Source organism: Pleuronectes platessa, chromosome 6 (assembly GCF_947347685.1).
Source record: "Pleuronectes platessa chromosome 6, fPlePla1.1, whole genome shotgun sequence".
Taxonomy (NCBI): domain Eukaryota; kingdom Metazoa; phylum Chordata; class Actinopteri; order Pleuronectiformes; family Pleuronectidae; genus Pleuronectes; species Pleuronectes platessa.
This window is the reverse complement of record NC_070631.1, coordinates 27,337,833-27,409,921: the sequence shown is the minus strand read 5'-3', so window position 1 is coordinate 27,409,921 and position 72,089 is coordinate 27,337,833. Positions and strand designations below refer to the sequence as shown.

General features: G+C 42.0%; 1 protein-coding gene across 4 annotated transcripts; it reads left to right on the top strand.

Moving 5' to 3' along the window:
• The first annotated feature begins 36,813 nt into the window (after positions 1-36,813).
• Positions 36,814-71,752, top strand: stk35 (serine/threonine kinase 35). 4 transcript variants are annotated; one of them, XM_053424419.1, is made up of 6 exons: positions 36,814-37,674; positions 40,091-40,923; positions 51,671-51,798; positions 63,444-63,503; positions 67,461-67,494; positions 67,617-71,752. In XM_053424419.1, the coding sequence occupies exons 1-2, from the start codon at positions 37,128-37,130 to the stop codon at positions 40,837-40,839; spliced, it is 1,296 nt and encodes a 431-aa protein (XP_053280394.1). In that variant the 5' UTR covers positions 36,814-37,127; the 3' UTR covers positions 40,840-40,923; positions 51,671-51,798; positions 63,444-63,503; positions 67,461-67,494; positions 67,617-71,752. The 4 variants fall into 4 exon arrangements, with proteins under 4 accessions (XP_053280394.1, XP_053280395.1, XP_053280393.1 ...); XM_053424420.1 differs by having other exon boundaries at positions 71,369-71,751; XM_053424418.1 differs by having other exon boundaries at positions 67,461-71,752.
• Positions 71,753-72,089: the final 337 nt, after the last annotated feature.

Here is a 72,089-nt window from a genome sequence, read left to right as displayed (position 1 = left end):
TCCTTGTATTGTTTGTCTTGAATTCAGGGAGCATGAAATAATAAATGTCCCTATTGTTTGTCCATTTCCTTGCTCATTCAGAAACATGCTCCTTGCTCATCGTGCTTAACAGGTAAACTGAAACCTCTTCTCAGGCATCATCCATGCATTTTCCATGCATCATCATCATCAAGATCATCATCATCATAATTGTCATCACACTCAGTAACACAGCTCCTCTCCATACCTTCACCCGCTGACTTCTTGATGACGCGTCACACCTCCACCAATGAAAAAGATCTGTTATGAGACAAAAGTGAGCTGAGTGTACAAGCAACAACAACACCGCCAACCTGAGCTATACAGCATATCTGGTGTGAAGGTTACCATAGCAGCCGTTAAGAAACGCTGCCATAACTACCATAAATAAACCTTCTTGATCACTTTATACATTTTCACCTCTTTCAACAGAGAGACAACATGAATCACAAGGTGCTAGAAATGCTGTTCGCCTTGGGGAATCTCTCAATGTTTTAATAAAAGAGTGTGTAGCTTTCTCCTTGACGTCATTCTCCATTTATATGGAGATAATCACATTATGAAAGCCAAGTTTTTAGAATCGTCAGGCTTGATACTTTAAAGTCAGGGAGTATTGCATGTGGCAGGATATAAGTGGTGCAGAAGTAAATAACAGACCTCCAAATGTTTAAATCAAATGTCATGCAAAGAAATTGAACCTCAGGCCGCCTTGACTTAAGTGGAAATGTTTGCTAACAAACAAGACAAGAATTCACACAGTTATCTTATCGACATGTAGCTCATTTCACATCCAACCATCCAACTCAGGCCACAAAATTACCTTTGTACCAACTTTTGAACCAAAATACTGTTTGGAAAATGTAATCAATTCAAACAAACCGACCTAAAAAACACCAGTAAACGGAAACATTATGGATCCCTAGCATCGGTCAATACTGAGGCCACTTTTTCATAACTCTTCGTACAGTCTGCATTCCCTCCATCTCTACTATTTTCAATATTTTCAACAACATTTCAATATGTCGGATACTTTGGTTAATGATCAATACACGTTCACCAATGACAGTCCCATCAGCCTATATTTTTACTTTATATTTAGTGGCTATAAGATAAAGTTCCAGCGTGCAGAATTGAGTGATTTTATTTTTTATAGCAGAAATGGAATATAAAATTCATACAAATGTTTCCATTAGTGTAGTTACACTATTCAAAGAATTGTTTGAATTTCTTATTAAACTCAAATAAAACAGTGGTTATAATACTTGGCCCTAAATTCCTTAGATAACCATTATGTAATGATATAGCTGCGCTAGATGACATTGTCATCAATAATTTTGGAGTCATCTTTGATTCTGATTTGTCCTTTAATTCTCACATAAAACAAATTTCTAGGACCGCCTTCTTTCCCTTGCTTTACATCTAAAAAATCTGATAAGTCCTTTCTCAAAAAGATGCAGAAAAACTAGTCAACGCTTTTGTTACATCCAGACTTGATTATTGTTATTCCTTATTATCAGGCACCAGCAGTAAGTTGTTTAAGACTCTGCAACTTGTCCAAAATGCTGCAGCACGTGTCCTGACAAGAACCAGGAAAAGAGACCATTTCTCCTGTATTAGCTTCACTACACTGGCTTCTGGTTAAATCTTGAATAGAATTCTCCTCACCTTCAAGCCCTTTAATCATATGGCACCATTATACCTTAAAGAGCTGATAGTACCATATCAACCCACTAGAGCACTGCGCTCCCAGAATTCAGGCTTGGATCGCGAATAAGAAATCTCGATAGTAATGGCAGATCCTGTATCGTATAGGCATCTGATTGTGGATAGTGATGGTGGATCATGGTCAAGGTGGAAGCTGATGGTGGACTCTTTGAGGTTTCTATGTTCGTTGTTTAAAGGTCCCCTGTTGAAAGTTTTTTTTTTAGTATTTTCCCTCACGCTTGTTGAGGGATAAGAACAGAAGATGGCACACTTTCTTAAAGTCCTATGAGACAAATTGGGATCTGTGAATATGGGCTATACAAATAAAATTGGATTGATTGATTGATTGATCTGTTGAAAAATAATTGATATTTTTATATTAGCTTAGAGTTGGGACAAAACAAAGCATTTAACTATTTTGTGTTCCCTGAAGGCCACTGTAGCTTCTTCTACATGGTTGGGAGGGGAGGGTGCTCAGCTGAGTCGTTTTCAGTCATGAACTGTGGGTAAATCCAAGAGAATAGGCTAAGGAGTTTACTCAGGGTCTTTCTTTCACATATGCACAACACAGCTGGATTTTTTTTTTAGCACAGATGCATTCACAACCACATTATTAAGAGTTGGAGAAGCCTGGTACAGCAGATAGAAGCAGGAAGTGATGTATTTACTCTCCTGTGGAGATCACAAGATCATGTTTATAGCAAGCGGACACCGTCGTCAGCTCTCATAACCACAACCTCCCTTGACATCTTCATCAGTTTCTTCTACATTTTAACTGGGAGATGTTAATTTTCTTTATCTTTTATCTTTGCTACTGTCGCTTGTTAGAAGCGTCATCAACCCCCCCGATTGCTCGCAGTGAACACCACACATTTCAACGGATTTTAAAATAGGAGGCCAGGCAAAGAAAGTCAACAGAGTCTCTGGAGCCATTCACTCAACCATTTGCGTTCATACATGTACTTCCTCTGGACAAAAACATGATGGATCTGCAGAGTTCATTGCATGTCTGAAAGCAGCTTTAGCTGCTAAATGCCACAACATCCTACACACTGAATCTTTAATGTTAGAACACCAAACCATTAAACAAAAACAAAAAAAGAATACAGATGCTACAAATCACCAGGCTTATTTATCCATCTTGAAAAACTATTTCTTCCAAATATATAAAACCACATTCAGAGCTGTGTGACAATAAATCAATGTGTGATTAGTGTCAGGTCAAATAAAGGGCTTTCTATAGATATTAAGTCCAATGTTGATGCCTTATACAAAATATATCAATCACACTGCAGCCAGTCTTTTATGTAAAATATCTATCATACATGTATGATTTATCATGGGAGAACACAATCAACTAGATTAAGTCAGACAGTGCTTAAATATGAACTGTTCCTGGTCTCTCTCTCTTTTCTTCTCTCTTCCCCCTCTTCTCTCTCTCGTCTCTTCCCTCCTTTCCCCTCGTCTTCACCCCAACTGGTCCAGGCAAAGGGTCACCCACAATGACTCTGGTTCTAGATGTTTCTTCTAGTTAAAACATGTTTTCTCTCTCTCCACAGTCGTCAGTGCGGCTCATTGTGTTTCTCCACAATATTACACAATTAGTTATCAACTCAACTTGTAATGTAGAAAATGTACCTGGTATCCATGTGCTGCTGCTCAAACTAAATTATATAGATTTTATCTGTCAAATTCCGTCTTTTGTCTTTTAGTGGATGTCTCCTTGACTTAGAGGCATTAAAATGAACTGAAGGATCTATGCAGTCATAAATACAGAAGGCTTTGTGCATGAAAGTATTTTATAGCACACATATGAAGAGTTGAAAAAATAGATTGTTACTGAAGAATTTGATTAATTTGATGTAAAAAAACCCAATCCTGATTGATTTATCTAGATTTGAAATTGATCTTGTAAAACTTATTCAGAGACTTATTTCAGTTTCTCTGAAGCCCAAGGCCATTTCACAGAACTAAACACCACAGCAAATGCTACCTTGTAAATGTCTGTAGATTAAAACAATAAAGAATGCTTAAGATGGTACAATAACAGAGTTTCAGTATTTTGTACCTAACGTTCTGGTATCCTGATACAAATATTGTCTCCTGTTAATTCCATTTACAGTGGATATAAAAAGTCTACACATCCCTGTTCAATCTCAAGGTTTTTTTGATGTAAACAAATGAGACAAAGATAAATCCTGTCCAAACTTTTTCCACCTTTAACGTGACCTATAACGTTAACAATTCAGTTGAAAAACAATCTGAAATCTTTTAGGAGGAAAAATTACAAATTAAAAAATCAGAATAACCTGGTTGCATAAGTGTGGACACCCTTGACCTAACACTTTGTTAAAGCACCTTTTGATTTTATTACAGCACTCAGTCTTTTGGGGTAGGAGTCTAATAGCATGACACATCTTGACTTGGCAATATTTTCCTTCTCCTCTTTGCAAAAGGCTCCAAATCTTTCATCTTGCGAGGGCATCTCCTGTGCACAGCCCTCTTCAGATCACCCCACAGATGTTCAATTGGAATCAGGTCTGGGGTCTGGCTGGACCATTCCAAAACATGAATCTTCATCTGGTGAAGCTATGCTTTTGTTGATTTGGATGTATGCTTTGGGTCGTTATCATGCTGATAGGTGAAATTCCTCTTCATCTTCAGCTTTCTAACGGAAGCCTGAAGATTATGTGCCAAAACTGACTGGTGTTTTTTAACTGTTCATAATTCCCTCCACCTTGACTAAGGCCCCTGTTCCAGTTGAAGTAAAACAGCCCCAAAGCATGATGCTGCCACCACCACGCTTCACTGTGGTTATGGTGTTCTTTGGGTGAATGTGAAGTGTTGTTTTTGTGCCAAACATATCTTTTGGAATTATGGCCAAAAAGTCCAACCTCGGATTCATCAGACCATAACACATTTTCCCACATGCTTTTTGGAGACTTCATGTATGTTTTTGCAAAATATAGCCGAGCTTGGATGTTTTTCTTGGTAAGAAAAGGCTACTGTATGCCACCCTACCCCATAGCCCAAACATACGAAGAAGACGGAAGATTGTTGTCACATGTAGTACACAGCCAGTCCTTACCAGTAATTCCTCCAGCTCCTTTAATGTTGCTGTCGGCCTCTCGGAAGCCTCCCTGACCAGTTTTCTTCTTGTCTTCTCATCAATTTTGGAGGGATGTCCAGTTCTTTGTAATGTCACAGTTGTGCCATATTTTCTCCACTTGATGATGATAGTCTTCACTGTGTTCCGTGGTATATCTAATGCCTTGGAAATTATTTTGTACCCTTCTCCTGACCGATACCTTTCAACAATGACATCCCTCTGATACTTAGGAAGCTCTCTGCGAACCATGGCTCTTGCTGTAAGTTGCAACTAAGAGAATGTCAGGAAAATCCTACTAGAACAGCTGAACTTTATTTAGGATTAATCAGAGTCACTGTAAATGATGGCAGGTGTGTACTGACTACTTTTTAACATGAGTTTGAATGTGATTGGTTAACTTTGAATACAGCCACATCCACAGTTATAAGAGGGTGTGCACACTTATGCAACCACATTGTTTTATTTTTTTATTTTTATTTTTCCCTCTAAAAGATTTCAGTTTGTTTTTTCAATTGAATTGTTCACGTTAAAGGTCACATTAAAGGTGGAAAAAGTTCAGACAGGATTTATATTGTCTCATTTGTTTACATCACAAAAACCTTGCATTTTAACAGGGGTGTGTAGACTTTTTATATCCACTGTATGTACTTAACTCTGTACTATTATTCATTCATTCATTAAATTGATGGTTTTGGTGTGACTGTCATCTACACTGAAGTTTCTTTGTTCAAATCTTCCATTTGCACACATTTGCTCGGAGCCCCGATCTCAAGGTAAGCAACGAGTTAACACGCAGCAAAAGCGGTGACACGGTGCGATTCGGGCTGTCCGAGGCGGCAACGCTGGCTGTTTAGCTAACGTTAGCTGATCCCAGACGCTATGTCATCGCATCAGCAGATCTTCCGCTGCCTCGGATGTCCCCGCATCGCACCGTGTCACCGCCGCTTCCCCGGCTACACCACAGGGAAGTCTCCAATGCTCCCAGTGAGCTGCCCTCGCGTAGATCTTGAATGTCTTGAACGTCTCTCCCCGGAGCCAGTGAGATGATGGTGCGGGTCGGTCCAAGGCCATGTAGCGAGACTATGACGTATTTTTGGGTCGTAATCCCATTCGACGCCATCTAGCGTACCGTTTCTGACATAGAAGAACCCCAACAAATCGTGGGAGTTGTTTGTTTCCAGAGTTTTTGGGACGTTAGACATGCCAGATACCCAAATTAACGTGTAGAAGCACTATAAAAGTGGAATTTTCATAATATGTCCCCTTTAATAAGTTTAGAGTGCTGATGTAATACTGAAGACATTTCACTCTCTACTTCTTCTGTGCAATAGCTGACACGTGATGGAAATCCCTTCTTAGCATCTGTCAGCCCTGTTTATCCTGCTGTATGTTTGAAGGAGATAACAGTGACTTTCCATTGTTGTGAATCCCACTAATAAATGATGCATCAGACAGTCACCTGCTTGACTTCCCACGTTTCCTTTGTGTGGCTTTGGCGCAGCATGTAGTTCAGACTTCCTGCAAGGCACCTAAAAGCATTTTTCCATTTCCTCTTCTGCTACATGGACTAGTTTCCCTGCACATTCAACCCTGACAAGATCACACAGAAATCCCTCCCGGATGCCAAACAGTGGGACTTCACCTTTGTTGATGGCTATTTCAGAGTGTGACCCCACACAACAAAGGTCAATGTAAAACCAGTTGTACCGGATTAAAGTGAAAGAAACTGTTGTTGCTGTGGGTGTTACTGGCATTATCCTCCACACTGAGCATTCTACTGACATTCTGAAGAACAAGCCATCTTTGACTTATTGCACTCTTAATTTTCCCTTTAGATAAGTTGTCCAGTTTCCTTTTACCATTTTGCAAGTTCTTGTTTCAGTTAGACTCCATGTAGATTGTACACTAACATTCAAAGTGACAATGATTCAAATTGACAGACATGATCTTCTTCATTGTGTTAATATTATGGGCTATATCACCAATGATATGGTGTTACGTTAATAGTAGAGCTGTGAAAAATAACGCATTAACGCGTTATGATTAAATTACAGGATTAATTCGTTTTTTTTTTAACGCATTTAACGCATGCGCAGAAGGACCTTCCAATTCCGCCGCCTCTGCACTAGTTGCCGCTCTAATGCAGTCAGACGGCAGCTGCCATTCAAACAAACAAACAACATGGATAATTCCAGAGCTGCCAACTCTCACGCTTCCGCCGTGTGACACACGCTTTTGCATGTTTTCACATGCACTCACGCCACACATCCAATTTCTCACGCCAAAAAAAACCTGGATCTTTTAAGTGAAGCGCATGACTAAATCTATTTTAACTTGTTGACGAGACGAGACGAAAATGTTGGTGGTTGACTAAGTCACGATCATTTTTTAAAACATCATCGTATCAGGCCGTCATGAAGTACCAGGAGCGGGCGAGTGTGTGTGTGTGTGTGTGTGTGCCCCAGATAGCGCACCGGTCCCGAGGCTCCGCCCCCCGCCCCGCGCACTCGCTCAGAGACACAAGACCAGAGCTCCTTCACGTGAAGGAGCTGGTCACTGACTCACCGGCTGCTCAGTGGAAACAGTGAAAACACAGAGTTTCTCTGGTCTCAGCTGATCAGAGCTCAGCGTCTTGATCAGAGCAGAAGCTGCAGTTGGTTTCTACCGAACTGCAGTTTCTGTGTCCGCCTCCAGCCTGACCTGCTCTAACTTTTCGTTTAAATATTTCGCCAACTAAAATATATATTTTTAAGCTATTAGGCTGCAGCTATATGTTTTTATTTATTTAAAAATAGGGTTCTTCTTATTTCATACATTTTCCACAAATACGGGGAGGACTCAAATAACCCTACAAAGGTCTGTGTTTAATTTATTTCAAAGTAGGCCGACACTTGCCTGTGTATTTTCTTCTCTTCATAAGCGTTTGGTTTTTCCTTTGTTGTAACAGGTAAAAATATCAATCAAATGTCAACAGTTTTCTTTATTGTTGTTCGATAATTTCATAAATGCAACAAACCATAGTTTAGTATAGTATAACTTTATATAAAACTTTATTAGCTTTGTTATCAAATATGTTTTGCGGCTCCAGACAAATTTTATTTTGGGGAAGAGGGTCCATTGTGTTGCTTAAAAAGGCTATTGTTTAAGCACTTTATTTGTTGCACTTTTTTGTCTGATGGAAAGTGTGGTGGGAGGCGAATATAAATCATTAACTGCTCTTAAGAATACAATTATTTAAAATATAGGTTAGGTTTCAGTTCAGAATTAGTTGAAAACCATTGTAATCAAAATGTCAATCAACCTACCTTGGTCAAATCTTAAACAAAGGTCTATTAATTAGGCTATATTGTGGTCATTGAGGCACAACAATAGTTTTCTGGTTGAATGTTCAGCTCAAGGCTAGAAGGCCCTACAAGTCATGATCAGAGGAACATGAATCAGAAGAAGTTCAGGTATTGCACATCTTTAGCATACCACCCAAAAATCCACTAGAATGCAGGAAACAACATCTACTTAAACCAACATTTCCTGGGGGTGGACCTTCAGCTATGTCTTTGCGTCACAGAATGTAACCAATGTTGTTCATTTCCAGTCAGCCGCTCCTATCAACGACTTCGGGCCCCAAAGGCCACCAGAATGCAGCGAACAACATGGATACAACGCCAAATTCCAACAATTCCCTGATATTTGAGCCACCAACATGTGTGGCTGTGTGCGCGGCAAAATGTTGGTCACCCCCGACAAAATCTCACTCCAAGGTTTTTTGAAAAGTTGGCAGCTCTGATAATTCTGATGAACCTGAGGACCTTCTGGACGGGAAGATCGTGTTCCAAAAAAACAAAGATCGAACATTCAGTAAAACCAAGGTGATATGCACACTCTGCGAGAAGACGTTATCGTTTCACCGTAGCAATACCCGCCTAACCACCGCAACGCGAAGCATGTGTTGGTCGGCGAGGGGCGTTCAAGTGGAATGCGACAAACCAGACTCACTCGCAGGACACATTGTGCAAAAGAAGCGGTCAGCTTTACTGTCAGAGAATTTGAACAAGTTAGTTTGCCTCACCAACTGGCTAAAGAACGAGTAGCTAAGAGGGCCTTTAGAGGCATTAGATTGTATCATGGTGTGGTTAATGGTTGTGTGACAAAAAATATAAAAAATGTCAACCATCCTATGGCTAAGAAGCTCAAATAATTTCTGTTTGATTTAAAAAAAAAAAGTTTTATTCAACCACACAATGGCTAAGGAGCCCGAATATTGTTTAGGATGAAGATTATATTAATGTTCAAAAACCCTCAATGAATATCGACGGAAGAGGAGATGTGACCCGGCCCGGAGGAAGCCCGGGGCCCCCGTCTGGAGCTAGGCCCAGACGGAGGGCTCAGTGGCGAACGCCTGGTGGCCGGGTTTGCCACGGAGCCCGGTCGGGCACAGCCCGAACAAACTACGTGGCACCCCCCCTCTCTTCATCTCATGGGCCCACCACCTGTGGGAAGACCCGTTGGGGTCGGGTGCGCAGCCACATGGGTGGCAGCGAAGGTCAGGGGTCTCGACGGACCAGACCCGGGCGGCAGAAGCTGGCTCTGGGGACGTGGAACGTCACCTCGCTGTGGGGAAAGGAACCGGAGCTTGTGAGGGAGGTGGGGCGCTACCAGTTAGATCTGGTGGGGCTTACCTCCACGCACAGTCTCGGTTCTGGTACCGTACTCCTGGATAAGGGTTGGACTCTATTCTTCTCTGGAGTTGCCAAGGGCGTGAGGCGCCGGGCGGGTGTGGGGATACTCATAAATCCCCGGCTGAGCGCCGCGGTGTTGGAGTTTACTCCGGTAGACGAGAGGGTCGCCTCCCTGCGCCTAAGGGTTGTAGGGGGGAAAACTCTGACTGTTGTTTGTGCGTATGCACCAAACAGCAGCTCAGAGTACTCGGCCTTCTTGGAGACCCTGAATGGAGTCCTGCATGGGGCTCCAGTAGGGGACTCCGTAGTTCTGCTGGGTGACTTCAACGCCCACGTGGGCAACGATGGAGATACCTGGAGAGGCGTGGTGGGGAGGAACGGCCTCCCTGATCTGAACCCGAGCGGTCGTTTGTTATTGGACTTCTGTGCTAGTCATGGATTATCCATAACAAACACCATGTTCAAACATAAGGGTGCTCATAAGTGTACCTGGTACCAGAGTACCCTAGGCCGAAGATCAATGATCGATTTTGTGATCGTGTCATCTGATCTGAGGCCGCATGTTTTGGACACTCGGGTAAAGAGAGGGGCGGAACTGTCAACCGACCACCATGAGGTTGTGAGTTGGATCAGGGAATGGGGGAAATTTCCGGATAGACCTGGTAAGCCCAAACGAGTAGTGCGGGTGAACTGGGAACGTCTGGAGGAGGCCCCCATCCTAGGTATCTTCAACTCACACCTCCGGCGGAGTTTTTCTGGCATTCCTGTGGAGGTTGGGGACATTGAGCCGGAGTGGGCAGTGTTCAAAGCCTCCATTGCTGAAGCTGCGGCGGCTAGCTGTGGCCTCAGGGTCTTAGGTTCCTCAAGGGGCGGTAACCCTCGGACACCGTGGTGGACACCGGTGGTCAGGGAAGCCGTCCGATTGAAGAAGGAGGCCTTCCGGGATATGATATCCTGGAGGACTCCTGACTCGGTTGCAGGGTACCGACAGGCCCAAAGGGCTGCAGCTGCTGCCGTGTCGGAGGCTAAGCAGCGGGTGTGGGAGAAGTTCGGAGAGGTCATGGAGAAGGACTTTCGGTCGGCACCAAAGTGTTTCTGGAAGACTATCCGGCACCTCAGGAGGGGGAAACGGGGAACCATCCAAGCTGTGTACAGTAAGGATGGGACTCTGTTGACCTCAACTGAGGAGGTCGTCGGACGTTGGAAGGAACACTTTGAGGAACTCCTGAATCCGAATAACACGCCCTCTATGTTGGAGGCAGAGCTCGAGGTTGATGGTGTTTCGTCGTCAATTTCCCTGGTGGAGGTCACTGAGGTAGTCAAACATCTCTGCAGTGGCAAAGCCCCAGGGATTGATGAGATCCAGCCAGAAATGCTAAAGGCTCTGGGTGTTGAGGGGCTGTCATGGTTGACACGCCTATTCAACATCGCGTGGGAGTCGGGTACAGTGCCAAAGGAGTGGCAAACCGGGGTGGTGGTTCCCCTGTTCAAAAAGGGGGACCAGAGAGTGTGTACCAATTATCGGGGTATCACACTTCTCAGCCTCCCTGGTAAAGTCTACTCCAAGGTACTGGAAAGGAGGGTTCGGCCGATCGTTGAACCTCAGATTGAAGAGGAACAATGCGGTTTTCGCCCCGGACGTGGAACTACGGACCAGCTCTTCACTCTCGCAAGGATCCTGGAGGGGGCCTGGGAGTATGCCCATCCGGTCCACTTGTGTTTTGTGGATCTGGAGAAGGCGTATGACCGGGTCCCCCGGGAGAAACTGTGGGAGGTGCTGCGGGAGTATGGGGTAAGGGGGTCTCTCCTCAGGGCCATCCAATCTCTGTACTCCCAAAGCGAGAGCTGTGTTCGGGTCCTCGGCAGCCAGTCAGTTTCGTTCTCAGTGGGTGCTGGTCTCCGCCAGGGCTGCGCCTTGTCACCAATCCTGTTTGTGATATACATGGACAGGATATCGAGGCGTAGTCGTGGTGGGGAGGGGTTGCAGTTCGGTGGTCTGAGGATCTCGTCACTGCTTTTTGCGGATGATGTGGTCCTCATTGGATCATCAGCCTGTGACCTTCAGCACTCACTGGATCGGCTGGCGGCCGAGTGTGAAGCGGCTGGGATGAGGATCAGCACCGCTAAATCTGAGGCCATGACTCTTAGCAGGAAACCGATGGATTGCTTACTCCGGGTAGGAAATGAGTCCTTAGCCCAAGTGAAGGAGTTCAAGTACCTCGGGGTCTTGTTCGCGAGTGAGGGTACTATGGAGCGTGAGATTGGCCGGAGAATTGGAGCAGCGGGGGCGGTATTGCGTTCGCTTTACCGCACCGTTGTAACGAAAAGAGAGCTGAGCCGCAAGGCAAAGCTCTCGATCTACCGGTCGATCTTCGTTCCTATCCTCACCTATGGTCATGAGGGCTGGGTGATGACCGAAAGGACGAGATCGCGGGTACAAGCGGCCGAGATGAGTTTTCTCAGAAGGGTGGCTGGCGTCTCCCTTAGGGATAGGGTGAGAAGCTCAGTCATCCGTGAGGGACTCGGATTAGAGCCGCTGCTCCTTTACTTAGAAAGGAGTCAGCTGAGGTGGTTCGGGCATCTGGTAAGGATGCCCACTGGGCGCCTCCCTTGGGAGGTGTTTCAGGCACGTCCAGTGGGGAGGAGACCTCGGGGAAGACCCAGGACTAGGTGGAGAGATTATATCTCAACACTGGCCTGGGAACGCCTCGGGATCCCCCCGTCAGAGTTGGTCAATGTGGCCCGGGAAAGGGAAGTCTGGGGCCCCCTGCTTGAGCTGCTCCCCCCGCGACCCGATCCCGGATAAGCGGATGACGATGAGATGAGATGAGATGATGAGATTATATTAATGTTCCATATGGAAAAGCAATGATAACTGCTGAAGAACTGCTGAGTTGCAGCACAAAAGAAAAGTTAAATGTCATAAATCTTGTTTTCACAAAAATATTCCGAGAAAATCGGTAATGTGATTAATCATGATTAATCCATAGAAACCTGTGATTAATTTGATTAAAAATTTTAATCATTTCACAGCCCTAGTTAATAGTGTCGTGCACACTCCGAAGGACCTCAGTCTCCTCAGCAGATGGAAATGAGTCTGACGTTTGTGTTGGTGGACCAGTCCTGTTTGTTGTTGAGGTTAACACCCAGGTATCTGTAGTCTATCACAATCTCCTTTGTCTTGGCGGCATTGATGTAAAGGTGATTCAGTTGACAGCAGTGGAAGAAGTCAGTGATGACCCCCCTATTACTACAGTTTGTTACCCTCCGGTACAGGGCCGGGTCTAGGCAGGGGCAAGAGGGGGCCTGGCCCCCTCAAATAAATGTTGTGCCCCCTCAAACTAAATAGGGTTAGGGTTAGGGTTAGGCACAATGCCCCCTCAAGATTTGTGGCTGCCCCCTCATACATGCCTGTCTAGACCCGGCCCTGCTCCGGTACACAACCAACAATGGCTGTGCGCCACCAAAGAACTTCTGGAGATGACAGCTGTCTGTGTTGTGTCTGAGGTCTGGTGTGTAAATGGTGAACAGGAAAGTAGATAGCACTGCTCCCTGTGGGGCTCTAGTGCTGCAAACTACCACATCCGACACATAATCACAAAGTCTCAAGTACTGTGGTCTGTTGGTGAGGTAGTTGATAGTCCATGCAGCCAGGTTGCAGTCCTCTCCGGCACCTACCAGGTTTTCCCTGAGCAGTGATGGCTGGATTGTTTTGAAAGCACAAGAGAAGTCAAAGAACATGACTCTCACAGTGCTCCCGGTGTTCTCCAGGTGCTCACGGAATCTCTTAAAGGAGTTAGATGACCAAAGAAGACAAATTGTGATTTGTGAAGTTAAAAAAAGGTCGGAAGAATTAATTAGAACATTTATTAAGAACACAAAAAAATCTTGATTTTTTTATTAGCCGAAGAACTTTCTCATCCTTGGGTCTGTTGCTGGGCAATGGCTACAAGGGTGGGACAAGCTGGTAATGCAATAAGAAAACCAGATCGTCCTCTAAAGGAATGCGGCCCCTGAATTGAGACACCTTATACTGTTCTGGGGAGGAACAGGACGAGAACACAAGGAAAGCCAGGCAGCAGTAGATTACAACATTTACAACTGTTAATAGAAAGTTTAATATTCCCTCTCATTTTAGGTCAGTGTTCCCTGACCACCAGGCTCTGTAGTTGCTCTAGGGTCTGTGTGCTGTTTGATGCTCAGCAAGTGCTGTAGACAGAGGGGATTTCTCTGGAAACAGCTGTTGCTGTTGTAAATACGACCTATGAGAGGAGTGAGAGTGAAACTAAACAGTAAAGGCTAAAGGTTTTAGATGAAAAACCTAAATAATGAGCTGTCATTACGAGTTACATCTTTTTTCTGTTGTTCACTTTGGCTCGTAGCAACTTAAATATTTCAGAAGGCGTATATCTCTATATGTGTTTTATTTTATTATTTTGCCTCCTTGATGGAATTAACCTTTACTGATCTTTTCTAGTCTTAACAACCATGACAACCATGATGACTTAACATGACAAGTCACCCATTCACCCATATTTACACAGAGCTTCTATATACAGCACTTTTCTATCACATCATTTACAGACAGGGATAATTGTCTTGTTCTTGTCTTACGACGCTACAACGTGAGCCCCTCTTCTCCAGAGCCACAGCCTCCCACAGCTATGGTGGATTGATGGTCATATCGTTTGTATCACTTTACTATCTCCATCACCAGGGTTAAGAAAACTTTACCATATGAAACCATGAAAATATAAAAAAGACGATATGTAGTCACCCATCCGAAACTTCTCATTGGATGAAGAGTACCTCATCTCAAACTGACCTCAGGTGTTATCTGTGCTGCGTTCATAGGCTTGTATCATGTTTTAAACCATTGGTTTCAGGAGAACTTAAGAAAAAAGAAAGCAATAAACATATCACCGTCCATGCAGTTCTACCGCAGCAGTATTGGCCTTCAGGTTGCCTTGGTAACACCGGGCATTGAGATGTGGTTGTGAGCGTGTCTGAGTCAGAAGCTAAAGTGAGTGTCCCTGAAACTTGTGAAAGATATTCATCAGGGAGCAGAACAGGCAAAATAATTCAGTCAGAACACGGCTCCAACACAAAACCTCTGTAGGCAAACAGAGAAAGAGTGACGTAGCAAGGTCAGAGCCACACACGCACACACACACAAACACACGCACACAGCTGTACCTCGAGTGTGAATGGAGCATACATGCCCACCTCCTCATTTTCATGTCTTTATCTGAACACATACACACAGACACACACACACACACACACACACACACACACACACACACACACACACACACACACACACACACAGATGAACAATCATGTTCAAATCTGGACATTGGTGATGTTTTAGGTATTTCAGTATGTCCACCAAATCATCAGCATGTGTGTTGTTACGGGACATCATGATACTATTGGTGCTTTTGTCTCAAGATTACGTGATTAAGTGAAAATCTACATCATGTGATTCCAGATCAGCCACTAGAGGTCAGTAGTGTATGCCTTTCCAGTGCTGATGGTCTCTGTCAGTCACGCAGTTTATCTTTGTATCATCAATATTTTATTGTAGCTTTAATCACTGGTGCTTTGTACTTGTTTTGTATTATTACGGGAAATATTGTACCTTTTTCTTAACATTTATTTCACACCTTTAGTAACTCATTAGTTGACGAAGTACGATTATTACTTTTAGGGGATGTTATTGATAGAACAACCCAACAGTATAAGAGATTATACAATTTTGTTGTATCTCGTATGTTAATTAAAGGAAATATTATATATATATCAGTAAATAAAATTATAAATAAGGAAATGTGTTTGCATTGGGTATTAATAATATATACTTAGAGTGTGTACAGCTGATAATTTCATTTAAAATTGGAACACACTGATCTGCCACAGCATTAAACATGTAACTGTTTTTTAATGTTGTGGCTGACGGGTGTTTGTTTCTGGTTTGATTTGAGCTCACTAAACCATCTGTGTGTGTGTGTGTGTGTGTGTGTGTGTGTTTGTGTGTATAAATCAATGAAATTATTGTTAATTTACATTTTAATCCGGATTTTGTGTTAAAGATGTAAATTCAATCTCTGACTTTTCCCACCCTTTGTTTTGATTAAATCAACAATAATTTTAGTCACAACAATCAATATAAATTAAATCAAAGAAAAAAATTACAAACAACACAACAGCATTGCATTGTCCAGTATTGTTGGACAAATCATATTGACACATTTTAGCAAAAAGTGGCAGTTTGCGAGTTTGTATCTATTATTTGATGACATGCCTTTTAAAGATATATCAGAAAATTATCAAAATAATAAATTAAGTGTGAATTATGAATAGCTATCATACAAATAATAATATTACTGATGATATCAAACCAGATTGTAATCAACAGTAATATTCAGTAAAGACAATTAGCCAACATTTATATAATGTATTTTTATTTCTATGTTGTTGGTAATGGAGTAAGGCAGGGTCCCTGACATCAGCTCAAATGGAGGACAGTAAGGGACCTTAATGAGAACCACTGCTTTAGAGTCTTTAGAGACTGTGCAAAATAGAATCAATCTTACTTTAACGTCGTGAGTTGTAATATGAGATAAACCAGATTGATTCTAATCACACTTTTTGAGCCTACAATTATATTTATATATAATATATTAATATATAATTGTATGTGATTTTAGTTGCAGAGATCAGTTGCATTTTGAAAACTTTAACATTGGCATGATCTAACAGGGATGTTGTGCTTGGTGTTTTAAAGGAAGCAGAAGCAGACTCGGAGGGTTGATGCATTAGGACAAAATGAATACTTGCAGTATATAATCACCACATTGTAAGAGACTAAGAACTTCTTTGTTAGCCCTGGATATATTAAATAATATTTTCATCATCTGTAATATACACATAATCAGCGACCAGTTTAATTTGGTAGAATACAAAAATATCATAAAACTTTGAAATTGAATTGAAAACATTAAAATACACAGTTAACACACTTTAAGCAATTAGATATAACAAAGTTATTTTTAATTTACACTAACATTTACTTATTGTACTTATAGTAAAAAGACGTCATCAGGTTTTCCTAAGTGCTGTGAACTGTGAACCCCACAACAAATATCCTAAAAACTGTGAGTTATAATTTGAACAATGACAGCATCTGAATAAACCTGCTAATTGGGGGCTCGTCCGGGATCTGAAAATCCGTTTAAGCAACAGGTTTGTTGAGTGTTGGTGTGCAGGGCGCATGTCAAGTAGGCTGGTAATATTGGTTCGGTTGGTTGAGGTTTGGCTTAAAGCTGTTTGAGACATCATGAACATGTTTGATATTGAGGGTTTTCTTAGTGATCCGTCTGTGGAACTGATTGATCGCTGTAAAAAAAAAGATTTGTATGCCATTGCGGCACATTTTGAATTTGCAGTCTCACCAGGTATGCTAAAAACCGACTTGAAAGAAGCGGTTGTACGAATGTTGGTACATAATAAAGTGCTTGGTAGGGGCAGCAGTGCAACTGCTAGTTCGCCCGCTATTCCATCCCCATCCTTGTCTTCTAACGCAGAGAAGGACAGCAGGGAGGAAGAGGTAGTTGGGTGAGGGCTGGTTGAGGATGAGTCTGGTCATTCAGATGCGGCCTCTGATCTGGAGCTTAAGCCTCCTCGTACTCTGCCCCGACTTTCTCCATTTTCCTTTCCTAGAGTAAGTGATGATGCCCGCCATAGGCTACGCTTAGCGCGTTTGCAAATGGAGGCGCAGGAGAAAGAGAGAGATGCCGAATATAGTCATAAGTTGGCTATTCGGAAGATGGAGTTAGAAATGGACACCTCTAACCGCAGAATAGAATTAGAAATAGCAGCAGAAAAAGAGGTAAAGCTAAAGTGCCTAGAATTAGAAGCTGCTGCTGTTAGTTCAGCTCAAACTAGGTCCATACCTACTGAGCACTCCACGCCTGCGAGAGGTTTTGAGGTGAGCAGAAATATAGTGCTAGTACCTCAATTTCGTGAGGTGGAAGTAGACGCGTATTTTACTGCCTTTGAGCAAGTTGCTACCTCATTGAAATGGCCAAAAGAGGTCTGGTCGATACTGCTTCAGTGTAAACTGACAGGTAAAGCACAGGACATTTTAGCTTCACTCTCTCTAGAAGATAGTTTGTCTTATGAGGCGATCAAGACAGCTGTGCTTTGGGCCTACGAACTAGTTCCTGAGGCATACAGACAAAAGTTCAGAACCTTTAAAAAATTGTCTACTAAAACATTCGTGGAATTCGCCCGTGAGAAAGAGACTCTGTTTAATAGATGGTGCAAGGCAAGCAACGCGACTAATCTTGACACTCTATCACAATCGGTTCTCATCGAAGAGTTCAAGAATAGTCTGCCTGATTGAATGGTAACTTATCGCAATGAGCAAAAGGTTGGGACATTAGCGCAAGCTGCTGTGCTTGCTGATGAGTTTGTGTTATCGCACAAGCAAACATTTGGGATTCACCGATATGAGAGTAGGTATTTTACTCCTTCTGCCGCAGCTAGAATGCCCTCTAGTCCGCCACGTCCCTTGCCTCTCCGCTCTAACGAGGAACGGGAGTGTTACTATTGTCACCAAACAGGTCACATAAAGGCTGACTTCTTTATGTTAAAACGCAAGCTGTCACAGCCAAGCAAACGACCAAAAGAGGTTGGTTTAGTGCAAACATTAGTGGGTCCAGTGTCACTAGCCCCGGAGATGGAGGACGACACTCTGGAACCCTGTTACACACCATTTATGTTGGACGGACTGGTTTCCCTTAGTGCAAATGCGTTGAATGAGCGTCCAGTGCGCATACTAAGAGACACTGGCGCGGCACAGTCTTTCATATTGTCAGACGTGTTGCCATTTTGCAATGACACTTTAAGTGGCTCCAGTGTGCTTGTGCAAGGCATTGAAATGGGGTTTGTGTCTGTGCCTCTCCATCAGATACATTTATCCTGTGACCTAGAAACTGGAGTGTTTAAAGTGGGCGTGCGCCCGTCTTTGCCCGTTAGAGGCGTCACATTTCTGTTAGGGAATGACATCGCTGGTGGAAAAGTTACGCCAGTTTTAGAAATTCTAGAAAGACCTGAGATTTTGCAGCCTGATGTGTTGGCTCAGGACTTCCCTGAAGTGTTCCCTGTGTGTGTGGTCACCCGTGCTAAAGCACGTAGGTTGGGTGAAGCAGTTGATTTGTCGGATACCCTGTTCGCGACTGAGTTGACTGGCCAGACTGTTTCCCAACCTGTGATTATTAAATCTACTGCTGAGCCGAGTGTCCAGCTTAAGGTTCAGGGTAATACTCCCACCACAGAGACAACTAGGTTGCCTATGATTCGAAGTAATCTTATTGCTGCTCAGAAGGAGGATGTTACTTTAGCGCTAAAAATAAAGAAATGGATTATTTTATGGAAAACGATCTCCTGATGCGGAGATGGAAATCTCGCGCTGATTTTGATAATGAGTGGAGTAATGTCTTTCAAATTGTTGTGCCTACACAGTACCGACAGTCCGTTTTATCTCTGGCTCATGAACATCTCTGGTCTGGTCATCTAGGTATTACGAAAACCTATGACCGAGTGTTGCGACATTTCTTCTGGCCAGGTTTGAAGCGAGATGTGTTTTTTGTTTTGCCTTACGTGCCATGTATGTCAGATCACGGGGAAGCCTAATCAGGTTATTAAGCCTGCGCCTCTTCACCCGGTCCCGGCTATAGGGGAACCGTTTGAGCACGTACTGGTTGATTGTGTTGGCCCGCTGCCAAAAACGAAATCCGGTAACCAGTTCCTGTTAACAATCATGTGTGTAGCTACCAGGTACCCTGAAGCTATCCCTCTTAGGAGTATAACAGCTCAGTCAGTAGTAAGGGCCCTGATCAAGTTCTTTTCTACTTTTGGCCTCCCTAAAGCCTGAAACATGCTTCTGCGACTGCATCTGCGTCTTTTCACGCCGCTGTGGTGCAAGACTCGTTGTCATTCATGCTTCCCCAACCGTTGCGCGTCTTACAAAGCAATTCCGCGCCAGAACACTAGGCGGGGTAGGGGTTTTTGTCGAAGACGACCTGAGAGACGCCTTCTTTGTGGGTGTGGCAATCATTGTTGACTGTTTATTTACCTTCTACCAGTCGTGTTCTCCATTACAAACACACGGTGAACCATGGCAGAGAGTGTATTCACGATTCCAACCGAACAACAATTGATTGAGATGGAGCTGCTGGACATTGAAGAGCAACTTCTTATAATTAGTCATCAGGAAAAGCGACTGGAGAGGAGACGGAGGCGTAGGTGGTCTGTACGGCCATTAAATCAACCGAGGCCGAGGACGGGTGAATATGCATCCCTTGTCCGACCTATGAGTCCATAGTTCTTTTTAAAATCTTCCGTTGTTTCTGCCTGTATTATGGGGCATGAAACCGGAAATGCAGCTCCAGAAGGGATGTAGAGCAGACCAATCACAGCCTTGCGGGCTGAGTGACAACCCAGTCTCATCAGAAAACGTTCAATGGCAACGTTGGTCCACTTGGAACGACGTTACCATCTCACAATCTGAGAGGCCAGATTGTGAGATGGTAACATTTAGTCCTCCCATTGTTTTGCATTGGCGTGTTCTCACGTCACGTGACTCTCAAGCTCCCGTCTGCGGAGAGGAAAACATGGCGGAGATTCCTTGTTTTTTCAGATAAAAATATAATTTTGTAACTTAGTTTGGGCATAAAAATACATTCTGACACCATTTCTAGCGAGAAATGTGCTCTTTGCTTCCACAGTCTTCAGCCAGTTCGTGCTTATGATAAATATTTTAATAGTTATCACGCATGTTTTTATCGTTGCTATGATGGTTGCCATGCCACCACGGCGCAGCGTGGTGTTTAAATCACAGTCCCTGCGTGGTGTCCTTCAGTGATCGTGAATGTTATTCATGTTATATAATAGTAATATTTGAGGCTAGATTACATCTCTAATGAGAAGGATCCTGCGAGTCTGTTCATACCGAGGCCGGCCCGAGTGCGCGACCGGACCGAGTGCGCGAGCGGACATGACGTGTGGCTGTCGTAAAAACACTATTTGTAAACAACCAGACCTTTAACTCAGCGCTACGTCATAAACACGGCGCGCTTGGAAGACCACGATGTCATCTTCCTTCTGTCAGGTAAGTAGTTTATTGTTTTTAAAGATCGTTACGATCTAGGTTTACAGTCCGAGTGCGGAGAGAGTCCGTCAATCCACACTATGGACGCTGTTCTTCAGCTAATACGCCATTGTTAGCCACATGCTACAGCCCACGGTAGCCTGTGCTACCTGGGAGGTGAATACATGGTTGTTGAAACCAGTTCAAGACGCTTAGCTCATCATTGAGGGACGCTACAATATAAATATGAATTTGATTTATGAATGCTTTAGATTAATAAGGAGTGTATTTCTCTACTATTACTCCACAATATCAGGTCAATTTGGTTTAATGTATAGTATGCACTATGACAATAATGTTTCCATGTTATGGAGTTGCGATTCATTTTATAAAACAATTGCTATGTTCTGTTTTTTAATCAAGGAGGATCCAAGGGAAGCTACAGGAGTTTCATTAACGTCAATAACTTGGACTGAACACTTTGTTTTGCTTGATGAAGAGCAGGAAGGGCAGCCTGGAGAGAAAGAGAAGCCGGGTTGAGCCCACTACCATCATCTATGTACCACAAGGAAGATGAGGGAGAGAAATGATCCTACCATTAAAGAGGTACTTTTAAGTTACATACCAGAAACACCATTTTATATAATGTGCTAAATATACATTTTTATTACATCCCCAAAGTACGCTTGCTGAAATACAAGTTAATATCACACTGAAAGAATTTTGATCAATCATGCTTCCCTGCTGTGATTGTTTAACTGGGAAAACAACTTTTTCCACAGGAAGGCAAGTCAATTTAAGGAATACATGTGCAAAGTTTTCCTCTGTTATGTATAATGATGACCCCCATCAAACATAATGTTAGCAATATTTACACCTTTTAATTTATACTGATTATTTCTGTCTACATGTGTGAATTTGCCTTCATTAGTTTCAGAAAAGAGCGATGATGTATCGGTCAGTGGGCGGCAGCACGAGACTCCGCAAACTAGTCTGTAAGCAAAGTAGACGAAGGCATCGAGGTTGCGGCCTGCCATCATTGTTATTTTTGCTTAAGGGACTGAATATGTTTCATGCAGGAATATTAGCATTTCCCTTATATCTACCAAAACTGCTTGTTTCCCAGACTGCAGTTTTGTTTTGATCCGATGTGGTGTGCAAATAAAACCGTATCGGCAATGGGTTGTGGGGCATTAACATTTGTAACTCTAATTTTGTTTTGACAGACTGTGAAAAGAACGTTGAGAACATCACCACTCTACAGGAAGACACAGTCCAGTAATGGGTGTCAGAATTTCAGTAGTGAACGACAGGTACTGTGGAAAAATGTGTGTCATTGTTGTACAATGTCCTTTGACTCTGTTTACACAAGGTTAACACAAAAAGGTTTGATTGTAAACTGATATTGGTATGAATTCATGTTATTCTCCTCTTCACAAGAAACAAACAATCCAAATTACCTGCAGAACACCCTTGATGGACGCTTCAGCTGCATCGTCAGACTGGCCAGACAGCAAGATGCCAACTTTAATGCCAATTTATTTGTGTAACATTCTGTGACCAAATGTATAGATAACTTTTTGTAGATTGTAAAAAAGATAACCCATTGATTAAAAAAAAACTACACTAGAATTACCGCACTGCGTTGTATGACTCCGCTAACCAGTGCAGTGTCCGTCTACATATTTCTACATATTTTCTCTCGTATAAATGACACTGTGTCTCTTGACAACTGAAACCATAAGATGAGGTCAGTGTGGCCTTGACCTTTTGACTTTAACACAAATACACAGTTAGACAATCCGAAAACATACAGTTATGCCAAAATATAGTTTGTTTCACATTCTAGATGGCATAAGCAGAGACATCAACTCAGGAAAAATATTTCTGTAGAAAAGAAAGCCCTGTACGTGTGTACGTATGTATACATACACACGTACAAACACACTATTGAGACGTTTTGTTTTTTATCATATATTCTCAGGAAGGACTGATGCATTTACTGAGACGGGACGTGAGGGCCTACTCTGCGTGCTCAGAGTACAGCAGCACAGTCTATGGATGACTCCTCTGAAGATGAAAACATGGCGAGGTACTTCTCCACTGATGAAGAACTGTGAGGGCTGTGATTAGCTACAGTGCCTTGCATAAGTATTCACCCCCTTTGGACTTTTCTACATTTTGTCATGGTATAACCACAGATTAAAATTTATTTCATCGTGAGTTTATGTAATGGACCAACACAAAATAGTGCATCATTTGGAAGTGGGGGGAAATATTACATGGATTTCACAATTATTTACAAATAAAAATCTGAAAAGTGTTGAGTGCATATGTATTCACCCCCTTTACTGTGAAACCCCTAACAAAGATCTGGTGCGACCAATTGCATTCACAAGTCACATTTGCAAGTCACATAATTAGTAAATAGGGTCCACCTGTCTGCAATTTAATCTCAGTATAAATACACCTGTTCTGTGACGGACTCAGAGTTTGTTGGAGATCATTACTGAACAAACAGCATCATGAAGACCAAGGAGCTCACCAAACAGGTCAGGGATAAAGTTGTGGAGAAATATGAAGCAGGGTTAGGTTATAAAAAAATATCCAGAGCTTTGAACATCTCTCTGAGCACCATAAAATCCATCATAAGAAAATGGAAAGAATATGGCACAACCGCAAACCTACCAAGAGGAGGCCGTCCACCCAAACTGAAGAGTCGGACAAGGAGAAAATTAATCAGAGAAGCAACCAGGAGGCCCATGGTTACTCTGGAGGAGTTGCAGAGATCCACAGCTGAGGTGGGAGAATCTGTCAGGACAACTATTAGTCGTCTACTCCACAAATCTGGCCTTTATGGAAGAGTGGCAAGAAGAAAGCCATTGTTGAAAGGGATCCATAAAAAATCCCGTTTGGAGTTTGCCAGAAGCCATGTGGGAGACACAGCAAACATGTGGAAGAAGGTGCTCTGGTCAGATGAGACCAAAATTGAACTTTTTGGCCTCAATGCAAAACGCTATGTGTGGCGAAAACCCAACACTGCCCATCACCCTGAGCACACCATCCCAACAGTGAAACATGGTGGTGGTAGCATCATGCTGTGGGGATGCTTCTCTTCAGCAGGTACAGGGAAACTGGTCAGAATAGAGGGAAAGATGGATGGAGCCAAATACAGGGAAATCCTTGAAGAAAATCTGACGCAGTCTGCAAAAGACTCGAGACTGGGGCGGAGGTTCATCTTCCAGCAGGACAATGACCCTAAACATACAGCCATAGCTACAAAGGAATGGTTTGGATTAAAGAATGTTAATGTCTTAAAATGGCCCAGTCAAAGCCCAGACCTCAATCCAATAGAGAATCAATGGCAAGACTTGAAGATTGCGGTTCACAGACGGTCTCCATCCAATCTGACTGAGCTTCATCTTTTTTGCCAAGAAGAATGGACAAACCTTTCCATCTCTAGATGTGCAAAGCTGGTAGAGACATACCCCAAAAGACTTGCAGCTGTAATTGCAGCGAAAGGGGGTTCTACCAAGTATTGACACAGGGGGGTGAATACTTATGCACCCAACAGATGTCAACTTTTTTGTTCTCATTATTGTTTGTGTCACAATAAAATGTATTTTGCACCTCCAAAGTTGCAAAGTTGCATGTTTTGTTGATCAAACGGGAAAAAGTTTATTTAAGTCTATTTGAATTCCAGTTAGTAACAGTACATAATGGGAAAAAGTCCAAGGGGGGTGAATACTTATGCAAGGCACTGTAAGGGAAATGCTAATATTCCTGCATGAAACATATTCAGTCCCTTAAGCAAAAATAACAATGATGGCAGGCCGCAACCTCGATGCCTTCGTCTACTGTGTCTTCCTGTAGAGTGGTGATGTTCTCAACGTTCTTTTCACAGTCTGTCAAAACAAAATTAGAGTTACAAATGTTAATGCCCCACAACCCATTGCCGATACGGTTTTATTTGCACACCACATCGGATCAAAACAAAACTGCAGTCTGGGAAACAAGCAGTTTTGGTAGATATAAGGGAAATGCTAATATTCCTGCATGAAACATATTCAGTCCCTTAAGCAAAAATAACAATGATGGCAGGCCGCAACCTCGATGCCTTCGTCTACTTTGCTTACAGACTAGTTTGCGGAGTCTCGTGCTGCCGCCCACTGACCGATACATCATCGCTCTTTTCTGAAACTAATGAAGGCAAATTCACACATGTAGACAGAAATAATCAGTATAAATTAAAAGGTGTAAATATTGCTAACATTATGTTTGATGGGGGTCATCATTATACATAACAGAGGAAAACTTTGCACATGTATTCCTTAAATTTACTTGCCTTCCTGTGGAAAAAGTTGTTTTCCCAGTTAAACAATCACAGCAGGGAAGCATGATTGATCAAAATTCTTTCAGTGTGATATTAACTTGTATTTCAGCAAGCGTACTTTGGGGATGTAATAAAAATGTATATTTAGCACATTATATAAAATGGTGTTTCTGGTATGTAACTTAAAAGTACCTCTTTAATGGTAGGATCATTTCTCTCCCTCATCTTCCTCGTGGTACGTGGATGATGGTAGTGGGCTCAATCCGGCTTCTCTTTCTCTCCAGGCTGCCCTTCCTGCTCTTCATCAAGCAAAACAAACTGTTCGGTCCAAGTTATTGACTTTAATGAAACTCCTGTAGCTTCACTTGGATCCTCCTTGATTAAAAAACAGAACATAACAATTGTTTTATAAAATGAATCGCAACTCCATAACATGGAAACATTATTGTCATAGTGCATACTATACATTAAACCAAATTGACCTGATATTGTGGAGTAATGGTAGAGAAATACACTCCTTATTAATCTAAAGCATTCATAAATCAAATTCATGTTTATATTTATATTGTAGCGTCCCTCAATGATGAGCTAAGCGTCTTGAACTGGTTTCAACAACCATGTATTCACCTCCCAGGTAGCACAGGCTACCGTGGGCTGTAGCATGTGGCTAACAATGGCGTATTAGCTGAAGAACAGCGTCCATAGTGTGGATTGACGGACTCTCTCCGCACTCGGACTGTAAACCTAGATCGTAACGATCTTTAAAAACAATAAACTACTTACCTGACAGAAGGAAGATGACATCGTGGTCTTCCAAGCGCGCCGTGTTTATGACGTAGCGCTGAGTTAAAGGACTGGTTGTTTACAAATAGGGTTTTTACGACAGCCACACGTCATGTCCGCTCGCGCACTCGGTCCGGTCGCGCACTCGGGCCGGCCTCGGTATGAACAGACTCGCAGGTTCCTTCTCATTAGAGATGTAATCTAGCCTCAAATATTACTATTATATAACATGAATAACATTCACGATCACTGAAGGACACCACGCAGGGACGGTGATTTAAACACCAAGCTGCGCCGTGGTGGCATGGCAACCATCATAGCAATGATAAAAACATGCGTGATAACTATTAAAATATTTATCATAAGCACGAACTGGCTGAAGACTGTGGAAGCAAAGAGCACATTTCTCGCTAGAAATGAGGTCAGAATGTATTTTTATGCCCAAACTAAGTTACAAAATTATATTTTTATCTGAAAAAACAAGGAATCTCCGCCATGTTTTCCTCTCCGCAGACGGGAGCTTGAGAGTCACGTGACGTGAGAACACGCCAATGCAAAACAATGGGAGGACTAAATGTTACCATCTCACAATCTGAGAGGCCAGATTGTGAGATGGTAACGTCGTTCCAAGTGGACCAACGTTGCCATTGAACGTTTTCTGATGAGACTGGGTTGTGAGTGAGCTTGCGGAGCTTTGCCGTAAATTTTAGAAAAGTGGGGCGACGCCCGTCAGCACGTAAGAAGGGATACATAAGCACGTAGTGGGACCCGGAAGGGCTCTTGCGCTTACGGGCCCGTGAAAACATAGAAGCATGTTTCTGGCTTAAGATCGTTCAAACCGATCAAGGTACCAACTTCCTTTCGGGTATTTTTGAACAGGTGTTAACACCCCTTTCGATATCACACAGGATCTCGAGTGCTTATCACCCGGAGTCGCAGGGGGCACTCGAAAGATGGCATCAGACAAGTCAGTGTTGCGCAAATATATCATGGAGAGCAGTAGGGAATGCAATGAAGGTTTTCCTTTCCAGCAGAGCTGGTATTTGGTCACACAGTGAGAGGCCCTTTAAGAGTGTTAAAGGATCAGCTAACAGGCGAGAGTTCGCACACCCAGCGAAACGTGCTGACCTACGTGAGTCGCTTCCGAGAACGACTGCACGAGGCTTGCAGTATCGCTAGGAAAATTCTCTCTGTTGCACAACACGGTATGAAGCGGCAGTTCGATAAAAAAGCACTTCCACGTTCTCTACAGCCAGGTGACTTGGTTTTAGTGTTACTGCCCACTCTAGGTAAGTGAGTGCTCGATTTTCATGACCTTACACTATTGACAGGAGGTTAAGTGCCACTGACTATGTCATCCGGACTCCTGATAGAAGACGGAAAACCAGAGTGTGTCATATAAATATGTTGAAAAACTATTACACTAGAGGCGACGTCCAGCCGGAGACACGCAGTGAACCTCTTGTAGCCTCTGTTGCAGCTGCGGGGTCAGTAGCTGTGAGTCCAAATGCGCTGAGTGATGAGGATGGTCTGAGTTTACGCAATGCCCAGCAACAGACCCCTCGGTTATCCAATTCAGAGATGTTGTTGAAACTTCCATCTTTAATGCATCATTTAAGCAGGGAGCAGGAATCTGACCTACTCTGCCTTATCTCTGAGTTCCCCTGTCTGTTTGGAGATGTGCCTGCCCGCACTACGGTGCTAGAGCACGACATAGAGGTGGGTGAGTCCCAGCCTATTAAACAGCACCCATACAGGGTAAATGCATACAAAAGATCTTTGATGAAAAAAGAGGTTGATTATTTACTGGAACATAATTTAGCCCAGCCCAGCTCCAGTCCATGGAGTTCTCCATGTTTATTGGTTCCAAAGCCTGTCGCTACTGTCAGATTTTGTACAAATTATCGGAAGGTAAACCATGTAACTGTGCCTGACTCATTTCCTATGCCCCGCGTAGATGATTGCGTGGATACCATAGGAGCAGCTCGTTTTGTCACAAAGTTAGATCTATTGAAAGGTTATTGGCAAGTTCCCCTTTCAGCACGTGCTTCTACTATCAGTGCCTTTGTGACTCCTGACAATTTTTTGCAATATTCTGTGATGGCTTTCGGGATGAGAAACGCTCCGGCCACTTTCCAACGGTTGGTGAATATTGTGTTTAGTGGTGTGCCTAACTGTACTGCATATTTGGATGATGTGGTAATACACTCGTCAGAGTGGACTGCTCATGTGGACTCGCTAAGAACTGTATTTCAGCGACTGGCGGATGCATCACTAACACTGAACCTGGCAAAATGTGAGTTTGGGAAGGCAACTGTGACCTACTTGGGTAAACAGGTGGGCGGAGGCCAAGTGTGTCCCTTGGAGGCCAAGATCGCAGCAATCACGTCTTTCCCAGTGCCAACCACTCGGCGGGAGTTAGGCAGATTCCTCGGAATGACGGGTTACTACCGAGGATTCTGTAGGAACTTCTCTTCTGTTGCAGCCCCAATGACTGACTTAATCAGTCCATTGGTAAAGTTTGTCTGGTCAGATAAGTGTCAAATTGCCTTTGAGTGCTGTAAAGCACTGTTGTGTAATGCACCCGTACTTAGTGCTCCTGATTTTAATAAACCATTTTCCATTGAAGTCGATGCGAGCGGTTTAGGTGCTGGTGCAGTTCTCACTCAGATGGATTCTGAGGGTTTGGTCCACCCTGTAGGATTCTTTTCAAAGAAATTTAGTAGTAGCCAAATGAAATACTCTACAATAGAACAGGAGACGTTGGCTTTGCTGCTCGCGCTCCAATTTTTGAGGTATATGTTGGGTCAAGTGCAGAGCCTGTGATGGTTTATACGGACCATAATCCGCTGGTGTTTCTCCATCGAATGCACAATCACAACCAACGACTTATGCGTTGGTCATTATTTATCCAGAATTACAACCTGGTGATTCACCACAAAAAAGGCACAGAGAATGTCTTTGCAGACGCTCTATCTCGCGTGTAAATATGGATGGTTTAAGGTATCGTTGTTTGGTTTAGCTTAGATATTTGCTGGTGCCTTGATTTAGTTTTGCCTTTATTATTTGAGTTGTTAGCCGCCTACTTTTAGTTTTGTCTTTTTGAGTGTTTGTTTGTTGTGCGCACTGGGACAGCAAGGACGGGTAAGATACTCCGGGGTCTACATATAACACGCGTAGATTTACTTCTTGTTATTACCCCAGGTTAGAGTGAGCACCACCCGCTGTACTTTTGGGTGCTAAGCACCTGTAAAGGGGGGGGGGGGGGGGGTTGTGTTCTTTTCTTTGGTGCCTCTGAGAGTTCTTGTTGATCCCTGTGTTGCTTTGTTTAAATACATATTTTCTTTGCCTTTTATCGTGTAATGGTTTCTGTGTGATTGCACCCTCACTTCTCCAGACCTGTCGCATTTATGCTATGCCCCACTCCGGGCCACCAGGGGGCGTAACAGTGGAACACAGACATCTCATTGTCTTTCAGTGTAACCTCTCTACCGTCTTAAATGCAAACAATTTATTTTATTGCTGTTGCAATAGCATATAGATTTGGTCCATTTCAGGAAATGATGCAGCACTTCTGGCCTTATTTTACTAAATGGATGTAAACCTAAAGTTTCCGACTTATATATAGCAAACATGGCCCAAATATCCCACAACAAATCTCTCTCTCTCTCGCTCTGTTGGAGTGCATGTTGGGAGTGAGTGTGGTGAATTAATTAGAAGTTTGTTCAAACTGTTTGATTTTTTTCTACCTGTTTTCTTTGCTCTTTTTCCCTCTGTACTTATAGTAGAGGTGTTTTTTTGTTTCTGTGTGAGTGACAGTGTCAGGAGCAGCAGTTTTTAGTTGTTTTAGCTGTCGGTGTGTTTGTACAACATGGCTGCTGCAGGTGGAGGCTCCGGCCTACTAACACGCCGACACAGCATCAAACTGTGTCCGGCTGTGGAGTGCTCGGTGGAGGAGGTCAGTCTGGCTGTAGGTGAAGTTGTGGGGTATGACAGTGTGAAGTCTGCCTCACGTACGAACAGTGCTGTGGTGGTGTTTGTAGATAGCATAGAAAAAGCTAACCAGCTACTGGAGAGGGGAGTGGTGATTCAGGGCTCCTTCACACCTGTGTTATCCCTGGCTAATCCGGTCAAGAAGATCCTCATATCTAATGTGCCCCCATTCCTGAGAAATGAGTTATTAGAGAAAGAGCTGGCCAGACTTGGACAATTAATGTCCCCTATAAAAATGATCCCCATATATAGTAGTTCTCCACATCTCAAACATGTCATGTCATTTAGGAGAGTTCATGGTGCTCAAAAAGAGTGAGGAAGAGTTAAACCTGGTCTTTAGTTTTAAAATCGAGGATTTTAACTACACGGTGAATGTTACATCAGGTAATATGAAATGTTTTGGCTGTGGTAAAGAGGGACACCTGATCCGCTTGTGCCCAGACAGAGCTGGTGGGGGCCAGTCGGCTGCTCCTGTGGCAGAGGCAGAGCTCCCTGATGAGGATTTTTTGATGGAGGAAGATTTTCAAAAACTGTCAGCCAAAAGAAAAAACCCAGAAAACAAGACAAATAGTGACCAAGCTAAAAAAGTTTCAAAGATAAACCCACCGTGTTCTTCCTCTCAGTCAGAGGACAGTTTAACAGAAACACAGGAGAACAGGCAGGTGAATGAAGAAGGTGTTTACACCCTCGCCAGCATCCGGACTTTTTTACAACAGACTAAGGGGTCAAGAATGGTTAAAGTGGAGGACTACTTCCCAGATTTGAAACTTTTCCTCCACTCAGTGAGACATTCCCTGCTGAAGGATGAGGATGACCCGTGGTTCACAAATCAGGAATTTGACCGCCTGAAAAAAATAATGGCAAAAATCCGAGCCCAATTGGCCACTTGATGTTTTAAACCCGGTCTGTTTCCTCTGTCTGTTTTGACACTTTACGTTTTGGTCTAAAGAAACTCTCATCCTCAACATGTGTAATAAAAAACTGGGCTCTTTAAATAAAACTGGTGCCAAAGAAAATATGAAGAGAGCTGCTCTGTTTCAACCTCTACATCAACCTGGTTCCCTCCATGCTGTGGCACCGACTGGCATGTGTGGACCCCCAGCACGTCTGCTGGCCAGGATACTGGCTGTGATGGTGGACTTTCTTCTGGGACCGTCTGCACTGGGTCCCACAGAGTGTGCCTTCATAATGATCCAGCTCGTCCAAAGACTCCTGACTGGTCCTGGGGACCTGGTCTGGAGACCAGTAGCCCGTGCCATACTGGAGCGGTGTGGCCCTCACCTGCACTACGCTGCAGGGGACTATGCTGACCTGATGCTGGGGGATCAGGTCAGTCAGGTGGTCAGCCTCCTGCTGAGAGTCTGGAAACAGCAGCTGACTCACCCTGACCTTCAGTTGATCACTGTGATGGACTCATTCAGCCGGACACCAGTGATCCTCTTTCTGAAAAAAATCATTGTTCCTGTGTTTAAATGTGGAGGCTCTTTGTTGAAGTTAAAAACTGCCTCTGGTAACACACTGAGCACCATGACGGGGGAAACAATGAATTACTTATGAGTTCTGTAAAAAAAGATCAGCTGGTTTTTTAACCCTAACCCTTTTTTTGGTTTGAATATTGTATTGTTTTTTCTTTTTGTTCAATTTTTTGATATGTTATAGTAACTTGTTTGTTGGAACTTCACTGAGAAAATAAAAGTGACTTGAAAAATACAAATCTCTCTCTCTCACTCAGCTCATCAACCAGTCTATAAAGCCTGGTCTTCACTCCACTGCTCCGCCAGATCATTCTGTCACATTCAGTAGTTGTGCTACCAGTGTTTTTTCTTTCCTTTACTCAGGTACAGAGTTTTCCTCAATGTGTTTAGCGAGCGCCTTCCCTGGGATTCTACCAGCCAGCCTGCTCTCCCTCCACTGTCTGCTCTTCGTTGCTTTTTGTTGAGCAATAAATTCTTTATTTATCTACTCACCTGTATGAGTCTCTGCTTTGGAGTCCAAACTAAATCAGGACATAACGCTTGTGGCCAAGATCTGGTAAACAGGAGTGGACCGCCCAAGTGCTATTATTCCATGTGGGATGTTTGCAAAAACTATTTTGCGTGGGGGACATCTTAGAAACATGTGAGAAAGAATAACAGATGGCAGCGCACCCTCTGCCGACATCACAGATACTGCGAAGCTCAACTTCCACAACCTCTGGGTCACAACCTCTGTGCACACGAAAAGAGTGATTTCCATTTATTAGCATTCACAAGATTTTCTTTTAAATTTTTCATCAAACTGGAAAACATGTTTCCAAACGTCTAAAGGTTTTTAATAGGCTAGTTTCCCGGTTTTGGTTGGAAGCAAAACACTGACCCTTCGACCACTGGAAAAAAAATACTGGGTCAATACACTAAACAACTAGCCATGCTCACAAATTACCTCCAGAAGAACTCCGGAGAATTGGGTCTGGACTTTCTGATGATTTAGATGAGTGGTTCAGCAGCCAGAGGCAGGACGTAACATAAGCCATTTTCAGACATGACCTCCGGGTAAAATCTGGAGCCTTTCACACATGCACAACACAGCGGGAGGTTCTCTGCTGTTACGACCCTGGGTGTCTATATGTGTTACTGTCTATATATGTTACTGTTCTGTTCCTCCTCCTAGTGTGTGAGCAGTTTTCTTGAGTGAGTGTGTGTGTGTGGGTGCCTGATTGCTAGCAGGTTGGACCTGCTGATTGGCGTGAGCCGCCTGGTTGATGCTCCAGGATTGGCCAGGCTGAAGAGAGGAACCTACTTGAGCCACTGACTGACTGCAGTCTTCCTCTTTCCACCAATTCTCCCACAACCAACTTGGACCAGTGTCGGATGAATTATTGTTTTGTTTGCGTATGGATGAAAATAGAAAACTGTGTGTGTTAGCCCTGTAGGAGGGAGAAGCCATTTTCTTTTACCCTTTTCTCCTGTGTTTCCTGGTTTAGTAGTTAGGTAAGCTTTTGTCTTTTTGTTAACATTTTTGGTTTGCAGCAGGAAGGTAGGGAAATAGTAATAATCTCATGGATTTCTATGTATCTCATAACAGGAGGTCAGCCACATAAAGTCTGTAGGAACTGCGGAGTGTCTCACTTGGAGATTTGCGTTCACACATGCAGAAGATATGGAGGAATTGCAGAGTCCAGTCTGAGATATTTGTTTTATCTTTGTTGTTGTTTTTTCATTTTTGCATTGCGACTGTTGGGAGAGAAGTGAGGAATCCTGCAGAGGATCTGCTGTGTTCTCGCATCAGCGTAGACTTTATCCAGACTTTTTACAAGTGTGCCAGATGGGGGAGTCCCCAAAACTCCAGAGTTCAGTGCATATCTGAAAGCAGCTTCTCAAGAGCATGAATGTGCAGTAGCTTTGTTGGCAGTCTGCCCTTTGAATATACTGGATTACTAACCAGTTGAAGTCAACAACTGTCTTGTTGTGCCACGAAACCTCAGGGGAACTCAACAGAACCATGTTTGTTGAGTGGTGTTTGTCGTATTCCAATTAACTTTATATGTGTAATACCTAATGCAAAAATAATAATAATAAAAAAATAGTGATATAAATGTAAATGACAGGGGACTTCTTTATGTCTCATAGATGGACCTTGAATAGTATCTGAGTCTTTCTTCTTTGATTTCATCATCTGTGTCTTTGAAATGGATTAACGGGCGGCTGTGGCTGAGGGGGTTGAGTGGTCGTCCTCCAACCTGAAGGTCGACGGTTCGATCCCCAGTCTGACCCATCTGCATGCCGAAGTGTCCTTGGGCAAGAGGCTGAACCCTGAATCGCCCCACATAGAATAACAAAGTGCTGGGATAGATGCTGTATGAATGTGTGTGTGAAAGGGTGAATGTAAAACTGTACTGTAAAGTGCTTTGAGTGGTCATCATCAGACTAGAAAAGCGCTATATAAATACAAATCCATTTAGCATTTAAGTGCAGTGATGTGTCCTCAGATTCCAGCTGATTGTAGTGCAGGGGGCTAAGCCTCAGTAAATTTTGATTTGAGCCACAAATAAAGCTTTGCTGGCCACTGAGCTGTGATAATAGATGGTCTACTACACTCTAGGTTCAGCCAGTCTGGTATGCAGGGTAATGAATGTTACAATGGGATGGCATAATACAAAAGCAGGACTTGTTTTTATCTGACAGTGCTGGGTTTAAGCTCTGTTAGGTCTGTCAGAACGGCAAATCACCCTCATGGGTTTTTATTTATGTATGTCAACTGTGCAGAAAACCAGCAATTTAGCATAGTAACCATTACTACCAGGGGTGTCATGCAAACAAAAATTATTTGGGGTTAGAATAAGAGAAGGTAACATGAAATCTTCATCGGTGTCTTCTATAGGTATGGCACACCTTCTTAGTCTGCTGTTTGTTAGCGAATTTCTTTTACATTTTTGTGCTTGTTGCTTGCTAGAAGCGCATTCAACCTCCCAACTCACTTGTGGGGAATTCTGCGGAGGATCCCCTGCTGTGTTCTCACATCGGCTCCTCCGGAGTATCAGGCAACACACTATATTGTAGAACTGTTTGAAGGGGACTCACTAATGAAGGGAATAATTCTGGAGTAGCTGAAGAGCATCAACAACAACGATATCCAACCTCCCCTTCCTTTCTAAAATCCTTGAAAAGGTTGTAGCCAATCAGCTGTGTGAGTTTCTCCAGGAAAATAATGTATATGAAGACTTTCAGTCTTGGTTCAGAGCCAATCACAGCACAGAGACAGCCTTGGCAAAGGTCACTAATGACCTTCTGACAGCTTGAGATCTGTCCTCGTTCTGTTAGATCTTAGTGCAGCATTCAACACTATTGACCAAAACATTCTATTACAGAGACTAGAACAGTTAATTAGCATTAAAGGAACCGCCCTGTCATCTATGCGCACCAAAGTTAACCACGCCGTTCCACAGGCCTCTGTGCTCGGCCCAATTTTATTCTCATTATATATGCTTCAACTAGGAAACATTATCAGGACACACGCAGTCAATTTCCACTGCTATGCGGATAACACCCACTTATACTTGTCAATAAAAACAGAAGAGTGTAATCAATTAATTAAACTCCATGCCTGTCTCAAGGACATAAAAACCTGGATCACCGGCAATTTTCTCTTATTAATCCCAGATACAACAGAGGTTCTAATACTTGGGCCTAAACACCTTAGAGATACATTATCTAATGATATAGCTGTGCTAGATGACATTGCCCTTCCTTCAAATGAAACAGTCAGGAACTTGGGAGTGATCTTTGATCCGGATTTGTCCTTTAATTCTCACTTAAAACAAATCGCTAGGACTGCCTTCTTCCACTTGATATCTAAAAAATCTGACATGTCCTTTCTCAAAAAGATGCATAAAAACTAGCCCACGCCTTTGTTACATCCAGACTGGACTATTGTAATTCATTATTATCAGGCTCCAGCAGTAAGTCGTTAAAGACTCTGCAGCTTGTCCAAAATGCTGCAGCACGTTCCCTGACAAGAACCTGGAAAACAGACCACTTTTCTCCTGTATTAGCTTCGCTACACTGGCTTCTGGTTATATCTAGAATAGAATTTTAAACCTTCAAGGCCCTTAATAATTTGGCACTATTATACCTCAAAGAGCTGATAGTACCACCTCAACCCACTAGAGCACTGCGCTCCCAGAACTCAGGCTTACTTATCGTCCCTAAAGTCTCTAAAAGTAGAGTAGGAGCCAGAGCTTTCAGCTATCAAGCTCCTCTCCTGTGGAATCATCTCCCACTTTCAGTTTGGAAGGCTTAAAACCTTCCTATACTATAAAGCTCATAATGAGAGCCGGTCCAGGCTTGTCTTAGACCTGCTCTGAGTTATGCTGCTGTAGGACTAGAATGTCGGGGGACACATGACACACGGAGCTTCCATTCCCAGCTTCTCCTTCCTCTTCTCCATCGTTATCACATCAAAGAAATTCATATCTTATCAATCCATGTACTGACTTGACTTCTTCCCCGGAGTCCCTCTGCCTTATCGTCCGCGGATCCAGGGCCGCGGCTGTGGTCACATCGTGGATTATGATGGTGGATCACGTATCAAAGATCGGGATTGTATTGGTGGAACCTGTACCGTGCTGGCTGATCGTGATAATAATGGCGGATCCTGTATCATGTAGGTATCTGATAGTGGTGGTGGACCATGATTGATGTGGCAGCTGATGGTGGATCCTAATGGTGGCAGTGGACAATAACTGTGGACTGTAGTGGCCTCCGATCTTGGTGGTGGATCATGGTCTAGCTGGCTGCTGACCATAGACTAGGATTGCAGCAGGGCTGCTTGTATTTCTCCTAAAATACTCGACCATTGCTGACCATAATCCATCGATATCGATTCATTGCCCTTCCATTTTACTACAAAGTGTTTATTCTTATCAATACTGCAAATACCCTTATCTTGCTTCTGTTCTACATTACACGTGGCATCTTTTGCACTTCTGTCAGTCCTGGGAGAGGGATCCCTCACATGTGGCTCTCTCTGAGGTTTCTACGTTCTTTTTACCCTGTTAAAAGTTTTTTTTGGGCTAGTTTTTCCTCCACTGTTGTTGAGGGTTTAGGGCAGAGGATGTCGGTCTTTGTTAAAGCCCTGTAATATGGGCTATACAATAAACTTTGATTGATTGATTAATCAACACAGGACAAAATAACAGAACCTTACAACGTATTAAAGATGAACCTTCAGTCAACCTGTTTAACAGAATATGTAAATATGAGTGTGTATAAATGAGGACTCATGTGGTTTCTGGACAGTCAGTGTGAGGCTGTGGACATGCATGTGGACAAGTGCTGAGACCCCTCTCCTGAGGACCCGGATGTGTCTGCATCTAGCGGACACATCAGAACGTTTAAAATGCTAAAGACAATGAATAATAATAACAAAAATAATCATGGATCCTCCTCACGGTTGGTTTAGTGTTTCAAAACGAAAACAAATGTCGCGTGCTCACTGCTCACTATATCCCCCACCTCTTCTGCAGGAGCTCCTTCTCTCTCTCTCTCTCTCCACCTATCAGCGTGTATGAGCTTCAGCGGAGGCCGCGCCCTCTGTTCTGTTCCCGGTCCTCTGGAACATTTTGTTTATGAAGCTCAGCTCCTTGTTCCAGCTGCTCCTCTTCATCACGAATCTTCCTCTCACTCACAGCAGCTGGAACTGTGTGTTTATGAAGATCAGCGGCTCTTCCTCTTTAGGTTCTTGTTCACGGCTGAAACACACCAGACTGTCGGCAGGCTGGCGCTGAACCTCTGGGAACATCGAGCAGGCAGGCGTAAGGACGTCCAACTATTAGTTTAGATTTAAAGTAATGAAAGTTAAACACGTCCTCCCTTCATGCTTACTTTCGACAAAACGGAAGCTATGGATATTTGCGACGGGAAGAAGAGGAGAAAGGTAAGCGGCGTTGTGCGGGGCTGCAGGCGGAGTGTGGCCGCCAATATGAAGAGGGAGGCCGGCATGGTCCTTCGCTCCCTCACGGTGGAGAACAACAACCACACGGAGCCAATGGTGGACGAAGAGGAAGACGACTGCTTCTCAATCGGCTTCCTGCGGAGTGAGCGACCGCAGCCCGGCACGGTGGTGTCTCCCCGATACAATCTCCTGCGGGAGGTCGGCCGGGGCAGCTACGGGGTGGTTTATGAGGCTGTATCCCGGAAAACAGGGGCCCGGGTGGCGGTGAAGAGGCTCCACTGCGACGCCCCAGAAAACGTGGAGCTGGCTTTGGCCGAGTTCTGGGCCCTGACCAGCCTGGAGAACCGGCACCAGAATGTGGTCCAGCTGGACGAGTGCGTCCTGCAGAAGAACGGCCTGGCCCAAAAGATGAGCCACGGAAACAAGAGGTCCAGACAGTACCTGCGCCTGGTGGAGACGTCCCTCAAAGGTAAAGATGCTGCCATGTTTACTACTCACTTATTATTAGCACCAGAAGTCCTCGTAAGGAAAGAATACATTCCAGTCAGTAACAGGGAGCCAAGAGGTGAAGTGAGTCCTCACTCTATAAGCACACATTCATGCTAGTCTTATTAAGTTGTTAACAAGGGGATAATTATCTGAAGCTCTCAATCCAAACTTTAGGATCACCTCTGTTAAAAGGTGCACTAGTCTCGTGTTTTAACATAAGTTTGGTAAGCTAGGTATTTTATTAGAAAGATAATTAACAAAATGCCTGTGTTTTTTAACTCGTGTAAACTTGTACAAGTGTCTATTTTGGCTGCAAGCTTCATCAACATCGTTGCCCTGGGCTACCAATTAAATCAATTGAAAATAAAACGTTCATGTCCTGCTGTGAAAAGCCAAATAAGGCTCAGTTTGTTAAAGAATTACAAAAAATTGTTCAGGCATTTGTCTCCTATCTGTCAGCGACTCCTCTATAGATTCCATATAGCAGGCGCATAGAGTACACTGTGTAGCCCACAGCTCATAAGAGAACACAGTGTACTACTTGGCATGATGTTAACCCATTGCATGTACTGGGATTTCAGACACTAAACAATGATGTCAAAATTAAATGTGGTATATTGTGGTACACTGCAGCTTTATCATCTGACAGATACATTTATATTGTATGTCTATATTATTGCTGCAGTTTGACCTACTTTCCATTTCCATTGTTATTGCTGAGTAGGAAATTTATCCAAACTATTCAATTTATCTTTTATCTGAATAAAATGTTGCATTGAAATACAAACAGCCTGATCTGATTACAAATAATCTTGTTCACAACTGAAAAGGGGTATAGTGTTAGCCTCTTTTCTTATAATAGCCAGGCTGTTATGTAAGGGCCACCATTCAGGCTTTTGAAATAAAATATTCATCTTGAGCTGACATCTTTTCATCAAGTCCTAATATTTTTGGGATTTGAATACATGGCTTAAATGACTTGTATACCCACTTGGGTTTTATCTCAGTCCACTTAACCTAGTTTTTAAAGTGTAAAGCCAAGTAGTCAGCAGCTACGGCACAACAGTCCACAGTGATCATTAGGGGAGGTTGTGTGGGGGAGCAGTGGTGTTTGGATGTTGTGTAATCCTGTTTCACTGCTTCTTCACACTTTTGAGAGCTGGAGGAAGAGAGTCAAGTGCGAAAGTTTTTAGTCCAAGACTTTGGGATGATGTTTTATTGGATAAACCTGATTAGGTAGTGGACTACAGAAGTTGTATGTAAAAAATAGTGCTCTCAAACGATTAAAATATTTAATCACGATTAATCGCATTGATGTCATAGTTAACTAAAAAATGAATCGCAATTAATCGCAAATTTTTATCTATTCTATATCTCCCTTCATTAATTTTTTTCCCATATTTTTTCCCCCCATTTTAATGCTCTTATCAACTTGGAAACGTGGATTGGCTTGCTTTATGCAAATGCTTTATTTTATTGAAAAACAACATTGCGAAACAGGGCTGTACAAAATAAAATTATAAAGTGCACATTTCAGGTAAACAAGCGTATAGTGCAGTTAAACCGCGGCTTAATATTTTCTTTTTTTCAAGTTGGCTGAGAACATAGCAGTCAGGCCTCTTATTTCAGAAACAATGAGCTGTAAGGGCTATTTGAGTCCTCCCCATATTTGTGGAAAATGTACGAAATAAGAAGTACCCTATTTTGAAATAAATAAAAACGTATAGCTGCAGCCTAATAGCTTAAAAATATATATTTTTCTATTTGAGACAGATATATCAGAAGGTTCTTATTACGATGCAATATATTGACTGATAAATAACATGTATCTTCATAGACTTGTATGAAGTTATTTTAAAACATTTGATCTGTTTTGTTTGTGACACCCATGATAATCTTACACTCTAGAAAGTGTACTGCTGAAGAAATATCTTGGTCACAATTATTTTAATGACAAATAAATGGGGAAATGTGTTTCTATTAAACAAAACAAAGATCAATCCATGCTTCGACCAAAACTATGCAGATCTTTAGTCCAGGAACTCAAAGGTTCCTTCAGACCGTCGTTTGTCTTGTTTTTTTCGGTGCAGCCTAAAATCCAGGGGTGATTAGGCAAATTAGCCTGCTGATGTATTGCAGGGTAAAAAGATTACCCCGCAATCCTAGTGAGACCTTTGTCTAAATACAGGAACCATTGGCCCTGCAGTTGAACCAGAAGGACCATGTTAAATACCAAAGAAATGGTAGTATAAAGTGGCGCTATAGTCATGTGGGACTTAACTTGTGTATTATTGATTGGTGTGGTGTTTAAGTATAGAATGAGTGTTATTTCACAGTTTGAATGCTGTTATCTCACTGATCACATTATCTGTCCCTTTCCAATCTGCTTGCTGCAGGGGAACGCATCCTGGGTTACCCAGAGGAGCCATGCTATCTCTGGTTCGTCATGGAGTTTTGCGAGGGAGGAGACCTCAACCAGTACATCTTGTCCCGTCGGCCCGACCCCCACACCAACAGGAGCTTTATGCGGCAGTTGACGAGTGCAGTAGCTTTCTTACACAAGAACAATATTGTCCATCGTGATTTGAAACCAGATAACATTCTCATCTCTCAGAAATCTGGTTCCCCTGTTCTCAAAGTTGCAGACTTTGGCCTCAGTAAAGTATGTGCTGGCCTAAACTCTAAGAACAGTGAAGAACATCCTTCATCAGCCACAGCAGCAAGTGGCCGAGGCAGTAACCAGAATAACATCATCAACATTAACAAGTTCTGGTTGTCGTCAGCTTGTGGCTCAGACTTCTACATGGCCCCAGAGGTGTGGGAGGGCCACTACACAGCCAAGGCTGATATCTTCGCCCTGGGCATCATCATCTGGGCAATGGTTGAGCGGATCACTTTCATTGATGCAGAGTCCAAGCGTGAACTGTTAGGCACCTACATACGGCAGGGCACAGAGATTGTACCTGTTGGGGAGGCCCTGTTGGAGAATCCCAAGATGGTTCTCCATATCCCTCAGAGGGCCAGGAGCATCATGTCTGAAGGTGTGAAAAAACTCCTTCAGGACATGCTCGCAGTCAACCCTCAGGACAGACCAGATGCCTTCCAGCTGGAGGTGCGGATGGACCAAGTCACATGTGCTACATGAATGCCCCCACCTTTCCGAACCTCTCTTTTTTTTTTTTTTTTTTTTTTTTACACCAGTCAACGAGGAAACCTCTCTCCTTCCCAGGTAGGCTCAACCGCCTTCATAAATTATGAGTTATATAACTACAGAGCTTTGAGTGGTTGGTAAGACTAGAAAAATGCTTAACAGTCCGTTTACCATTATTGAGTCATAAGAGCCGCAAGTGTTGATCCTATGACACATGTTGGCTTCTTACATGACTGTCAAAGGATTAACAAGAGTGAAAGTATCTACTGCAGATCACTGATGTCAAGACACAAACCTGAGCCACTGTTAACAAGATTATTGGTGTTTACTGACTGATGCGGACAAGAGGTTCAGTAATCTTCCTTGAACGATTGAACAAATACACCAGTGCAGTTAAAGCTGAACTGAGGTAACAAGAGGTGTGCTGATGGCCTGTTAGTAGGTGGAGAGTTTGGGGTTAGAGATTGGTACGCCCTGGGCCTCAGGGCAAACAGCCTGGCTTTGACTAAATACACACAGTCAGGGTGTGTGCATGAGAGAGTGAGGCAGAAGGCAATGAGTTATTGGCAGAGATGCACTAACTGAACGTTTTCGTTTGGTATTAACCTGTGTACATGTCCTGTCCACAGGACTCATGCATCATCTGATATTCAAACCTGGCAGTGGATCAAATCCCACCAGACATCACCTTATTCTGACTTCTATTTTAATCGAATTACTTACTGTGCATCACTACCTGTGTCTCCTTACTCAGTTATTTGCATGTTTCCTCGATGTACCAGTTACCTGAAGCCTCTTTATTTCTACCACTGTGGATTGTGGGAGATGAATTTTTGCGGTAGGGAACTGGGATGCCTGCAACACATCTGTGTTAGCATGATATTTATTTCCATAATTTAATTTAGCTGAAACCTCAGACTCAGTCCACTTTCCAAAACACCAACGATGAAGCAGTGTTGTTTATTTTTATGTCTATATAAAAATATGAGTGGTTAAAAGTTGATTTAGGTAAATGTGTAAATATTTTCTTTGTCTTATAATAATGAGGCTAAAACCGGAATACTCAGCACACACATACTTTCTGCTTATGAACATAATCACTTTACATAATCAAAGTATTGTGTTACACATGAACTTTATTAATCTCATTACAATTGGATTATTGGTGTGTATTTAAACATGCAAGCCTCAAAGCACAACTATGGGAAATTGATGGATGGATGCAAACTAAGAGTTCTGTACATTTTTATAATACAGATCTTCCAATATTATTTTCTCTCCCTAAGACCGATTCCTAAAACCTTGATTTTGCATATTGGCTGATACTAGTGCATTTTAGAAAATAACTTGTATAACGTGTTCTAACAGCTTTATGTTGCTAACCATGTCTGCAATTGCTGACTGTTATCATTGTTGTATGGTCTGGCTGAGGTTAAACCCATTGAGAAAAACAAATGCAATCAAATAATAAAGAACATAGAACATATTTTATTATCGAGTTTGCCTGTCATAAAGGAAAACCCCCCACAAACAAGAGTAAATCTGGGAAAACACAACAAATACTTCCTTTTTAAATAGCTGCCAAAGTCTTCCCATAGTTATTAAAATAGAAGAGTTTTAAACTAGGGATGGGCATAATTAATCGACGATCGATTAATTGATCATTAAGAATTTCCTCGATGAAATAATTTTTTCATCGAGGAATTCGCTAATTACACATTTGACCACGGGGGGCAGTGTTTGAATAAAACGCCACAGTCCTACTCAGTTACCTGCGACTGGCTGCGAGTTACCGTGTAGTTCCATTTTCAAAGTAAACATGAAGATATCACGGTGAAGTGTTGCATGGGACCATTTTGAGTTAAAAAATGACTTGGTTCACTGCCAACACTGCGAAGCTATCCCAGAGACTGGGGGAGACGAGGAGCCTGCGTTGTCTGACACGGACGAGGGGAGCGCAAACACCGGAGCCGCGGCCAGGCTAGCCAAGTTAGCACGGAGCTACCTGTGTATCACGGCGACGTCAGTCCCCTCAGAGCGGGTTTTTCGGCGGCTGGACTGACGGTCACCAGGCTGCGTTCGCGTCTGACCCCAGAGCATGTTAACATGCTCATCTTTCTCAACACAAACCCGTAGGCTGGTGCTGAAGTTGTATGTGAGTTACTGGTTATTTTTATGAAGCTTTCTCGACTCAGTACCTTGTTTGATAGTTTTGAGTTACATTTGGCAAAACCTGTCGGACCTAAGTATTATATATTTGTAGTTGTTGTTTAACATTATGTTTTTTTATTTTATTATTATTTTATTTTGGAAAAAAAAAAAACGAGGGTCAGTTGTGTTTAGTAGCACTGGCTTCTAGCTGTCGGCTCCGCTGCTTAAGATTACGGCAGCGCATATTTTGTTCATCTTGTAATAAAGGTCTCAATGAGGAAACACGCTTTTTTTCCCCACTGCATTTTAATGTAGCTTATAAATAGTGAATTTTTTAACTTGAAAATATTAATGATTAATCGAAAATTTGTCATTAACTCTCCCGACGATCGACGAAGACAATTTAATCGAACGCCCATCCCTATTTTAAACGGTACAATAAAAGGACAAAACAGTACAACAGCATCTACAAAACTAAAAACAATTGGGAATACATAACAATTGATATTACTTGTCTTGTAACTGGTGACACTAGTGACCCCTTGAAACTGAGGTCCTATATATGGTACAGCTGCTGTCTTGAAGCTGTGAAGAAGAAGTGATATAAGGATAGTGAAAATGGTAATTGTATCTGGGTGAAACTAATATTCCTTAAAGATGTGGTACATAGATTCTCATACTCACCAATGCCCGACCTGGCATTTTTTGTATTCGAACACCTCTAATTATTCCATTAAAAAGTAGTGCATGGAGATATCAAAATATACTATATTTTTGATATTTCCTTTCATTCTACATTTATAAATAACAGAATAGTTTTTGATTATATTCATTCAGAAAGTCAGCTAACAGGAAAAAATTATTAAAACCTTTACTTTATCCCGACAACCTCACAGATTTTACAACTTTTGTATGACTATTAGAGAAATGCCATCTTCCACCCCTCCCCCAAAACAAACATGCACACTCAGTAGGAAGTAACTACTGCAGTGTAGGAAAAGTGGTAATTGTCTGAGTTTGCTATTTAGAGCAGAAACTCCTTGTATCACATCAATCAGCTGCTGAGTCGATGCTCAGTGACCTGAACTGTCCGTCTGTTTGTTTGAACCTGAACCCTGCATTCACAAAGACTAATCCCAGCATTTGTTTGACAATTAGCCATCCAATCCTGTACCCACACTCTGTTTGTAAACTCATCACACACACACACACACACACACTTTGTGACGTAACACCTCTCGGTGGATGGTGGCTCAGAAGATGCCATTGCGTGTTAGTCCATCGCAGCAGTTTGGCCTTGTTCTCAGTTGGCATGATAGGATGGTGAGTTATGCAACAGGCCCAGATCCCTGCTCTGGTTCAATGAGAAAAGCTTTCATCTAAAAGAGAGAGAGAGGGATTAGTGCTGCAAACGGGCGGGGGGGGCTGACAACGTCAGCATGACGATACTCAAATCAATGATGAGATTTAGCACCAATAGATAAACTTCCCATCAAACTATCCGTAGATAATAATAATAATAATATTAATAATTATTATTATTATTTATACCTGTCATCCTGTGAGGGTCTGGGGGGACTGACACTGAGGTCATCAGTCCATCATAATAAGTCAAACCACCATCGACACTTAGATTGACAAATACTGGCAAATGAGAGTTTCCAAGTCTCCTGCATGTGTTTGGACTGTTGGAGGAAATGGGGGTACCCGCAGAAAGCCACACAGATATGAGGAGAACATGACAATCCACACAGAAAGAACTCATGAACCCATGACCTTCTTATGGCACCATGCCCACTAGGGCTGTGTATTGCCTACAACCTCACGATACGATACAGAGGCCACGATACGATACTATCACGATACACGTTGCTTTTGAATAATGACCATGTCCTGCACAGAATTGACTACAACAGTTGTTCTTTATTATTCCATATAACAGCAAAGGCAAAGTCTTAGGGATCGCACCACTCAAAATACTTAAAATTCGGGCCATTAAAAGATCTTAAAAGTAAAATAAAAATAATTATCATTCTAATCCCAATAAAAAAAAAAGGCAATGCCATGGATCCGTCGCTCACGCATCTCCTCCCAAGATCCCCGGATACGGTGTTTTTAATTTCCCTCGTAAGTGCAGAGTCTGTTGCTTGAACATGAGCGCAGTTGCACATCTGGGCATGCAGCGTGGCTATAATGTTCTTCGGACATTACGAGTGCTGCGGCTTCAGGGCTTTAGCCTCATCTTCAGCACAGGCCAGGTCCGCTTCAGTTAAGGTCCACAGCTCCTTGGCATTCTTCCACACCTCAGTGGAGAATAAGTAAGAAACAGTGGGCATCTCTAGCGCACGTTGAGCGGCCAAATTCAGACTGTGAGCAAAGCATTTCAAGTGCAATAACTTCGCCAGTTTTTCCGGTGTTTCTTCCTTGCTTGTTTTGAGTTGAGACGTGTGCTGTTTTTGCCTATGCTGCCCCCTTTGGCATTATTGTGCACTGCACCATAGGTAAAGTTTCGTTTTCAAGACGGCCGTCAAAGCATTTGATGCCGTATCGATACAGTAGCATCTGCATCGATGCGTGCATCGGCATGACGACGTCACGATATATCGCCATATCGATTTTTTGAGCACAGCCCTAATGCCCACTCACCCCGCCCCTGATATGCTGATCCCCACCCACATGAACACACCCTTACAAACACACACACCACTACAGCTAAATGTATTACACTGTATTGATTATGCTAATGATGTTTACTTACTCCAGCATCCCAGTGTTTCTCATGTTGATTTTAAGTTAGTTTGACAAAGTCAGATATTTTGTTTAATCTTCATTCATTTGTTTTATTTCGAACATGTACATAAAAAAGCAAATTTATTCAAATGAGTGAAAACAAGTGTTGTTTAAACACATTACCTTTTAAATCTTCACATTTGAAAAGGAGTCAGAAGTACACATTTATTTAATCTCACCCCTTCTCAATGATTTACATTAGATTTCATTTCATTTAGCTGATATATGCGCCATATATTGTATATAATGTACAAAATATATGCGATAATGAATACAATATAATAATAAAAATATGGCTATATTTATATAAACTCGTAGACCTATATACCCAAAATAAAAACGGAATATCAAGCGACCAAATATTGAAACATTACCCCTGCAAGTTATTGTAAAATCCCCTCTTCATCCTTGTACCTCGTGAACAAAATATCTTTGTACTTAATTCTAAACTGGGTTATGTTTGGACTTTGTTATAACTCTGCATTCTAACTGTTCCATACCTTACTCCACAGATTGATATGCAAAAACTGGTTGTTCTGGCAAACTGGACAAAATCCAAACAGTTTTCCACTTTAAAATCAATGAAATAAAACACAGTACAATAAAGAAAAGCAACAAAAACTCCAATTGAAGAAGCTGCAACTACAGAGTTTGATGGCATCATTTCTTAAAAAGGGACTTAAACTGTTCATCATAAGATACCAATTGCTTCAGCTCTAAAAGTCACTGTTCTTACATTTCTATCCTGCTGTTTGCTGTTACTTAACAGCTGACATGGACCAGTATCTCAATAATATTGACTGATTTAGCATTGATTTGTTGGAATTTCCTGATTTCATCAATGTTTTCTTACAGTGATGGTGTTGGCTAAATTCCAACCTAATCATTTGTCAGTTCTTTGTTGACCCCACTGCTCTGTGCTCCCCCTACACAGCTGTCAAGTGTTTGTGTTGAAGATATTATCCACAACTACATTTGCGGGAACATTTTCCCATGAACTTAGAAAAAAGCTATCAAATGAGAGAAGCCCCGTAGTTGTGGTAATTTGAAAGAAAAATAATATATGAGATTGTGAATAATAAATGACATCAGACATTTTGTCAACATCTTAACACTACCACAAGTATCTCTGTTTGGAGCACACCCCATCATCCCTCCCTCCTCTTTGCCTCCCTCTCCTGAGCTGGACAATGAGAGTCCTGCTCCTAGTTTAGGGCTTATGGAGGCTTGTGCCGGGAACATTTTGTCCTCTCGCAGCCTGCCAGCCAGCCGTGTGCTGTGTCAGTTTAAACCAGGACAGAGCACTGTAAGCTCTAGGCCTCCCCACGTGTACACCCTGCATTTTAGGAGTCCTTGTTGATTCCATTGACAGCCTGATCAGGCTTTTTACAAGTTGAGGCATTTTCAGGGTGTTGTCCTTGTGCTGCACCTATGAATACCTCCTGCACCATCCAGCTGGTTTGATGTTTTTCTCTTTGCATGTCTTCAATCCTTATCTCTGTATTCCAAAGCAGTGTACATTTCAAACAAAGGCAGTACGGTCAGAGAGAATGCCGATCCCGCTCCTCTTAAGGAAATTAGGTTGTCTGGACAGCAGTTTTAAGCCAGGGAAAGGTATGTTCCCTGTTAGCTCAGTCAATGGGGGGTACTATAGAAGGCCGGAAAAATGCCAAAGAAAGGCTACCTTTTATGAGATTTGGGAGTGGGTGTGATGAGCACATTGGTTTTCTTATGCATCCTGGTTTAAACGCCTGGTTTCAGTGGCTGTAAAGCTTGTTAAAATGTCCTCAGGGCCCTCAGGGTTCAGAGCAACAACTGCAAACGAGTGCTTACACAAATGATTCTGGTGAAGCACCTCTTTGGGTTCTTGTTTGTATTATTATACAAAGGCTGAGGATTAGAGCGTAGGATATTAAAAGTAAAAGCAAGTTCAGTAGTTTAACTACTTTAATAATTTTTTTACAAAACCTTCCTATAAAAAAATTATTTAGAATACATCTTCCAGCGTCATATACAGTCTTGGAAACCCTGTGATCCCACGGGGTTCAGGAATAACATTGATCCACATTTTTTCCAGTCCACTGTCCCCATTCATGGTGGCTGTGGTGGATCTAATGGTTTGTAAGCTCTTTACACTGTGTTAATCTCCTCATAGTCAGCGGAGCGTCTATCACACCCTCACAGCTCACTGCAGGTACTGAATGTGATAATACTTTGGCTGGGTTCTTTTTGGTGCTTGTTTGTTTTCACTGCTGACGGTTCACATTGTTTAATGGCTCTAACAAAGCTGTCCTGGCTCATTTTGGCCTGTAAATAATAGATGAAAAGAGGAGTGGTCAGCATCTGTTGCAGAAGGCAAAGATTTGGATTTGCTGTGTCACTGCCGTTGTCAACTGCACGCTCTGTCCTCTAACAAAATGAGTGTGAGAAGTTCAAGATTGGAGGTTTACCTGAGAGCTGCAGATAGTCAAACAAACCTTTGACCAATGTCAGCTGTTTTCTAACTCTACACAAACTTTTAGGAAGTTTGTGAGAAGCTTTTTCTGGACCAGTCTTGCCTCACAATTGGCAAATGTTTCTAATCTTTAGGCTTGATTGAGATAAAAAAAATGTCCCCTGAAATGTCACATTTTTGAAATTGTCAATGTGTCCAACCTTCTCGAAATGCTTTGTCAGGCTGGCATCAAGGGAAAAGCACACACCTAAACTTACATGATGAATAGAGTTCGTGAGTGCCAGCCATAAGGAATGTGTTGCTTTGCATGCTGCACACCCACAATAAGACTATGAGCTTGTAAAAAGCCGGTTTTCCCTCTTGTAATCATGGAGAGCTGCCTAAGCGTCCCAGGATCAAGAAACCAGCGCCCACCACTTCCCTAAAGTCTTTGCTGTTTTTAATAAGTGTCTGCTTTGGGTTAATCAATAATAAATAGTCGGCAGGATGGCTAAGGAGGCAGCAAATCCAAGTTTGTTCGATATTTGCTCGGTTTTGGCCTCTACTTTGTTTCCTTGTGTTTTGTTTATTTATGTAGCAGTAATACCTCCAACAGAGCAGTGCACAGAAAAATGATATGCTGACTTCACCATGGGTCTGACCAGAGGGGGTTTCAAATGTTTACATGATGCACCATGACAGTTTTACCAGGGGTCAGCATTCTGTAGCATTTAGACCGCAGAACAAAAAGTGAATGACCGGTCTTTGTTAAAAAAGAATATTCATATGAATCGACAAGAAGAATAGGCACATTCCTGCTTGTTACCTTTCCTTAAAGACCCTGAAAACTTGAAAACAGAGATTGAATTCACATTTAGTTTCTGCAACCTGGTTACCATGTTCAAAGACATCAGGTTTGGGCTGCACATGGATGTCTGTGGACATGAGCAAACATTTAAAATTACTTGTTATGCTGATTAATTGAGTCTAGTGTCTCTGTGTCTCAACAGATACCTTATACTTTTACTTGTAGTTTTACTGTTTCTATACACTCTCAACCACAGGTCCATTAGTAGCTATTGAGAGAGTGCCCATATGAGTATTTTATTTTCACCTTCTTTATACCGTCTTCCCTTTGAAAGAAAGAGTCCTTTGTTGCTCTCAACTCAAAGTTGTGTAACAAATTTGTGGTTGGTTGTATACTCAGGTATGATAGGCATGTTTGTAAAATGGCTGCCTCAGGTCAGTTCAGAGTGTTCACACACAGGGACACCATTTTCTCAGAGAAGATGTTCAAAGCTGCTGCTGTAAAACCAAGAGATGACAAACAAAAGTCTGAATGCTGAAGAATTACTGTCTGGCTGCAGTTCAAGCAGGCATCTCCGTACTGTTGACTCAATGATTGTTAATAAATGATAGGAACACAGGGTTCATGTCAGAAATGAATGGAATTCCTTTTGCTTGTCCAAAGCTAAGAGATGAACAAAGGTCGTTCAATGAGCCACCAGTAGCCTCTGTCAACCCCTCATCCAGAAAACAGGTCCATAGTGCCAGGCTTTTAACTGGACGGTGCACTGCCAGACAGCCCTGCTGTGGCAATAAGCGACACACGAACCCTTATTGACCATGTTGTGAAGCGTAGTCTTTATTTATGTATGTATGAGTAGAATTTGAAGGGCTCATCTTCAGCAGTGACAAGTGCACTGTCAATCAGCATATCAAAACAAGGAATATCCTTGCAGTGTATTTACGAAGATCTCCAACATGCGTGCATCCCCTTAAGCTGACCCATTTGTGTTCATACCATGTGCTGTGTGGTTATGCAACACATGAAAAGAGGAACAAACTGCTGCTTGCCGGAGCTGTGGCATGTCAGAGGCTGGGCTATTATTAGAGCAAAGCACTGAACTAAACCAAATCTGCAGTAAAACTCTCGGGTGTCAAGTGCTGTTGACATTTTTTTGCAGGTAATTCTAGAAATACTGCATAGTATGTGCCGTTGACTTAAAATTCGTTGTTTTGATTGGGAATCCTAACTGTGGGGACATTTTAGGGTTGGTAGTTCCTTCTACGTGCCTGAGCAAAATCAAATAGTATTTCATTAATCATGGTTTGATTTTATAAGAGATTCATCTGATTAGCAGAATTATGTAGAAGTACAGAAATATACACAGATCAGGCACAACATTAAAACTAGTTACCTTGGGTGGGTTATCAAGATACTAGAATTTCAAACTCGATACCAATACCCTGGAAAATACTCGAGACTATACCATTTCCGATACCACAGGGCGAAAAAAAAAAATAAATAAATAAGAGGCATACATTTTTTTTCTATAAAGATTAGAACAGTACAGACAATAACATCAACATCACTGTGTATGTCCAGTTGCTGGTTGACTTTTCTAAGCTGCAATCGAGGACTTAAAGACAGATATAACAGGCAGGAATGATAACGTTTGCTCTCTAGCTCCCACATTTACGTTATTCGTTTTTATTATTAGCCATAGCCGCTAGCTTATTGATAACTTAACAGACGGCAAATGTGGCTATTGGCTAATTGCTAATAGTTGACAGTTAATGCTAAAGTGTGCCGCCAACCAGGTTTACATTTATAATAACTGTCTAATACTTTATGTTTAATTGTTGAAACGGAGCTTTACTGAAATGCATCATAAAGACCAGGGTGTTGGTCTTTATGATGCTTTGCCAAGTTTGTTGTGCTACTCGACTTCGTCACCTCCACTTTGTGTTAAGTTTTATGCTGGTGACACCAGATCAGTGTTGTGAAGGTCAACTAGTTCATGTATTCAGGTGCTAGTGAGGGGGAGGGTTTGTGTGTCTACCTGTCTGCAGTGGTGCTGTGTGACGTTTTGTGTCAACTAAAGGAGGTAAAGACACACTGTTGGTATCGATACTGTGGCAAATGAGTATCTAATCCAATGCAAATGTTTTGTATTGATTAATATCGGAGTATCAGTTTTTTTGACAAGCCCAGCTGTGACAGGTCGGTGTATATGTGTGGCCTGTTTAGAAATACTTCATTCTGACCCATCAGTAATTTGATTTAAAACTAATTCAGCAGTTTCCGGTGTTTAACATGGCTTCATTGCCTGTAGAAGTTAAAAGACACTGATAAGCCACAATATTAAAACCAGCGTCATGTTATAATGATGTTGCTGGGGGCTGCTTATACTACCAGTCTAAATGCTTATATTTATTTTACAAAGAAGGACAACTGCTTAATTAACTTGGTCAGATTGTTTTCAGTGTCTCTGCTGCCTCACTTGAATAACGAACTAATCCACCTTTAAACACTTCCCAACTCAAAGATGTTAATGTATTTTGAAGCTTCTCTAAAAGCAATTCCTTCTTCCTAGTGGATTTCTTGTAGAAACATTGTTTCTGTGTTTCTCAATGCTGACCTGTTCATTCTTTGTGTGTCTGCAGCTTTGTTTACCCCACGGACATGGACTCTGATGGAAAAAGGGACTGACACACGAAACTGTGAACAATCCACGATCATAATTTAACTTGGAAGTGATGGAGGAGCTGATGATTCCGAAACTCTGGGACAGGTACATAACGTCAGACCACAGCCATGTACTCCCATCACTAGCCACTCCGAGTCACTGTCACCATGACGCTGAGGATATTTCACTGGAGGATAATGTATCCAAGAGCGAATTAGATGTGACAGCCATGTGTTGTTTTATATTTTGTTATTTGTCCCCCACAGTCTCAGTATAGGCCTGCTCTTCCCTAAGATTTGTAATGTATTGAGCTGTGGCACAGGTAACCTTATTGGATTGTATGAGTGTACTGAAGTCAAAGCATGGGCTTTCTCACATGTTCCTATATATGATGGTATCAACAGCAGACGACACGACACTGCCCCTTACATCCTCGTGCCTTAAACATGATACACACCAAGTGCGATTTGGAATTTTAAATATAATAATTTTATGAGTTTAAGTGGAAGTGCACATACCTAGACAAACTCTATGAGTCAGGAATTCCTTTCATCATATGCAGGTTTCTGTCAATCAACCAATTAACTCTTTTGCTTTCAATGATGTCATACTATTCAACAATATACTGGGCAGCAATAATGTGAAGTTGGAATGTGATAATCTGGTGTCTTTGCTCTACCCTAAACCTCGAGTGCAACCATTATCTGAAGCTGAGTTCAGCTTTAACTAAAATGAAGATATCATTGTTTCAGTGTCACATGTTTGCTCCTGTAAAGAAGGTTACAAAGATTTCACAAATCTGTGCCACACTCTGGAGGCAAATTAACTGTGAATATTAATATGGTTATTCTGTTGTTTTGAAGGGGTACTATAGAATTCACACATTAGAAGTAGCAGGCTTGTATCAACTCCAATCAGTGCTGTGCAGTTGTTAGTCAGAAAATGTCCAGCAGAGAATCCGACTGGTTTTCTGGGGCATTGTTTCTGTTGAATCCAAAGAACATCCAATTGTGTTTATCATCACTGCAAAACTTAGTATGAACATGTTTTTAAAATTAATTTATGACCAAGAAACAATTAGGATAATTTGGTGGACTAACATCTATTGCGGTAATTTAGTACTGAATTTTTTTCTTTCTTTTTTTACATTGAGGTTTTAGTGGCATTTGATGACTCCTTACGAACAGAAATAACACTGTAAACTTTGAGATATCAAGTTAATGGGTTACATGCAATTGTGTGTCATTAAGAGATATCGATTGATGATCTATATGCTACCTTTTTTGAGTTTTAAGCTTTCTGATTGTTGTGATATGAATAACGGGTCTTCTATGGGAACACCTGAGCAGTATTGAGCCATCTTTCTTGAGTATCTGAGTTGAGGACTCTCACAGGAAATTTGGCATCTGGAAATAGTCTCTGAAAGTATCCATGGGATACCCATGCTTACTGTCCCCTCCCTTCTATCCTCATTATTGAATTATTTCAGACTCTTTGCAGTGACATGCAGCTCTGTAGAACACATCCAGGCAGTGGTTGGTTGGAGCTTACTATTTTTGCATTGTGTGAAATATCAGTTTTGTTCTTATAATCCAGCTACATGTACATCCAGTGGTTTAACAGAAATATTGAGCCACACGTCTCAACAAAGTGCACAGAATAATTAATATAGAGAAAAGCATACAGTGGTGATCCTGGAAAAGGATCATGAAAGGGTTTGCATGTTCGAGAGCTAGAAAACTTCCATCTTCCTCTCTCCAGCACAGATGAGACAAATGGACCTAACTCCTCTCAACTCCTCTCAACTTCAAAGCACTGTGTAGCATCTGGGTCGAGTTCAGTGACTCCGCAGTAGTTGTAGTAGACTTTGAGGCGTTTTGTAGTGTGGTCCTACCTCATCCTCAGCACTCTGAAACTTCCTGTCTATATGACTCGTTAAAAACCTCGTCTTTCTTTCTGAACCAGGGGCACTTTGATGGGACAGAACTTCCTCAATCGTGAATCAGCCTCTGACTGACGACTCTATGGTGTATGCTTAGCTACAAGGAACATCTAGCTTTCCCCTTCATAAAGGCTTCATCTGCAGCACAAAAGTAGTCCTTCCTCATTACCAGACAACGATCATTCTGTTTGTGTTCAATAGCTACAGCTCCCATAAGTTTATATAAGCATCTACGCCTCAGAGTATTTTAGACCAATTAGTATAGCTGTATTCAGTCATATCTTCGTCAGTGTCTTCTACGTGTATGACACAGCTTCTTCACCCAAAAATATTTTTTTCTTGTAGTTTTTTTCATTTTTGCATCTGTCGAGCTTCGGAAGCTTAAGCATGCCCCCCACTCGCTCGCAGTGAACCCAGTGGGGATCCCCTGCTGTGTTCACACATCGACTTCTCCTGAATTTCTAAAGACTTTATACTAGGAAGCCACTCTCACTCGGATATTTGCGTTCACACATGCACCTCCTCCGTATAAAACAGAGGATCTGCTGAGTTCAATGCATGACTGAAAGCAGCTTATGATACTCCGACCATATCTGAGGTGGTGCTAGCTGTTCCCCTTGCGAAGCCTCCTCCTACTGCCTACCTAGTCTCAAAAGTAGGAATTTAAAAGAATGTGCTTCCTTTCAATGTAAATCTGATTTAAAATGTGCTTAAAGTGTAGCACAGCTCAAAGGAGCAATTTTGATTTAAGCGCATTGGGAGCTGTAACTTTTGTATACCAACACAATTGTTGCTAACACATAAAGTTGTTAAACATTTGGTGTGATACTTTGGGTTTTCAATTTGTGCAGAAGGACTGCTGTTGCACGGACCAGCCCAGCAGTGTAAAACATACATGTTTGAAGCGTTAACGCTAACATGGTTGTATAACCGACCTGGTTAAATAAAGATAAATAAAAATATGGCATTGCTATGTTGATAGTGCATAAGCTAACTGAGGATCAGTTCCTAATCATCAGTACTAACCCTTGTTGTCCACTGTTTTTGTATGCGCTGTTCATTTAACTCCTATCTAGTAATACTCCACTTGAAAACACTTCACACTATGCAAATCTTTCGCTGCCTCACTGTAAGCACTGTAAAGAGCCATGCCCCTCCGCATCAGTCGTGTAATATCTTGAGCGTTTTTTTCTCAGTGTATATTTCCAGTGTGTACAAAAAGGTTTCATTCAAATGTGGTGAACAACATTTACTGCTTTTTATTAATGAAGCTGAAAAGCAGCCATAAGATGTTTGGGGAAGCATATTACAATCATGTTTTTGACGGTAAATGTGTTCGAAAAGTTTTTCTTGGAATAAATGATCAAAACTAAAACTGTCTGAATTATTGAATAATTTGTATATTTGTTTATTTGTCTGTGCGTGCACACAGGCCGAATGTTTTCGTGCCCAAAACAATCGTATTATTCGTCTGATAGTTAGCAATTTTATACAAAAGCAACTGGACATATAACCATGAAACTTGCTGGGAGTATGCAGTATGGGTCAGGGAAGAACTTATCAAATTAAAGTGGACATCCAGTAACTTATTTTTCAATGTCTTTAATATTGTGAGATGATTCATGGATCTTGATGAAAAGAATCAAGCATGCTTAGGGAACTGCTATTTATGAGTGTGTTTAATTCAGATGTAGTGAATTTAAATCTACTTTAAGGGAACTGTTGGGCCTTGGTGGAGGTATGAAGTCTATTGAGTGACTTTCTAGTTTACAAAGAATGTTTTTGAATATTGGCTGGACAGAAATTCTTTTAAAATAAGCTGCTTTATTTCAGTTACTATTTCAGGTTCAAGCCCTTTTGTACCTACCTATTAATTATGTAGAAAAGATATAATCTAAACTCTATTTTGCTTTGATAGTCAATGAGCACAATGTTCAACATCAGTAGTGGACTGTGACTATGGATTTCTGTGGCCACAGTGCGGCTCATGTAAGCTCAGTAAAATGTACATTGATTAATTTTACTGCATCTCTGTCCCATCACCTTTCACTCAGGCGCAGGCACCAACTGTATGAAGCTATTTCCCACAGTTGTCCCTAATCCTCTGTATCCTCACTGGATCATTCCACAGGCTCTGTTGTATCAGTGCAGAGACACCAGTGTTGTGCAATAGTAGTAGTAGATTTGACGTTGGCTAATTATTAATAATCATGAGATATGATTATTAAAATAAAAAATATTTATTAAAAGTAATTAAAATTATAAAGCTATTAATTAAGAATAGTAAAATAATTAATTAGAAATGATACGGTTATCAATTAATAATGGTTAAATAATTAATGAAAACAATAAAATTATCAATTAAGAATGAAACTCTGTAATTATTACTTATTGTCGCGGGGCACCACCCTGGTTACAGGGACCAACAAGTCAATCTTTAAATATCAGTCTCAAAGGATATAAGTTATATTAATAACCTCAATATTTAATATTAAAGATTATATAATAAACAATGAAGGGTTTTAAGTTCGAGCACAGGCTATAGTAATCCAGCTGTATTCACATACATATGTACAAATAATCACAGAAATACAAATACTTTAATTACAAAAGTATTTATTAAAAAGGGAAATAAAGTTAACGTTATTCAATGACTCTTCATTTAACAAACTCCAATAATTCAGATAACAGCAGCAGCAGCACTTATCACAATTGTCACACATGTAATACTGAGTATCTACGTGTGTGTGTGGTCAGGTGTGTCGGCCTGTCTGTGTCTCTATGTGTGTGTAAGAAAGAGAAAGGGGAGTAGCTATGGCGTAATGACGAGATCACGTGGTGACGTAGTCTGGCTGAGATCAAGATGTTACGTTCAAGATGGAGGTTTATGACCCCGGTGACGACATGAGGTCTAAGACAAGATGGCGGTCGGTCGCCAGTTACACAAAGGAACTTTTTAGACAAAGAGATTTCTTATCTCCTGGTTCCGGCACCAACAGCGTCGAGATGCATTTAGTCTCTTTTCAATCTAGATTTATCCACGTAACATGAAATGTGTAAGTGTAGGTTGGGACGTGTGTAACAACAGGTTTAGGAGAAAAGAGAGAGAGAGAGATCAGAGAGAGAAAAACATCAGAAACATCGTCAGAGACAGACTTCCGGCGAAGCGGGCGGTCCAGTTACGTGAGATTTATCTTTTAACAGATGTAAATCTCCGCACAATATCTCTGACGGTAACACGTTAAAAGGAAGCGCCGGCTTGTTACCGCGCGCTTCTCAAAACACAGTAGACAAAGGAACCGGAAGTGACGTATCGTTTCGCCGCGTTTAAACACGGACTGAAAATAGATTCGGGATTTTCAAACAAACATACACTCAAATAAAATGACACGCTAAGTATATATACTAGTCTCTGCCCAGACAATAAAGCCTCTTACTGTGACCTTCGCGGTGTTGCATGCGCGTCGCAGGGATTTTTCCGGAAGTCCAGTGAATCTCTTGTTGTTGAACCTCAGGATGCGTGCACGAACGGGCGGATTCCTGGAAAACAATGAGTGAAGTCCTGGCCTCTTAAGCGGGCTCCGGTGGGTCTCGTGGTTACAACGGAGGTTAGCGCTGGGCCGAATAGAGCGAATTTCTCTTGCTCTTAGAACGGAATGAAAACCTCGTTCGTCTTCTTCGACAGGATGCTGCTTCGTCCTTCTAAGACAGAATGATGCTTTGTCCTGCAGGGATTAACCGCTGTGGCGCAGTTGTGGGTTGTGAAGAGAAAGTCTCTGAGCTCGGCCTGCGAGCGAGCTCCTGTGCGCGGCCTTTTCAAGTCAAAAACAAAAATAGTCCTATCAAAATAAAACGTCGACTGAATAAAGAAATAAAAGAAAATGGAAATAAAACAAACGTCTGTAATTGCTCCCTAAAAATACCTCCGGATCAACTAACTGGAAAGGTCAGCTCTATCTTCAGGGAATTGGGAATGGCTGATAAACTAAAAGTTAAAGTTGCCCCCTTTAGAGCTGGAACATCTGGAGACCCGGAAGGGCCCTGGTCGAAGTCCTTAGCAGGGAGAATGGCGAAGATTTTTGGGGTGTCAGGGCTTTTAAATTACCTGAGAGGTCCTCCTCCTTGGTCATAGGACATCGGCCAATTGATTTGTCAGGAATCGATCTGAGTGGGCGGGGCTTGGAACTCAGTGGGGGTTCCAAGGCATTCCCAGAACATTTTCCACCACCAGGGGGAGACTCTTGGGCCTGATGGAGAATGTTTTCCCTCCAAAAGTTTAACAACCCTTTGTTTAACCTCTTCAGGCCCAGCAGGGGTCCCCGTGTTCCTACGGGGGTCTTGAAACCTGCTAGGGGTTACTTGAAACTGCCAGGTAAAAGTACTCACAGGTGGATCGGAATGTTCCACAAGGCCTTGATTTATACAGGCCTTTGTTTAGATTTTCTTTGTGTTAACCTCTGCCCTGTGTCTGGTGGTCAGCCTCTGGGCTCTGGCCCAACACCAGGAAGGCTCCAACCTCTGATCACCACCCGAACAACAGCCTCCACATTTAATGACTGCTGATATTTTCTATGTGGATGATCCTTTGATATGAACCTAACTATAATACTAGATTCAAGATTTGTATTGTCAAATGCACAACAATAACATTAAGCAGTCGGTGGCAATGAAATGCTTGGGTCACATGCTCTTTTCTAGCAATGCTCAAGTAATTACAACTCAAAAAAAAGAAATAGTATAAAATTGAATATCAACATTTTAAATAGAAAATAAAATGTATATATCTAAATATATATATTTACAGATGAAGAGAGAAATAAAATAAAACAACAATGTGCCACTGTGCTTGTTTTTTGGAGTTATTGCAGTTCAGAGGAGTTTAAAAGTCTTATGGCCTGGGGGAAGAAACTGTCTCTGAGCCTGGTGGTGCGGGCCCGGATGCTGCGGTACCGTCGGCCAGACGGCAGCAGGCAAAAATGTTTATGGCTGGGGTGAAAGGGGTCTTTAATAATCTGGCTGCTCTTCTTCCTGCACCGCTGGGTGTAGAGGTACTCTATGGATGGTAGCGCCGTCCTGGTGATGTGCTGGGCGGACTTCACCACCCTCTGTAAAGCCTTACGGCTCAGGGCGGTGCAGCTGCCATACCAGGCAGTGATGCAGCCAGTCAGGGTGTTCTCTATGGTGCACCTGTAGAAGTTGCAGAGAATCCTGGAGTCCATGAGGAGCTTCCGCAGCCTGCGGAGGAAGAAGAGCCGCTGCCTGGCCGTCTTCCTGATGGAGTCTGTGTGATGGGTCCATGTCAGGTCATCACTGATGTGGACCCCGAGAAACCTGAAGCTGCTGACTCGCTCCACCGTGGTCCCGTTGATGGAGAGGGGAGCTTGTTCTTCTCCTCGTCTCTTCCTGTAGTCCACGATCAGCTCTTTCGTTTTGCCGACGTTGAGATGGAGGTTGTTGTCCTGGCACCAAGATGTCAGGGCTCTGACCTCCTCTCTTTAGGCCTTCTCCTCGTCGCCGCTGATCAGGCCTATGACAGTGGTGTCATCAGCAAACTTGACGATGTTGTTGGAGCTCTGGGTGGCCACGCATTCATGCGTGAACAGGGAGTACAGGAGAGGACTGAGCATGCAGCCCTGGGGGGCACCAGTGTTGAGAGTCAGGGTGGAGGATATGGTGCTGCCGATCCACACCGCCTGTGGTCTGCCCGTCAGGAAGTTCAGGATCCACTCACGGAGGGCGATGTTGAGCCCAAGGTCTCTGAGCTTGGTGACGAGCTTCAGGGGCACGATGGTGTTGAATGCTGAACTGTAGTCGATGAACAGCATACTCACATACACTCCTGATCAAAATCTTAAGACCAGTTAAAAAATTGCATGAATTTGCATTTTGCACTGTTGAATCTTAGGAAGGTTCTAAGTAGAGTTTCAAAATGCAAAAGGAAGAAATGGGAACAAGAGCCCAAAAGTTGTGAGCAGGCAATTTATTGAAAACAACAATTTAACTGAAGTAGGCTGTTCATCAGCTGATCAAAAGTTTAAGACCACAGCTCAAAAAAAAAAAAACCCTCCTAAAACAGAAATTAAAGTGTCAAAAACTGACTCAGTAATGAGTAGCTCCACCATTATTGTTGATCACTTCAAAATTCGTTTTGGCATGCTTGATGCAAGTGTTTCCAAAAGGCTAGTGCGAATGTTGCGCCAAGTGGTGAAGATGGCTTCACGAAGGGCATCCACTGTCTGGAACTGAAGTCCATTTTTGTAAACTTCCCTTGCCATCCATCCCCAAATGTTCTCAATTGGATTAAGATCAGGGGAACACGCAGGATGGTCCAAAAGACTGATGTTATTCTCCTGGAAAAAAGTCTTGGTCAGACGATTATTGTGAATTGGAGTGTTGTCCTGCTGAAAAACCCAGTCGTTACCACACAGACGAGGGCCCTCAGTCATGAGGGATGCCCGCTGCAACATCTCCACATAGCCAGCTGCTGTTTGACGCCCCTGCACAACCTGGAGCTCCATTGTTCCATTGAAGGAAAAAGCACCCCAGATCATGATGGCGCCCCCTCCACTGTGCCGCGTAGAAAACATCTCAGGTGGCATCTCCTTGTCATGCCAGTAACGTTGGAAGCCATCAGGACCATCAAGGTTAAAATTGTACCATCAAGGTTTAGCGTTGTTAAAATCCTCGGCCACAATAAACGCAGCCTCAGGCCGTGATGTCTCCGTCCTGTCGATCACCGCATGCAGCTCGTCCAGTGCCTGGTTGGTGTTGGCGTGTGGCAGAATGTACACCGCTGTTATAATGACCGATGTAAACTCCCTCGGAATGTAATAAGGTCGGCATCTGATCATGAGGTGCTCCAGGTCCGGAGTACAGCCCGAAGAAATGATCCTCACATCCGAGCACCAAAGATTGTTCACCATTAAGCAGACACCCCCTCCCTTGCTCTTCCCCAAGTTTGTTGTCCGGTCCAGGCGGTGAATGGAGACTGTTGAGATATCTATGTTTCTCTGTATCTTGTGATTATATTTTACCTATATCCTATGAACATTTTTGGATGTATAATCCATATAATCAATAATGCTACAACTGTTTCTTATATTTGGAATGATGTATATCTTTTTGATTCAGACGCAGGGTCAGGCCCAGAGCACGACCACTGAAAGAGCAGGTGTCAATCTGAATGTCAATCTGACCCAAAATACAATTCGGAGAAAAGTGTGTGATGGAAATTCATTGTATCAGCCAGAACTAATACAATGAGGTGCTTCATGAAACGTGGTGAGAAAAAGATATGAAATCCTCCTGAAATGTTTAAACTGCTAGGTCTCTCCACTGTAGCAAGCTCCCTGTTTGCCAAGGCCACAGTAGTGGGACACCTGGTCAGTTGAAAGTGATGTGCTTGCAAAAAACTGCACTTTGAGGAAACAGTGTACATCTGGCCAATGGCTGAATTCCCTCAGGGAAAAAGAACCGCCTTTGTGCCCACCCTATGTCTGATTATATATACTGTGGACTTAGGATTGAACTGGGCTTCTTCTCGACATGATCCAGTGAACCTGGTGACGTGTCCGGCAGAACCCCAGAGACTCTCTGTAAGTATTGTTCTTATACAATAAACTTGTTACTGTGAAACTTTTGAACATTGAATTTGTCTAATCATTGCCTTTCCCATCTGAACCTCGAATCAACGAACACAACGCTGTCCGGTCCGGACGGGACCGGGCTCGACAAGACCCCCTCGGGAACAATGGCGGAATCCAGGATCGAGGGGTCGAGCCAATGTCTCCGTGAAAACCAACACGTTACAAAACTTAATGTCCCGTTGAAAAACCATCCTGCTACGAAGTTCGTCCAGCTTGTTGTCCAGAGACTGGACATTAGCCAGAAGAATGCTTGGTAGAGGAGGCCGGTTCTCACGTTTCCTCAGCCGGACCAGGACGCCTGCCCGCGACCCTCGTTTCCTTCGTCGTCGCTTCCGTGTTACAGGTACTGCAGGTAAACAGCGCCATGGGAAGTCTCCTTTGTTTGTTGTTGGTGGCGGTAAAAAAGTGTTTTTTACCATCAACCCGATGGACAGAAGTTGTTCTCTATCATATATGATGATAGGGCTCGCTTTACCGGAGTGCACAATGCAAAATAAAGTAGAATAAATAAGAACAAGCTAGAAGAAAGATAAAAAAGAGCAGAGCTGTGGGAAAGCGCGAGACACGGCAGCCTTCCTCGGCGCCATCCTCTTCAGTGTGTCTGAATTAACATTAAAAAAGCAAACAAGAAGATCCCACAGCAATGGAGGACAGATAATAATAAAATATATAATAAAAATTTAAATAAATAATAGTAAATATGTTACAGATGAGAAAAGTGTAAAACGATAAAATAAAACACTGTAAAATGCAAAAAAAAACAGAAAAAAACGTATTATTAATCAAACTATTGAGAGAGTAAAATAAAAAGGAGAGTTGAGTAATGTTTTTGCCAAAATTGATAAAAAACATTTTACAGCCTGAAAACTGTAATTTCACTTCGTGAATAAGGTGTCAATAGATTAGTGACTGGTTCTTATTGGGATCTGAATGCACAGCTACAGTGGAGGAATACAAAGAAACTTGAGAAATTAAAAATTTTAAATAAGGAAAAGTGTAAAAGTTTAATTATTGACGGGATAGTTCACTAAAAAATGAGTCTACTCACCACTATGCCGTTGGAGGGGTGGGTGATGTGTTTGAGTCCACAAAACCCTGGAGTGTCAGGGATAAACAGTGTTGCAGCCAAATCCAATACAATTGAAGTAACTGGTGACCACATTCAAACTTAAAAAACAACACAAAAAATAAATGACATGCCTCCATCCTGCTCCTGTGGAGTCATCAAAGTGTCTGTAAGACCCAACATCAAATTCAACTCGAAACAACATCATTTACTCCATGTTTTTAGCCTAACTCTCCTTTGATATCCTCCTTGGAGCCATGGCACACAAGTGCACGTGTGGAGTGCTTGGTAGCATCGATACTTCCGCCAGCATTGCTACTTCTGGTAGCGGACATTTAAGCTTAAATGCCCTCGTTTCAAAATGAATTTGAATGTCGGGCCTTATGGATGTTTTTTTCTGGTGAGTCCTCCACCATCCCTTAGTTATGCTGCTATAGGTCTAGACTGCCATGGGAACTCCCATCATGCACTCAGCAATTCCCCCCTTCTTTCTGTCTCTCTGCCCCACATTTATTTCAATACATGTCTCATCAGGAACAGTGGGAACTGCTGGGTGTCTCTATAATTTAAAGGTCTCGACCTTCAATGTAAAGTGCCTTGAGATAATGTATATTATGATTTGGTGCTATACAAATAAAGTTGAATTGAATGGAAAATGGTCTGTTGTAATGTTGATGACCAATCAAAGCTCTTAACGGTACAGTTTTCCATTTATCCATTCACACACACACATCCATATGTATATGTGCAGCACTTTCTCTATCACAAATCATTCATATACTGCTAACATACACACGTGGACAAAATTGTTGGTACCCTTCCGTTAAAGAAAGAAAAACCTAAGGGTAAGAACAATTTGGCTGCCAGTGGCAATTTGGGGGTTGGGTATCTTAGCCCAGGGTCTTTATGACCCATTATGGAAAGTCTACGTTCCAGTTTATACCTCCTAAAATAGACTGAAAGTGAATATGCCTTAATGCCGACCAATTCTTATTTCGACTATGTCTCGTGCAACTCACCAACAAGTACAGCACCAAATCACTGGAACTGCCCTTTAAAACGTATGGTTTATAAATACAAATACATGTGATTTTAGGAGGAGCAGCAGCTGACACGGATCCTACTGTGACTGGAACACCCCCTGCCATGATTATAGGTGAGTATGAAATCAGCTCCACAGGAGACTAGTGCTGCTATGTCACAGTCCTGGGGCATCACTTATAAAACAGGATCTATACTTTGTGCAATTTGCGAATGCAAAAAACCTACACGTACGCACACTCTGTAGAGTCTAGTGCTGTAAATCCCTCATGAATATTCATGTAGATATTGTTCGTGTGCTGAATGGAGGCAGTGTTATAGACAAATTGTGAGGGCTGACGGCTGCAGCAGCTGATAATGCAGCAAACAGGACATATTCTGAGATAAACCAGAATGTTCAGACATGGAGGTGGTAGCCTTGAAGTCTATGTTTCACACCAGAGGCGGCTGGGACTCACAGAGACTCACCTCTTGGTATGCGCTTTTATACTAAGTTATATGTGGTATGAATTGTGTTAATTTTGGTCATAATTATTATGAATTGAACATGAGACAGTCGTTTTTTTATTTGTCCAGTGTCATCTCTTTAGTAGAATAGTTTCCTTATCACCGTTTATGTAATTTACTTAATTAGTTACTCTTAATGTCCTTTTACTGCTTTTATGTGATGTGACAAAGTCTCATATGTATTTATTTTATTTGGCTTTTATTGTAACATTGCCTCCTGCCAATTGTTATTTGTCTTGTATTTGCTTTTTTTTAAAGCTTTGCTGTCAAAGCACTTTGCATACTCTGTTTTTAAAGATGCTTAATATTTATTATCATCATTATTATCGTTCTACATGCATGATCCCCTCATATTTAATTTCTGTCATCTGGCTTCAGTTCACCACCTTACCATCTTTATAGCCATTTCCCCACATCTCTAAAATGTTCTTGAGTTCCAGCAGGTGAGGACATTATCTTGTAAACTTCGTTTTGGGGAATGCCTTTTTCTCCAGGCCCAGCTTTGTGTGAATGCAGCATTATTAATGAGACTCCTGGCTAGATACAAAACCCTGCTGAACAGCACAGTCTGATTAGCCTGCTGCATTAATGAGAATGTGGAGATTAATGATGGGTGGGGGCCAGGGAAAGCTCCAACGATACTTCCTACACTATAGATATGCACATGCTGCAGCCCAGCACACAACAATACGCCAGCGCTCAGTGCTTATTATGTTCATATGGGTACACAGTGTACTAAGTGAGCAGGAGCTGGGGGGTGGGGGGGATGGGAGCGTCAGATACTGTTGGTGAAATTGAGCTAAAAGGCGGGGTTAATTGGGGACCTGCTGGAAACAGCTGTGACATGAACGCTAAGCAGCCAATAGGAGAGCACCAACCCTCGAATCCCAGACAAAATAGGGGAGAATCAGAGGCTCTACTTGAACATGACATGGTCTAATGCACGCGGTGCATTCAGGGTGTGTCCACATCAGATCCACTCTCTGTCTGGATCATGCTTTAAAAGGGTTTCACTGTTAAGTCTCTTAATTAATCATGGCTTTGTTCTGGGCATAACACAGTAAACCAGTCACAGGGTCCTTTCCCATTTCCATCAAAAGCCAGGTTGCACCCGGGGAGAAAGATGTTTAGAATGCTGGATTTGTCAGGAAATAAGAGAGCTCACTTTCTTACAGGCAGATTATCTGTGTACTGGTGTCTATATTTAAGTGGGTTTATGTGGTCTTATATTTGGAATTTAGTTGTGTGGAAATAAATGATTAATTTTACATTTTATGATTAATCTTTTTTATTTTCCAAACCAATTAAAGTATTTTAATTTATACATAATAATCATAATAATAATAGTAATGATAAACTTAATATAAACAAATATATATAATATAAAGATGATGAAAATCATATATGGAAAACAAAAAAGATCAGATATGTCTCAGTATTCACAGTAGGTTTATGAAAGCACTAAGGCAGATTTGAGACATGGACGTTCACATGCGCTGGATATGCTGGTGTGTTTTCAGGCCGACAGCCAAAGAACAACATGTTCTTGAATGTATAGAGCAGGAAGGAGGGGCTCAGCTCACAGGCACTTCTCTAGTGTCAGTGCACAAGTCAGCAAACGCTGCCCTGGACATCTGTTACTGTTAATGTAACTACAACACTCATACATTTATTCAGCAGTTTGTATATATACATTATTAAGTTCTTTCTACCTTTTGTCGTGGAAATCTGTTGAATATAATGGCAGAGTAGTCCCAAGTGAATCTTACAATAAAGTCAAAAAAAGGTTGGTCTTGTGTTTGTTTTTAAAGTGTCATCATCCTGTGCTGCCTTAGGTCTTCAGAAACTGTTTCAGAGACGTTTACCATCGTATTGAGTTTAATTAAAGGACCACAACCACAAGACCTGAGGGTCCTGGAGGGTGCATATATAGTGTAAAAGTAAATCTGTTAAGAAGGAAGAGCCAACACTTTCTACACCAGTGAAGGCATTCTGTAATCAGTTGTGACGCAAACAGACAGCCAAATGCATAGCCCGGTGTAACGTGAGCTCTGATCACCTCTCTTAGTGTGAGCTGTCATGTAGGTGACTCCCTGTGACCCTCCTCAACCCCACTCGCCTCTTCACATCCAGAGCCCTGGTCTCCAGAGGGAGCTGTGCGGAGAGATCAGAAGCATGAACTAACATCATGTGAGATCTTTTACCTTAAGCCTCATTTGCCCTTGGCTGGGAAAACAAACGGATTAGATGTTAGCTCAGCAAACAGCAGCACGTGTGGATGAGTGATACATCATGCAGCTGTGCAGATTATCGTCAATTTACAGAAATAACATCTCTAAAAAAAAAAACATATGGATTTTAAAAACATAAGTTTTATTATATAGCTCAAGGCCATTAGATCTATCAGCTATAATGATGATCACCCAAAAGCTGAAATCTGGAGACGTGGCACAATCAAGTCGGTTCAAAAGTTCCAGAATCAAAGTGAGAGTTTAGCCATACGATATATGATGAAAATACTTGTAGGTCATTCGAAGCGTGAACAAGTATTGTCAATAATAATGCAAGTTAAATTAGTCAAATTTGCCTTTGGCACATAAACAATGCAGCAGAGATTATTTGCTCTGACACGCTCAGATCTGCAAAAAAATGCCCCAGTGTTCAGGTGAGGGCTGGTGCAGCAGGCTCAGACAGGATTTAATATATTCATTTAGCTGCGGAGATCACATGTTTTTAACCGGACATTGACACCCGCCTCTGCCTTTATCACCAAAACCCTGACATTTTCCTCTGTGTTTTCTGGGTCAATGTCTCTTCTTTTTCATGCAGAGATATTTATTTTCATTTTGTTTTGATCATTTTCGGCTGTCACCTGCTTACCAATCAAACGTAATCACACTTTATGTTTTAAAGCGGTTGCCATCCACCTTCACCCAGCAAATCACCCACTGTGTGTACTACTGTCCACTGAGAAGCCCTAACTGTAACTTGTACAACAATGCAAAAAACATGTACACCTTCCACCTTGAGGGGGGACCCTGAGTCTACCAGAGAGAAATTCACACATTATCTGTGTGTGAGAGTTATTCTGAGGTATTAATGAAACTACCGAAGGGGCTGGACTAGGTACATAATTAAGAACTGATCAACCTCAGATTGAAAACTCAATAGGAACAGGCCTGCTGCTGTGGCTTTTTTTTGGTATCTGGTTTATTTATATTAGCATATATCTTCAAAAAGACATTGTTCCTCTTCAGCGACTGGACACAACTGGAGCAGAACAATATTCCTCCCAGACAGAAATGAGATAACAGAAAACACTGTGGGAGGAGGCAGCATTGGAGTCTAATTCAGGTGCAAGCAGTAAAGCCTTATGCTGTCACACAATTTTTGTGTTGCTCTACTCACGCGAGCACAACACAGCCCCATCTCGCAAAAAATAAAGCGGCTTCTTTGCATTGACTGCATATGATCTCATCACGCAAACATCTTCCTTAGTGGGTCATCTGTGTTGTGAGACTGTCGCTGAATCATGTGATTTATTGATCTTCCCTTATTCCATTAGGTTCTGTACTTTCAACCACGCTTTCTCTAATGTGGTGAGTGAGAGATTTTGTATCTTCACAATTATACAAAGCAAAAATAATGTTCTTAATGTGCTGTTTGATATAGTTAATGTGATACTACAACGGGGCCTAATGGCTTCTTTGCTTCTATTCAGGATTCATCTCCACAAACAAGCATCATGTACTTTAAAGGCAACATCAAAGTGTCTCGAGTATTTCATTCAGTGAAAAGAGACGGGGAAATTAATCATGTTATTTAGAGGTCTCTGTTTACAGGTTGTTTCTGTTGAAAATGTTGCCTTTTAACATGAGACTGAAAAACAGCACATGTGCAGCTCTCTATATTTATCAAAGTGCTTCATTAGACCAAGAGTGGTAATATTCTTTAAAACTCGTAGACAATCAAGAGAATTGTTGAAGGTTCGGCCTGCAGGACACCTGACAATACAGGGGTCTGGAACACTAAATCAAATTCCTGATATAACACTGCAAAACATACACAATACAAAGTCTGGACTGTTTTGTAAAAATCTGCAAACTATTACATTTAAAATGTGCAAATTTCATTTTAACTTCAAGAAGAGATTTAATCATCAGAAGGTGACGGCAGACATGACCCCAGGCCAGTAATCTCATGTCCACACATTGTATGTAAAATTGGCCTAACTGAATACTAGAAAGTCTTCAAAACATATTTAACTCAGTTCAATTATATATGTATAGCACAAAATCACAACATTAGCTCAAGGTTTACATAGTCACATCGAGACTATAAAACATTATAGAGCACTGACTACTGTGGAAGACACCTCTACAACCAGGCTCAATGTGGGCGCCCTTCTGCCTTGACCCGTGAAAAATGGTGGAGAGAGGGGAGGTATAGTGGAAATGAGGGGAGAGAAGAGAGAGAGACCTGGCTTTGTCCGACTGGTTTATTTAATAAAATTAGGCATTAATCAAGGCAGCAACAGTTATAATAATAAAATAATAACAATAACAATTATTGTTCAGAGTATCAAAGAGAAAGAAAGTGGGAGAGACACGCACACAGAGAGAGAGAGAGAAAACATATGACTAACATCTGAGAATCTGCCTCACTCGTTTTTTTTGAATTACTTAATTAATGTGGTAGTGAGAAATTTGATTTACTTTTAGTTTGGGAATTAAAAGTTTTTGTCTATGAAATCTAGGAAATAATCAATTCAAACTCAGTGAATACAGTTGTCACTGTTCATCTGATCACATGTTCAACCTCTCTTGCTTTAAACAAACCTTTTAACAACATAGCAGGCCAAACACAGTTAGGAGTTTTGTGTCTCCAGTGGTCTGGTTGTCCTGTCGGTTGTTGGCAGCTCCACTTTTGAACGGAGCTGTACACAAGCTTCCGGTCTGACCAAATCCCGACAGGCCGAAATGATAGTTCCAGGACAAAGGACTTTAAAGAGAAATTGGATTCATTGATTTACCTTTGTGTGCAAAGGAGGGAAAGTTGAAGAAATGCGTAATGAGCTGTGCAGTGGTGCTGCTAGAACACAGCAGGAGATCCTCCACAGGAAGGAAGAAGAATCTCCTGCTGTGTGGTTCATGTGTGTAAGGAAAACCCAAAGAAAGTCAGGACTCAGATCAATGGACATCCACTGGAGTTCATGTCTGAACACGGAGTTTGACAGCTGTGAGATGATTGGCTCACAGAGGTTGTGAGTGATAGGTCTGATTTGATTTTGTCCATCACTCTAAAATATCTTTGAAAGGGATCTTTTCATGGCCGTTACAGACCGCAGGAGTGATTACAAATCAGCAAATCAATCTTTTTGGAAAGAAAGTAATTTAGCATGTATTATTTCCTTTGAAGATCACCAATAATAGAAACACTGAAGCACTCAGAACTCAATTCAACTTAATTTTCTTTGGGCATGGCCAAAGATACACATTGACAGAAAATACCAGATGAATTGGCAAAGGGGTTAACACCAGACTCAACAACAAACAAACAAGCTTCAGTGAGCTGCTGTCTCAGACTAGGCTGACCCACTTCCTCCAGGGCAACAAGTGGCTGACACACTGAGATCTGTCATCTGTTCGTCACAGTGTGTCTGACTGAGAAATCAGATGTTCGGTCCTCAGATCAGCAGCTGCCATTCATAGAAACACTCACACTGTCATTGGATATCCGCTGTCCTCTTATAGATCGAAGCACTGGGGATGCTTTTGGTTTGATGTTTAAAAAGTAAAAATCAGTATAAACAACTGCAAACTCAGTAAGAAAATGTTTTTTATTGAGGTTTCTGGTTTATCACAAAAACTGCTAAATGAGGTAAAGTTGCACCAATGAAATATTAAGTTAACAGCTGAAAAATGACCTATTAGCATTTTATATCCTGTTGGTTCACACTTAACCCAGGAATAATAATAATAATAGATCAGTCCAAAAGACCTCTTCAAGTCTTTGTGTTAAGACATGTATATTTTGGGAAAAAGTTGTCTCAACCTGGACAGGTCAGAAAAATCCAGCGCTCTCTCTCAATTTGTTTGATTACAAACCTGTCCAAAACTGAAATCTGAATAATTGAGAGGGTATGTCTTGGAGAGAGGATTTTGGATATTTACACTTCATAAATCAGAGAATAGGCTCCTGTATATTAATTGAATAAAGACACAAATAGATGAAGTGAATTGTGAATAATATATATATATATATATATATATATATATATATATATATCTGTCTAACCAATATATATATATAATAGATGTGCATTTTGGACATTTTATCCCATTAATTTTAAAACAGACATCATATAAAAGCAAATAGACCCAGATCTCAAAACTGAGCAGATTTATTATTTAATGAATTATATGTGTAATATGTGTCTAAAGATCCTCTAAACTACTGTAAATCTAAGCTTTCTCTATATGAATCCTCACACAGTTATACTACTCTATTTTACCGAGATCCTCATGGGGTGTATTGGGTCATCCACCAACCCGAGGGTTGATCCCCAGCTCCTCCAAGCCACAAAGTGTGTGTCCTCAGGCACTGAAACCTGATGACGGTGCTGGAAGTGTTCGGACATTTGGAGCCGACCTGGGAAGTTACTTTGAGAATCTTTGCGTTCATCCAATTAAAAAAAGGCTGGTGGAAAAGACCCTGTTTTAAAGGACTTGTTGCTGTGACGACAGTATTCTATAAACTTTTGAAGAACTGATAATGTCAGGTTCGAATCAAATCATAAACAATAATATCAATTTACATGTCCAGGTATAGAGAAAAAGACGCAACAAAACAAATTGTATGAAAAATAAGTACATTTTTGTCATTTTCATCCGAATATGTGATCTGAGTTTGACCAAATATTTCCCAAAGTATTTTTCAAAGTGATATATTGTTAAACCATATTTGTGTAAAACGTCTCTGAGCTAGAAAGTACAAGATCACAACGTCATTGACGTGTCAACATACATCCCCAGCAGTTCAGCTCATGATCCAGGTCACTGCATTATTTCTCACCCACTCTTCACTTCCTGACCTGTCTCTGTGTAACCAACACTCAGGCTGGAAGTGTGCACAGGTATACAAAGATGTGTCTAATCCTAATCCACAGGCCTTTAATCTGCTTTGAGAACAAACTGTGGACGCACTCTGCCTAAACATAGCCCCACCTGGCCCAACCTGGCCAGGATGATGCTCCTCGATAATCTTTCCGTTGAGGATGACACAGCAGGAAAAGGAGTCGGATTACACAGCACTCCGAGCTCACGTGATTTGCTAGCATGCATGCTTTTTTTTCTTTGTATTTTCATCATGATGTCCTTTCTTTTCCATTATGTTTTCCTTCTGTTTCTTTTCACAACACAATTATGCATTCCATTGTAAGTTTGACTTCATTTATCCAATTTGTCCTTCAAGGTCCTGCACACAATCCATTGTTGTCCACATTATCACCACCACCAATTCACCAACTCCACATCTGCACATGATACAAATTCATATACATATAGGACTACTGGACTACTGAGAGGCGGTGGACTAGTGGCAGAATAATTTGACTATGGGCAGAAAGTTACGGACATCGGACTGGAAGGTCGCTGGTTCAACTTCTCATGGTGACAATACAACATACCTGCCAGGACAACACCTGGATCTGTTCCAAAGTCCAAAGAGCACTCTCCCTACCCCCACTCTCTAAGTGCCCCTGAGCAAGGCACCTTACTCCCCCAACATCTGCTCCTCGGGCGCTGTGCATGGCTGCCCACTGCTCTGTGTGTCCTGTGATGTTCACCAGATGGGACAAAAGCAGAAGACAAATTTCCCTAATCTGCATGTCGTGTGATTGTGCATGTGTTTGGGATCAATAAATGTATCTTCTCTTCTTCTCTTCTCTTCTTCTTCTGTAATGCATTATATTTTATATATATTTTCAGGATTACCGAAAGAATCCATTTATCAAGTACAACTTGTTCAAAATTCAGCAGCCAGGGTTTTAATAAGAAATGGGAGGAGATCACATTACACTGGTCTAAGCATCTTTACACTGGCTTCCAGTATTACTGAGGAGTGATTTTAAAATCATTTTACTTGTATTTAAATTTCGCAATGGTACAGCTTCCTCATACATCTCTTATTGTTT

What these genes read in the sequence shown, in the direction of transcription:
- stk35 (XM_053424419.1), top strand. Translation starts at nt 37,128, where the DNA reads ATGCTTACTTTCGACAAAACGGAAGCTATGGATATTTGCGACGGGAAG. An exon ending in GGTGGAGACGTCCCTCAAAG is followed by an intron (nt 37,675 to 40,090) that starts GTAAAGATGCTG and finishes TGCTTGCTGCAG; the next exon opens with GGGAACGCATCCTGGGTTAC.